This window comes from Polypterus senegalus, chromosome 1 (genome assembly GCF_016835505.1).
Source record: "Polypterus senegalus isolate Bchr_013 chromosome 1, ASM1683550v1, whole genome shotgun sequence".
Taxonomy (NCBI): Eukaryota; Metazoa; Chordata; class Cladistia; order Polypteriformes; family Polypteridae; genus Polypterus; species Polypterus senegalus.
The window spans coordinates 40,674,324-40,746,412 of NC_053154.1; the positions used below are offsets into that span (position 1 = coordinate 40,674,324).

General features: G+C 38.9%; 1 protein-coding gene across 1 annotated transcript; it reads right to left on the minus strand.

Moving 5' to 3' along the window:
* Positions 1-9,773: 9,773 nt before the first annotated feature.
* On the minus strand, positions 9,774-36,362 carry rec8b (REC8 meiotic recombination protein b). The gene is made up of 9 exons (XM_039743972.1): positions 36,300-36,362; positions 35,062-35,208; positions 28,838-28,910; positions 22,073-22,236; positions 21,858-21,906; positions 21,171-21,240; positions 20,915-21,049; positions 11,278-11,384; positions 9,774-9,844 (listed from the first exon to the last, which is right to left on the minus strand). Exons 1-9 carry the CDS (start codon positions 36,360-36,362, stop codon positions 9,774-9,776), a joined length of 879 nt encoding a protein of 292 aa, XP_039599906.1.
* Positions 36,363-72,089: the final 35,727 nt, after the last annotated feature.

Consider the following 72,089-nt stretch of genomic DNA (forward strand, 5'->3'; position numbering starts at 1 on the left):
GTTGAGGTGCTTTGAAAAACAAGTTTGTGTCGGGAGGCCTGCAGGGGCCGATGACTGAATCAAATTCTTCATCAGTCTGCTTAGTTATTTTTAGACAGCTTCTAAAATCATGTTGTAAAAAGTGCAGTCTTGTTTACTGGACGGACCATGAGCCTCCGGTAATCAATTACTTTAGAAATGTGCGTCCTGCGCCTTCTTTAGAATTTCAAGGAAAACCCAATGAGAAATGCTCCATTTGCAAAGCTTTGCTCTTCTCTGTCTCTATTTAAAGGTCACGTCTCAAGAATTGTCTTAAAATTTCTTCACCAGCAACGTAATGTTATTTGATTGTGACATTTTAAACTGAAATACAAAGGCATATGGAGTAAACAGAATGGCTTTTCACCCTCATCTTTTGGCCTAATAGCCTGAGTTTGAGACCAGGATTGTTTAAATGGCATCGTCCTCGGCATATCAGAAGGGCTTGTATGACCCAGTGGACTTGTACTGCTAGTGTGGCCACGGATGGCACAACAGTCAATGGGATACAAATGGCATTCCAGAATCCAACCACCTAACTTTGCATCTCCTCTGAGTTATCGGCACAGCCTGGCCATTCGGTGGCTGTTGGCAGGGAATGTTTAGTGACCAGTTGACCTGCGTTGTCTGGGAGGTTTGGACATAAAAATCCTTTTGGGCTTAAAATACGGAAGGGAAATCAAAGTATTCAAAACCCTGGTTAGGAAGGCTGCCACTTGGAAGAGAAGGTTCTAACAGCAGCCATAGGTCTACCAGTGTCTCTGTTCACACACCTTTTGTTACCATTATCATAAGTTGAGTTCATTGTGGTTAAGTTCAAAAAGCTTTTTGGTTTTTTTTCCAAGAGTGACAGGCAGCAGTAGATTAAGAGGTTCATGGTGAGGGTCGTAATGCAAGAGAAATTTGGAGAATTAATAACTGTAGGTGATCTCCAACAGGTTTTGGCAAACCACTTAAAGATTCAAGAATGACTGGTAGATTGTCACTCAGTCCATTTACAATATGGGTAGAGGAGAACTCATGTACAGAATAATGCTGAGATTTGAAAGTAACATTTTAACATCTGAGGAAAAAACAACTTCCTAGTCTCCATCGAGGGTAAAGCTGATCATGGTGCTCAGTTAGTCTAGTGAGCTCTGCACTAGACAGAGATGACAATGTTGGAGCTAAAATCTTAGTTTCATCCTTGTCTCCAATCATAACATTTGATCTGTGACTGAAACAATAAAGTCACGGGTATTGTTGGCTAAAATGAGGCTGTTACACAGTGTTGTATTACTCACTCATTGTGAAACAAGAAGGCCAGGAGTGGTGGACCACCTTATCAAAATTCCACTGCATTGAGGACTTGCAAAGTTTGTCTACAATAAAGTGCTAACTGCCAACAGTGCCCTTTAATTGGACTTCTTTAATTAAAAAAATGAGACATCTGGTATGTTCAGCAAATGACTTTCCCTGCATTAAGTGATGACTTTAGTGTTAAAATAATATATCTCTATTGTATAAAAAAATCCTGAGACAAGATGAGACTTTTTTCAAGAGATTTTTTCCAAGTCCTGCGAGACAAGGCTTTGGCTATGAGATGTTTTCAAGTCACGCCCTCCTCTAAACCATATTCAACCACGCACACGGTCCTCTCACCTCTCATTCGTGTGAATGCTTTTGACAGGCACAGTTCCTGCTCTCTCAGATATTATAAATTTTGATGTTTTCCTCACTTTAAGTTCCCAATTAAAGAAATCTTATTGAAGAATTTCATCACAAAGGGTTATCAACAGAAGAAATGAATACACTGGCAATCCTAGCACCGAGAAACGATCAAATGAATTTACAGCAAAATTGTCGATTGGTTACATGGCAAATTAGTTAAATGCATATCAATAGACTATGCTGAAACAATTAGTGGTGATCGTGCGAAAGATGAAAACATCAACTTACAATATCCCGAAGAATATCTACAACCATCCGATCCGGTCTTCCTCTGCACGAATTACTGTAGAAAGAAGGATGTATCCAAGAAAGGTAATGTAATACATCTTCCGCGGATAGCATCAGACAACAAAGGAGATCTTGATACGCCATTCGTATTAAAACATTAACAGTTTCCCGTGAGAATAGCTTTTGCAAAGACAATTGGCAAATCACAGGCAGTTATACATTACGTTGTCACAATGAAAGTCCAAACACAATCAGAATTCAATGCGATATTGAAGGAAATTTAATTGAAAAAATTGTTTTTACTTAAGTTTTACAGTAAAAGTGTAAGTTTAAAAAGTATTTGCGTGTTAATTTGAAAGTCAAATAGAACGAAATCGTATTACGCGTCGAATAACTCTAACACAACATGAAACAATTTACTTTCAAATTATTACATTTTACTATTTTTAATATGGTTAATTACTTGTTGTAATGTAAAATGTTAGTTCTTATATGCATATGTAAATACAGTATTCCCATGAAAATAACAATCTGTTTAAATTGTACATCCGCAGCCCCATATGTGAGTGACAGAACCACAAATAGGCTAGCATGTAGCGCAGGCCCAGGGGTTGGCGAGTGAAGCGAGCGGTGACAAAGTATTATTTAGAAGAAAATGAAAGAATCCTATGTTATTGAAAAAATATTGCCCTCCCCCATTCTGTCACAAGGGTGGGTCACAATAAAATGATATTTGTAGTATTTGAACATCTCTTAAAATGCACTTACAATACTAAGAACTTCGTAAAATTTCATTCAGATTAATGTCATTTGAGTTATCATATGTAAAGACTTACATCCTGATATCAGTGAATGCCTAAATCCATTTTAATTTTAACCATCGTTATTTTTCTCTAAATATTCTCTATCAATGTTATATGTAGGGGAAGTGGAGTTAAAAAGTATAGATGAATTTCTGAAGTGTTAAAGCTGTTAAGATCAGTCCGTCAGAGTCTCTGCCATAGGCATCGTACCAGTCACAACTCATTAGAGTGGGAATTGCCCAGGAGGAGCTGAAGACTTCAGTGATTGAAGGACACGTCTGATCCATCATATTCAGTCTGTTGCAACCCAGACCCTCATCAGAGCAAAGAGGTACAGAAGATGAGATGGGACATTGTCACCTTGAAGTGTAAAAATAAAGGCCAAATCATGAGAAAATAAAGAATTGGTTGAAAAAGCCTGAACAACCTAACACCACAGTTAAAAATCCAGTGGGACTGACCTGCATGAAGTAGCCGTTGCCTTTAAAAAACTGTTGGTGTTCAATCCAGCCATAATTGAACGGTTGATAGAGGACCTTCTTCAAGCCGTTTCACAGATCTTTAAAAGATCTGAAGGTGGCTGGGCTTCTCCTGGCCTCCTCCTTTTTTGTCTTTGGTCACTCCACCATTTCTTGGATCTTTCTCATTCTTAGAGTCAGCCATATTCTAGATGACATCAGGTATTTCTGCAGGTTCCCTTTGTTTTACACACTCCGGTTTTTCTTTTCTATCCCCACATTTTGAATTTAGATTTATTGTGAAACCGGAGCGAGTCTTAATGTGGTCTTTTCTGAAATACCAACTGTCATCTTATCATCCTATCCTGAACAGAATTGTGGTTATCTACAGACGGTGTTCTAGAAACCATTTGACATAAAACCTGCAGGTCTGGGGCCATTGGGCTCTTGCTGACCTCTGTGACCATTCTCTATCCTCACCTATCATCCATTCTGGAGAGATGACCTAATGCACAAGCACGTCTTGGTTCGGTCATGTCCAGGCTGATTACATGTAAGTAACGTTGCCTACTCTGCACTGCTGTTTGGTTGCCTGCTTCACTTGTGATTGTAGCTAAACTGACAACTAACTACCTTTAGGACCTCTCCGTCCCAACTAAATTCATTACACATTTATTGGACTCCCAGGGATTATCTGTGAGAACTGCAACTCGTCAGCTCCCCAGGGCCTGTATCAGTTATTGCACATCAGGAAGACAGAGGTTTTGAGGTAACACAGTTCCACTCACTGATCATGGTGCCAGAGAGTGGCCGCATGTTAGATGTTGATTAGCAAGTAAGGATTTCGCTGTACTCTGTACATGTGACAGTTACGACCTGATGAACCGACAATGGTGTCCCCTCACTGTGTCCTGCACCGCCTTTGTGTCCCTTATGCTGCTAGCAATATATTTAAATAAACATATTTCTCTGTCATTCCTCAGATACTACAGCTTATCTCATTTTGAAAAGATTCTTGTTTTACTGAGCAGTACGGAGCTATCTGACTTTCACAGACTTGTGGAATGTTCACCAACCACTTTATTCAATATGGAGGTTCTTGTGTTTTTATCCCAACAGGATTTGCGTGTCTTGCCAAATCAAAAGTTTCTTTTGTGTTCAACAGCATGAACTTTCAATGTAAACACCGAAGAGTGACATACTTTTACAGTGTATGACATTTGACTTACAGTATTTGTTAGTATTAGAAATCCTATTTGATGGCAGCAGTTCATTTCTGTAAGCTTTGTTTAAAAGAGACCAAGACAGTTCAAAGAGTGCAGGTTCTTAGTTTAAAACTTGGTAACAATAATCAGTTAAAAAGCTGAATACTAACAGAACAATAATGCTTTATTAAATATTAAAACATCAAAGTTTAACTGCACTATAGAATAAGTGCCCATCAAACGGCTAAGTCATAGAGTAGAATATCATAACTTATTGAGTAACAGTTCTTTAAAATAAGTGAAATGTCAAGTAATCCAAAACAGGCCTAAAAATGGTTAGAGACAAAAAAAAACAAAAAACGCTGATGTGTTTTCCTGGAACCTTACATGCTGCTCTCTCTGCGTAATAAGTCTTGATACAAAGGACCTGGCTGGATGAGAATCCGTCCGTAAGGAACTGCCTGGACCAGATGCAGAATGTTCTTCTGTTTGAACACTAAAAGACACAAGAGGTGCCACTCCTGTTTAGCCTCAAAATGTATCACAGAGATGACAGTAGGGATTAGGAAGTCACTTTTGAACCTCCTGTTATGTTTGGAGTCCATGTAAACTCATTCTAGGTCTGTTATCCCTAATAATCTACTGTTGCTCCTGAAAGACATTTTCTAATTTGGTGGAAACATGAAAGAAGCAAATTGATGAGTAAGCTTGAATTCCCTAAACACTGTGGGGTCAGATTAGCTCCACGTGTTGTAACCATGACCCTGATCCGGAAAAGCAGCAAGAAAATGAGAGGATGATAAGGCAACACACAACACCTTTAAGAATTATTCATTTTAAACTTCTCCCAGTCTTTCGTATGGCTTGTCACCTGAGCCCAGCTGTAAACGCTGTTTCTGTGGACTTTGTGTTAATAATTCCTTAGTATTGTGATAACTGTCATAAAAACTGATGTTTGATTTGTGTAGTTTTTATATACAGTACTGTAAAAGCCTTAGGCACTTGTGGAAAAAAATGCCATAAAGATGGAATACTTTGGAACCATTGTACAGTGAATAGTTTTCTTATCAATCAATAAACTTCCTAGAAAGTGAAGTAAACAGAAAAAAATATAAATGAAATCAACATTCGCTGTGACCACCCTACCACTTCTTTAAGGTCCACCTGCATGGCCATTGGAGAACTTGCCACGGTCCCTTGGCAGACTTTGGCTCTCTTCCTTGTAATCCCACACTGGTTTGATGATGTTGAGATCAGAATTCCTCTTTTCACTGCAGACCGTTTTTATTTTACAATTTTGGCCATGTGTTTGGGATTATTGTCATTGACAGAATGAAGTTGGGACTGACCAGACTCCTGCTTCCCTGTTAGTTTTGCATGATGAATATGAAACTACCTGTACTTCTCTGCAGTGAGGAAGCCATCAATTGTGATGAAATCACAAACTCGGTGCTGAAATGCACCCCGAGACCTGCAGGGAACTTTTACAGTCCTTTACTGTTGTACTCTTCAGACTCCTTTCAGAGGAACAAGTTTTGACTCCGCAGTCCAGAACAGCTGCTTCCATTTTTCCCCACTTCTGGTGAGATGGGTGTACCAGGGTCCCAGTGGTTTCTGTCAGTTCAGTGCTGAAAGCAGTACTGGAGATTCAGACTGGAAGAGAACTTAGCTTGATATCTTTCTTATTTGCTGCACTCATTTTCCATGGCTGACCACTGCATTTCCCTTTGCCTGTTTTGCTTGTGCTTCTGTAAAAGAGCTCGGGCAGCACATCAGGAAACACCCGTCTGCCGCACAATTTATGACAGGAAGAGGCCTTGTGTCTTATTGTTGCGCTCACTTTTGTCAAGGCGTAACATATGCAGGTTAAGCCATCCAATCTAACGCCACTTCTCCATTTTTTTTGATTGTTCCTTGACCAGTTTTATTGTTTTAGTTAATGACTTTGGTTCAGTCTACACATAACATCATTGACCGTTATTAGCACATGTCTGTTGTATTTGCTTAATCAGGCACTGGGCTGTATGTCTGCAAAGATCTCTACTACTTATAAAGCTGTCTATTACGATGTTGATTTCTTTCTTTAAAGGCATTCAAACATCTTACTGAATTGCTCCACATCATGTTTGTAACCCTAGCGTACTCTTTCTATTGACACTAATCCAGAAGGCATAAATTCGCCATCTCTGGAAATATTTCTGTGAATTATTTAAAGTACACAAGGCTTTCGCACAATACTGTACTGCCTACACAGTGTGTATATCGAGATATGTACTTACTAATCATGGCGCCGGATGTGTGTTACTTTGATTAGCACATGCAAATAAGAATTTCAATAATGACACTAAGTATGCATGGAATTTTGTGCAAAGAGTTTGTTTGGGGTTATTGTAGATGCAAAATTATTCTCAATTAATTACTCTGTCATGCAGTGTGCAATTTAAACACACAGAAGTAAACAACACAACGAGCGCCATAGAAAGCAACTCTACTGTGCTCACTATATTGGAATATGTTTTTCTTCCATGAAGGGTGGCCAGTCTGGTAATGAGACTCGTGAAGGTACTCGCTAATCACAGCAGTGTTTTATGTTGATAGCACATGCAAGTGAGAATTTCACTAGTTTAGTGTCAGTTTACGTGACATTAATGACCCTACATTTTGTTTTTAATCACCATATACAATTTCTTGTATTAGGAATTGGTCAGTTTTCGCATACCCCAAACTTACATGCCAGAGTGTTTTTTGGGGTCAGAGTGCTGTCTGTGTCAGCCATTTGTACAGCGCCCCTGGAGCAATTGCAGGTTATGGGCCTCGCTCAAGGGCCCAACAGAGAAGCATTACTTCTGTCACTGGCGGGGTTTGAACCGGCATCCTTCAAGTTACCAGCCCAGATCCTTTAGCCCCACAGCCACCACTCTGTTTTCTTTGGGGTTATTGTAGATGCAAAACCTGAGAAATTATTCATAAGTGAATATAATTTTTATATGTGTTTGCGTTTTTTCATCTTGATGACATTTCCTGTTCCTTTCTGTAATCATAAAATGTATTTTCTCATGTGTCTCAATTGCCCTAAAATCTACAGTTTCTTACAGCTAGTGCTCCTTTTACAGAAAATAATTTGTAGCATTCAAAAAATCCACATTAGTAATGGCAATGAAAAACATATACAAGAATGTAGACACACATCTGTCAGGCCATCTCTCTTGATGTATGGAGGCACTGATGTTGTTAGACGAACTGCCAGTGAAGTTCCAGTTTATCCTTGTGATTATGCAAGTGACGCGCAAAAATATGAGGACCACATCAAGGAGAATCCATCCATCCATTCATTTCTGTTATCCGTCAAGCACTAAAGAAAGGAGACTTGATAACCAAAGAAAAATAGTACAGTCTCCATCCCACACGCCATGTTGGCTCAGTGCAGCTAACATCACTAAAATTGTCCTGGACCACATCGAATGTGCTGTCACACAGGTTTGAGATTTAAAACGTATTTGAGCTTTGTGAAGATTATCATGTCCCTCTCTGTTTTTCTTCCTCACATAATGAAGGTAGCACAAGCCACAGGTATTTGAGTCTGTAAGTAGCGGAATAGCCACTTGAGCTGAAGGAAAGGCTGTGACCCCCCAAACCCCCAAGACCAAGCCTTTGTGGCCCTTAGCAACCTCTCACCACTTCTATACTCCAAATCCAATTTGTGCATTTATTTTCTTTCATAGATAAAAACTGTCATATGATGAACATGTAGAAAACATTTAGTTAATAGATAATGAAAAAGTGGCATTGCCGTTAACCGGCTAGCACTCATGCCTCGCAGCTCTAGGCGACTGGTTTCTGTTTCTAAGAGTTTAAATGTCTTCCCAAGTCTCCACAGGTTATGACTGGGTGCTCTGGTTTTGTGCAAGTTAACTGGTAACTCTGAATTGCTCCTATGTGAGGCCTATCATGGTTGGTGTCTCCCTGGCACCCAGTGCTCCTATGATCCTGATATTAATTACGCAGGTTTAATATGCACAAATGAGTTCTTTCCATCTGCTCTGTTGATTGGTTGTTTTTGTTTTGCCAGTCAAAATTAGTAGAAGTAGCCTGCTTGTTTGCTGGGTGATGTGCCACCCCCCGACTTCTGTCTGCTTTGTTGGTGTTCTGCATTATTCACTGTCATAATGCACTGTGTGTCACGACAATGGGTGTGAAAACCTTCTTGCAACCATCGTTAGCATTGTCTCACTGTCACATCCTCGTAGTCACTGTGTGTCTAACGCAGCATGATGGCCTCATGAGAAACCACATATCAGACTTTGTCCGTACTACTATACTTTGATTTAAAAATGGTGTTTTTAAACAAAAACAGTATCTGTCCTCACTAGCATTTTCATATCTACTCTCTATATATAAAATCCTAAGCCTAGAAGTGCAATGATTTTGTGCAACGATTTTATGTGACTTTTTATGTCACACTTTAAATTGGACTTATTTTAAAACCTCCATATATAATATGTTTGGTATCATTCTTTTCAGAATTTATCAACTTTAATGTGATGATGTTAGATTTGCAGATTCTTATTCCGTTTTTAAATTAGAAAATAAAAAATTTTAAGAACTCCTGTCCTGCGAGACGAGACTTTGTGCCATGAGACTTAACCATGCCCAGGGCTGGAAATAAAAGACAAAGAGTAGGACAGCTGCTGTACAGGCTTTTAAATGTTCGGCAGCAGTGGCAAGCCAGCAGCTGATCGTGCAAAGAGAAGGTAAAAAAAAAACTGCATTTGTTCCCCATTGTATCACCGTTTAAGAGGGGGTTTCGGAGAAGCGACCACGTCTCCTTGGGGTGCGTTCAGCCCCCCTCTTCACAACATGAGCGGCAGAGACACAAAGTGGCTGGTGCGTAGTGCAGGCTGGGGAGATTGCCGAGCGAAGCAAGCAAGGGGTGAACCCCCTAGTTGTGTATTTTAGTCCCTACTGAAATAACTGAAAATGTTGTTATTGTATGCCTACACCGAGCATGTGTAAACCATAGACTTCTTTAAACAGACATATGCTGTGCGATTTTGTCACGATTTCAAGCCCAATTTGCAGTCACTGACTGATTTTTTGAGTCGGCCCAAATTTCGGCATCATCTGAATGGTTTGCAATGCCCAATTGCATCTTACAGTTGGTTGGTCACACAATTAAAAGAAATTTTTGTCATGTCAGAAATTTCAGTCAGCTGTCTTGATGTGTTAGCAGTCTTGTGAGCCGATTGTCCCCATCAAATCTGGTGAAACTGATTGTGCAGTGACCGCAGTGAGTTTGCGTAGTACACGTCTTTAGCACCCATGATATGACATATCAATCAGACTAAACATGTTCATATAATTTGAGCACACATACGACTGGCAACTCTACCATGCAGTGTGACTAGTTGCTTGACCACAATTTCTAAAAATTACAAAAATTACAATTTAGATGCATACAGGTATGAAACAGAACATGCACCATGTAAAGCAACTCTTCTAAGACGGCTGTGTTGGAATATGTTTTACCAAGTGTGACCAATCCGGGAATGGGACATTGTAATGAGCAGGAGCAAATCAGGGAATATCCACATAATGGCATTTGCTTTTTCAGAAATCATTGCTTTCACCCATTCACACTGAAACTCTGCGCCAGTATTTTTAAAAGTATCCCGCTCTGGACAGCGTTTTTGTAAGTATTCTCTCTAAAAATGCTACTGTATCATATAAGCATAACATGCAAAATGTGTATATTTTTGGTAAAATATTGTAAATAAATAACCAGAAAAAAGAAAGTAGTTCACAGACAAGAAGCTGCTTCCCAAGGGGTCACGCTTTTTATTTGAGGACCCAGCTCAAGAGTCACAAGTCTTGTTTTCAATTCAAAAGCATATCCTGTGTGTAGGGTCCTTCTGTTTGTTGACTACCAGCCATTTCTTTGGTTAAGCATCTCCCCTCATCCACTTTGATTTAATTACCCAAAAGTATGACAGGCAAAGCTGATGATCATGCTCTCACGCAGTGACCTACACGTTGGGCAAGATATTAAAAAAAAGAATTTCCCTGTACTTGATACATGTGGGGGAAAAAAGTAAGCTGAGTTTTTACTGAAGTCATTCTCTGTGTGGAGTTTGCAAGTTCGCCCTTTATCTGCCCGTGTTTTTCTCCGAGTACAGAACTGTTCCTCCCACATCCCAAAGACAGGCCTGTCATTTTGTTTGCCAGCTCCAAACTGGCCCCATATTGAATGACAGTGGATGTGTGTGAGTGAGTGAGCGAGCCGTGTAATGGGCTGGTTCTCCATTCAGGGCTGATTCTTGCCTTTGCCTTGACAGTGAACGGAGTAGGCTGTGGTCCTGAACTGAATTAAGTGCTTGAGAATATGATGCACGTCAAGTCATGTCAGTTGTCCTTTTGTGTTTTTTGTGGCCTTTGAACTTTTGTGAGGCATGTCTACATGTGTTACCGTGTACTGTACATTAATATGCTTATTAAAAAAATAGTTTTCATTATTTGCTGCCATCATCCATCCATTTTCTTACCTTCAAGTCTAGGTCTGGGTTATGAGAAGATACAGCCTAACAGGAAAAATGTAGTAGGAAACTTTAAATGTTATTCATGTTCAACAAAGGCATATTTACTGTGGAAGGACCCCAAGAGAAAGCTGACACAAAACAAACAAAGGGAAAATATAAAAGATTTATAAAAATATACTTTAGCCCTTCGTTTAGACATTATAAGGCCTCCTCAAAATGTATCATCTTAGGGCAGTAAAGTCTGGGCCGGTCATCAGTTTTTAGTCTCTCCATGCTGTTCTTATTATAGCTGTTAGTTCACTGCACATGTTGCAGTACTCACCCAGTATGGTGCTGAACGCCATGCAGGCCATTCGACGAGGAGATCCAGGTGGAACCAGCTGGTCTAAGTACGTTTCCCCATATTGTTCAATAAGTTGTGCAATAAGCCTTCAAGATAGAAGGAAGACTTGTGACAGATTAGTGGACAGACAGAAGCTGCATGGTACTGATGTGAGGAAAAAGGGCAAATAAAATACCAACAGTAAACTTCGGTAGCAGATACTAAGTTTTGGGCTTCACTGGTGTGGTGACTGCCCTGCGACAAAACAAGTCAGTGTCAATGAGGCCAGCAGTACAGTCTGTCTATGGCAGCTGGCCACTTCAGATGAGATGAAAGTACAAATCTTCTTGCCATTTAGATACTTTACATTATATGCACCTTTTCTTTATCACTGTTTAAGTACAGTATCTCCTAATTCATCTACCAATTAAGCCATAAAAGAGTTTACAGATTGGATGTGGGGGATTGAAATGATGTATCCTGGGGATGAAACATATTCCACACGAGCTTATAAAAATGTACCATTCTGTAGACTGATGCCCTGTACAGTGTTGGCTCCTGCTTTCATAAATAGGCTCTGGTGCCCTGGCACTCTTAATTGGATTAAGGTGATTGGCTAATGGTATGGTGACATTAGAGAATCTGAGAGGTTCCCTTCCAAGTAAGTTTTATGAGTCATTGTACTCTAAGAATCACAAAGACCTGGCAGAGACATAAAGGTACTGAGCTCATAAGTAAATTCAATCAGATGGATTTGATGATGATAATAAGAGCATTGCATATGGCTACATAAAAGAAGACGCTTCTGGGACACACAACCAAATGTTTTAATTGGGGTGAAGAGCAGTGGGAGCAAACTGAGGGAGCACTTATCTATCATACCTGTACTGCCTTTCACATCTATCTATCTATCTATCTATCTATCTATTATATAGTGTCTATCTATCTATCTATCTATCTATCTATCTATCTAGTCATTCCACAAGCTCTCATGGTTCTCATTATAATGCAAATGCATATCTTGGCCTGTCCAGTACCAGACACATAGGACAAATCCAGGCTAAAATTTATTATACCCTTTCTACTATGCTACCCAATCTGCTGCCAACTTTCCCAGTTCTACTGTGCTCCAAAACTTCAGTTCAGTCCTTGACATCCACAGTCCCCTTATTCTTCCCATAATTTGCCCTATAGAGATGGAAAGAAACACGTTCATCTGCCGCCCAAATTTTATACTACAGCAGTCTCAAAATTGCCCGATCCTCTGCCAACTTGCTCAGTTCCCCAAAACCTATACCATAATGTCTGCACCCCTGCCATCATAATCTGCAAATAACATGCACTTCCATCTGTCCCATAACACATCCAGTCCAATCCAAATCTTATTCTGCCTCTGCTAATAAGAGTGCCCATTCCTTGGCAATTGCCACTTTATTCCATAAATCCACATCATACAATCACTAGTCCTCTGATTTTTCTTATGTCTGGCATTCCAGTTTATCATTTATCACACCCACAAGAGTCATTCCCACCCTAGTTTTATTCTACATTTGCTGCCAGTCTGCCCAGTCCTATGTATGTTCACCAGTCTTACCTCACCTTGGCACAAATTCACCTTGTAAGATCCACAGACCCCCACATCTTAAAATATAACTCACCCCTCAACCTGTCTTGTACTACACCAACAGGACAAGTCCAACCTAAATCTTATTCTGCGTTTACAATCAGGATATCTATATTTCCTTGAAGATAAATTTTCCTTGCATTCCTTCAGGCCTAAACATTTCTCAGTTACTTTCTGATTAAACTAATTCATTTCATTAAGCCTGCCAAAAGAAATTAGCCTCATGCTACTTTCTAGATCAGCGTTTCCCAGCCTTTTTTCTTTAGTGGCGCACTTTTGTAACCAAAAACTTCCCAAGGCACACCACTGTCTGACAATCACAAACACATTATATCTGATACCTGTGCTCAACTGCCCGAAGGGGCAGGACTACCAGAGTAGCCGGTAAAAGAGAAAGGAGCTTTGAAATCAGTGTTCGCAGACAGGGCACTTAGTGAGCACGTTGGTGGCATCTCCAAGCTGCTTCTCCCACCCCTCTCTGCCTCAGAGGTGCCTCGTATGCCCACTATCCGCTAGTGCTGTGAGGCTCACTGGCGACCACACACCCAGGCAGATGGCCTGTAGCATCTGAAGTGCTCCAAGTGCTGTGTCTACAACATAGTGACCATGGAGCTGCTTTTATGCCAACTTCTCCAGGTAGTCCTGTCCTCCTCAGACAGGTCTCAACCATTCGAGGATGTCATCCCTCTCAGGTTCAGACCTAGGTGCGCTACACTTTTATTTCCACAGCAACTACTGTGTCGTGGCGCACTCGTTGAAAAACACTGCTCTACATGAATTTGGCTACTTTCATGTTGCTTGCATTTTTCAAAAAGATGTTTTAAGTCTCGTACCCCTGTCATCGTTCAGAATGCTTCAGCACTTTGAAACAGCAAACAAGGAATGCAAAAAAAGGCATTACTTACACCACATCCAGTTAGCCAACTCCATTTGTGATGACAAGAGCAGAAAAAGTCTGTGTGTAAGCTTGTCAACGATCACTTGCCTGCTGCTGAATTTGTAAGTCAGTCGGTCTGGTCCAAGCTCCCTTATCTACTTTATATCTTCAAGTAAACAATTTGTGAAGGTGTAATTCATTAAAGAAATTACTGAATTTTCTTTGATTTCTTAAGTTCCACTTGAAGCTACCATCATCTCCCTAAAGTTGTGCGCGCTCATCTGTAGTTTATCTTAATGGCGGCTGTGAACTGTGAAACATTGATGTGAACTTGAAATAGTGAATCAACGATTGTCCAATCCGATTAGATTAAAAAAACCTAAAACAATATTAATTTGCTGCCAAAAAATGTGGGGGTGTCCGCAGCACAGGGAGCTGCATCCCCGTAAAAATCTGAAAACCACCAATTAAAGGGCAGCCTCAGGTCACCTGCTTGTCAAAAGATCAAGGACTTGCATACACTCATTTGCCCGGCACCCTTAAATCAGGAAACATACAGTAGGTATTCACACAGAAATTAAACAAGTCAGAAACAATCTTTAATGGATGTTGACATGCGCTGAAACCTGCCACATTGTGCAAATAATCAAATTTATTTCATGATTATTTTGCATTACCTAATTAATTTAAGTAGAGTTTTTTAAATATTTGGGGAGGGGGGCAGCACCCCACATTACAAATCGCCAAACTCAATAAATGCCACACAAGTCCTGTCATCTCTTTTTCTCAGCATGAGTGACCTTTCAGTTGATGATCAAAAAAGAGCCCAACCAAAACACACCTTCTTACCTCCCCTTCTCTCGTCCCACTGACTCCCCAGTCCCACTCTTTTAATCCTTCTCTGCTTGGATTTTCTAACAAGTTCATATCCGTAAAGTGTCCAGAGTAGACTGAATTTAAAATATGTGCAGAGACCAATCAGATTGGGTTTTCACAAACATCTGTAATGCTTTACATGAAGAATATGTGGCATCTCTCTGCTTCAGAGTGCCAGAGAAAACAAAAGTGGATTTTTAGAATGAGTACTGGGCTAGTGGTACTGCCACAAACTGTAAAAAAAAGCTTTGAGAGTCTGCGGCCGGGACACACTATCATTCCAGATAGCTCAGACCATCTTGAGTTGTTCATCATCACATCAGGTCCGCAGAGGATGCTGTATCCTTTACGTGTACCATCTGGCACACTTGCATAATAAAAACTATCATGACTGTTTCTAGACTACGCTCAGTACACTTGACCATCAAAGCTGATCACCAGACTAGGGACTCAGTGCCTTCCTTCCTAACTGGAATTTGGAATTCCTAACTTGCGGACTCCAGCACATGTACCACCGTTACTAGTGTGTGGCATACATGCAAGTAAGAACACAATACGTTTCTGTCTGAGCTTGATCAGCAGCGCTGTGTGCTACCGGAGGGCTGCCACAGTCACAGACTGCTCTCTGGTGGCCTGATAGTCCAATGCTTGGGACAAGACAAAACCTAATGCTTTTGAGATACAGTGGTGGCAAGTATCTCCTCCCTGAGACTCTTATTTTCATCCTTATGTCACTAGATAATACAACTTCAGGAATTTTCTAATGGGATCACTTGGAGGGTCAGAAATGCCACCCTCAGGAGATCTTGTGGCTATGGATAGCAACACTCAGTAAAACCACCTATTGCTTAATGTCCTGCAAGGACATTTCTTCGTCCTTAAACTAGTTCCTAAAGCATATATGTTTTACCACATGAAGCCCTGAGAACATTGGTAGTTCATATTGGACATTTCTATCCACCGGTACTTGCAGGTCATGTCCAGAAGCAAATCTGGAGAGAGCACAAGCCCCACTCACTCATACTTTTTTACCAGTGAACCTAAGTTGCTTGTTTGAGGGATGAAAGTGGGGACACACAAAGAGAGAACATGCAAACTTCACACAGAATAAATAAGTTGAGATTTGCCCTGAAAACACTGGAGATGAGAGACCGCAGAACAAATTGCTGTATAATGACCCAACTCCAGTTTTATCTCAAGTCTTCTGTTTTTGTATTCAACAAGAAGCAGTGAACATTCCTTACAGGTTACAGAGGAAAGGGAATGAAGGGGCCACCCCAGGTTTGTAATCTTTTGCAGGATTCATGATGTAAAAGGGGGCATCACAGTGGCACAGTGGGTAGTGCTGCTGCCTTGCAGTTAGGAGACCCGGGTCCGCTTCCCTGGTCCTCCCTGTGTGGAGTTTGCATGTTCTCCCCGTGTCTGCGTGGGTTTCCTCCGGGTTCTCCGGTTTCCTCCCACAGTCCAAAGACATGCAGGTTAGGTGCATTGGCGATTCTAAATTGTCCCTGGTGTGTAGGTGTGTGTGTGCCCTGCGGTGGGCTGGCGCCCTCCCCGGGGTTTGTTTCCTGCCTTGCGCCCTGTGTTGGCTGGGATTGGCTCCGGCAGACCCCTGTGACCCTGTAGTTGGGATATAGCGGGTTGGATAATGGATGGATGGATGATATAAAAGGGCAACGCAGAACTTGGAGTCCAGGTCAGATTATCAATGGGGCTGCTCTCCATGAATGTCAGTTTAACTCCTTGGCCTTCCTTCTGTGTGCTGTGCTGTGCTGCCTGCTGTCAACCACACCTGCCAAGCATCACTAACCCTTTGTTGTTGAGCCACTTAACTATGTGATCACCTGGTAGGTTATGTGATGACAAGCATTTGTATTTCAGTAGGCCAACCCCATTCTCAACAGCAGAGTCAGAGTACACCAGTGCCATTGTTGTTGTTGTGACATCCTGCTTTCTCACTGTGCTTCTTTTTGTCAGTTCTTGCCTGGCATGTTTTTGACCTTCTGGCCTGTTTGCTGCTGACATGCACTAAACTGAATTATGTTTTCCTTTTTATGAATTCAAAGGTACTTTAGCCTGTTTACTTACAACCATGCCAGCTGTTTCTGATACAAAGATTACTCTGCAGAATGCACATGAAACCTATGTGATCAGGTCTTTGTGAAGGTGAACGTTTGCTGTGTATGGTCTCACAGATGCTAAAGGTGTGTAATGATGCATTTATAGGCACAGCAGCTACAAGAAGACAGCATGTTCTCCTGTTGTGCTTCTAATGTTAGTCATTAGAAGTTGGCTTTTTTTCAGGCAGATTCTTTAGTGGCTGTTACCTGTAAAGAACTGCTTGGGGAAACACTCCTGTTCAAGAGTCAGACGAACAATAAGAGATCCCTAACTCTCAGCTAAATACGCTTTGACTTGTACTGTAGCCGGGAACCACATTACCCATTGGTAAGCTCTCTGTCAGCCTCCACTGTGTTTGTCCTCCTGTTACAGTTTAGTAGGAAGCCACCACAAAAGTACACATCACTTGTTAAAACAAATGGTATAGGCATTGCCCAGATGTTGTCATTACTTAGCATTTAAGATCTTTGCATTTCCTTTTCTTGTCCATGTATCCCAATACATGGTAAAACAGTCCTACACGAAATGACCGCCTAAAAGAATTTTAGGGTTTACATTGATATAGCCTTGTCATGGTCTGGGTATTGTGCAGAAGCAACTGCAAGGCAAATGAAATGTTCATTTATATTGTAAAATCAGCCGAGTACAAATCGAGGAGCATTATGCTCAAAATATATAATGCACTGGTAAGACCACATCCAGTGCAGTTGTGTGCATGTGTGCAGTACTGGTCAACACGGTACAAGGAAAACACAGCAGCACTTGAAGCTGTACAGGGAAGAACAACTAAGTGCATCTCAGGGGACACACACGTAGAATTAAGCTTGCCAGGTCTCAAGCAACGAAGATTCACTGGAAACTATTCTGCCCAAAAGCTGATAAAAGAAGGAATAAAAAAAGAATAATGGACAAGGAGGTGAATCACAGGCAGAGTGCCAGAAACAGGTCAAATAACAAAGAAACTTTAATCCAATTACCAAATACAAACTACAAAGTAAATAGTCACAGTGGAAATCGCAGAAATGCCTAAAGCTGTTGGTGTTTACCTTTAATTACAGATACTAAATGACCTGTTGTGCTGGAATTTAAAATATGTCAATGATGTCAGGCGCAGCAACATTCAGAACCACACCCCTTATAAACAGGAGTGCTGTCCTGACAATGAGACTCATGAAATGGTGGCATCTATTCACAAAACAAAATGGCATCTCAGCAAAGCAAAAATAATAACAACATATTTAATACAGAGGTTATAATTAATAAAAGTGAGTAGCCAAAATTGTTCCAATGTATAAAAAACCCTGAACCAACATGTATGTCTTGCATGAAAAATGTATTACAATGACTTGGATGTAATTCAGGTCTTTAAATCTATCAAAGCTATTGATAAAGCTGATCCAACAGAATTATTTCAGTTAAATAGTAAATCCCTTACACAAGCAAACTGGTGAAAATAAATGGGAAGCACATTTAACAGTGAAGCCAGGAAGTACTTCTTCAGACAATGAGTTGTGGCAATCTGGAGCAAAATATCGAGTGATGTAGTTGAAAAGCTTTGCCCAGGGCAGGGATACCAGAAAGCATCCCTGGTGCCAGGTCTGGGAATGTTGTTTACCTGCAAGTAAAGGGTGGCGCACGAAAAACCAAACCGTCTCCAACCAGCTGGCTCGAGCTGTTATACAGGTGGGTGCCGTCGTGATTGCGGAACCTCATTGATGTGACGGGGTCTGCAGCCCCAACTGTACATTTGTAAGGAAGCTGTGAACCAGTGGGTACACCGTCTTTCAACAGGATAGAGCGACATGTCACACTTCTCACGAGTCACTTTCTCGAATTCACAACATGTTCATAGAGGAACGAACTGTCAGCAAAGGTTTGTGGCTGCCAAGATCACTGGACCTATCCACTTGCGAGTTTTACCTGTGGTGCAATCTGAAGGAAAAAGTGTATGTCAATAATCCAAAGATATTAGAGGAACTGAAGGACAATATTTGTAGTGAAATTGGAAAAATTGAAGCGGCTGAGCTGCATCACGTCTATGACAGTATGGTGCGGCATGCAAAAAAGTGTATTGATACACAAGGAAATCATTTCCAGCACCTCCTCTAACCAGAAGACACAGATTTTTGTATTGCATATCTTTTGTTTCATGTATAGGCTAAGAAATGTATGTCGATGTTGGAGTCAGAGATGGTTCAGTTTTTCATGTGTCACCCTGCACTATATGTAACACAATTGAGCTCAGTCCAAAAAAGCTACACAGATCAGCTATGTCTGCTCACCACTCACAAGGTGTACGATGAAGATCGGAGCAATGGCAGTCAAGAAACCAACAGAAGCACACTAAACCTTGGCAAGAGCTTATAACGTAGAACAGCTTCTCTGGCAAGAAAGGAGTTCATGTAGGAGATTGAAAAATACCAACTAGACATAGTAAGATTCACCTCTACATAAAGTACTGGCTCTTGGGTCAGAATCCTGTCTTCAGAGCTACAGCAGTAGTCAAGGTATGTGGGGAAAGTTTGGTGAGGACAGAGAGAATAAGTGTTAGAAGAGGTTCTGGAAAACCATTTGACAAATGAGGTTTCGCAGGTGTGATGCCACCCAGAAAGACACTTTGAAAAGTAAAGTTTTTATCTCAACCAGGGATGTGTTTCAAGAAGTACAATGAGCAACACTTTAAAGAACTCCTAAACTTGGTGGATACACCATCACAGAAGGAAATATCTGTGTCAGAAGGCCTTGTTGAGGATGTCCCTGTGACCGAAACCACATTGGACTTTAAAAAGCCATCTAGTGACAAGACCACAGGACCAAATGACTATGGACTGCAAAAGCTTAAAGTCCTGCTAGTTGTAGGAGTGTTTCTTTAGTTTTGCAGGGAAGGTAAGAACAGTGCCTTGGGACTGGCTGAATGGGGTAGCAGTCCTCATTTTGAAAAAAGAATGGGTGTTGTAATTACTGAGATTACACTTATCTGCCTCACTAGGAAAGCCTTTACCAGGTTACTGAAATGGAAACTCCTTAAGATAGTTGAGAAACAGATTTAGGAGGAAAAATGCAAAATCCAACCTGGCAGTTAAAAAAGAGACCATGTAGTCACGAACAGGCCACAGAGGCCTACAATTCTGTTGATGTTCTTTAGGGATTTTCTGTGAGATATTGAATGATTTGATGCTTTGCTCTTGGGGTAATTTTGCTAGGCTGGTCTTTCTTGGGAAGATTCACCACTCATCTATATTTGGAGTTAAAGGCTCCCATTATGGTAAAGTGGGGTCCCAAAGCCTTAGAAATGGTGCATATCCCTTTCCTGATTGGGAAGTTTCAACAACCTTTTTTGTCATTTCTTTTGATTGTGACATAGTATTCTTCTAGAAGCCTTAAGGTGACTACTTTGCTCTCATGGTAAGGGTTAGTATATGATGAGGTTTAGGTTCAGCCTGTCTGGCTGCAATCAGCTGAGTCATAATTATCAATTCACTTTGGTCAGCTGTTTGTGTAAGTACCAAAGAGGGGCATTTATCTTTTCATATGGGCAGTACAGGTGTTGGATACGTTTACTACCTTTACTACTTGAACATATTAAATAGCAGCTTAGAAATGGAGTTGTACTGTATGTTAACTCCATTCTTCATTGTCTAATATATTTTGCCTACAGATCTGAAGTTATTTATTGGGATACAAACCTGAAGTATATCAGGAAGGGGGCAAGTACTTCTCACAGCACTATCTATCTCTTGAATGGCCTAGAATCTTCTAGGAATTTCCCAATTGGAACTACAAACAGGTTTGCTGGGGATAGGCAGGCCTGGGGAGTCCATCTCAGTGGGCTGTCACCACAAAGCAGAGTAAAAGTAAAACAAAAATGAATGTTTGATTTTGAAGTTAATATTTTTGCACCACGATAAACTGCAGAGGACTGTTAACAACAAACAAGAAATTAGGTTTTCATGCAAGAGTGTCCACTGCGAACACAACTCTAAACTTTGGGGAAGATTATTCAAGGTTTTTCTGAAACATCTGTGCTGCAGTGCAATCCTTAAATGTTTTTTATTTTATTAACCTATTACAGTATTTTCTTTTCAACATGTGTTACATCACAATGCATGAATGGTCTATAATATTATTTTTACAGTTACCTGTATAGGTTTTCTGGCGTCAATGGCTCCTCTACCAACATCTCAGGTTGCTCTGGCATAGAGATCTCTTCTGGGATGTCCTCTAGAACTGGTAGGTGACTTTCAGCTCTTGAGAGCACAGACTCTGCTGGTGATCTAGCCAAACAGCAATTGAAATGGTGACTTTTTCCATTGTACCAATAAAATAATAGCTTTTTCATGTTTATAAGTATTTAAATGGGCTTTAAGTCTTGCTCCTGCTTTTATGCTCTCTCACCGTCCTGCCTCTGGAGGAGTGATGCTGTGTGACCTCTCCTCACCCGAAGCTTCCAGGACCCCAGGTGGAACTAAAGAGAGAGGAGAAGACATGTTAAGTAAGCAGTGCTGCAATTGAGCAAAGTTAACCAGATGGTTCCATAAAAATGGGACAATTGTGGGTGTGTATACCAGTGGGTCTTTTGATGGGCTGGTTATGAGTCCAGGAGTGGTCCCAGCCTAATGCTCCCAGGATACCCCATGACCCTGAATTGGATTAAGTGAGCCTGAGAATCTTAAATCATATTACATTACTCCAATTGGATGATCACTTATTTTAGGAAGCACTGGATGGTGTAAAGTCATGCGTTTACATCCCAAAGGGAAACAGATAGTGGAGGTCAGCATGGTGCACAGACAGAACAGTCGAGAATGTATGATAGCTCAAGGTGCAATGATGTCACTTTCTTCACAGCTTTAAGAAACATTCTGAAATAGAGAACCATCCATTTCCATCCTTTTGGAAGTGTGACAGAAAACTTCTGTGATAATCATATGTCGTCTTTTAAAAAAATGCTTCTCTACTAGTATACCTGTAGAATGAAGACCTATATAGTAATTCAAAAAGCCCTAGCATCTCAGTTTCAAGGAGCCATCTGATTGCTTAATCTGCTTCTGTTGTTGTTGGTCTCAACAACGGTAGTCTTACCAGTTATTTCCAATGGAGGAATGCTTGGCTCTTGGTCTCCGAAGAAAATCTGTGGAGGGAAAAAAAAAAAAACAAACCAAAAACAGTCAAGCATGCCTTGACCAGCTGTATTAAATGCTGGGCCACATGCCAATCTTTGCAATAAACCAGGCAAACAAGGGGAAAAGAAGAGGGGAGCAGATCAGTTTCAGAAAGCTGGGGATTCTCACACTTACTTCTATTTCACTTTCTTCCTCCTCTTCAGTTAAACGTTTTCGCTTAGTTGTGTGGTCAATTGGGGTCACAACTGCACACCGAGTCCAGAGTTCCTGTAGGTGTGCAGGCGGAAGAGGCCCTGAAAGAAGATGCCATGGTGACTTTAATGTTGTTTCTCTTGTTTCTTATATATAGTTATAAACAACAAAAATGTGTTTACATGCAAACACAAAACCAGGGTAAGGTTCATAACTAAACTGAGGCAGAAACATGGTTTATTAAAAAGCTCTGTTTACATGTTTGAGTCCACTTAGTAGAGTTCTTCTTTGGCAAAATGCTCAGATCACATTAAACCATGCAAAAAAAAAGTTAAACATCCTCCATGGCCACCATGTTTCCCAAGACAAGCATAAAGCCCATGTCTCCCGAGCAGCATTACTTTTAAAAGTAAGTTTGTTATGTTACTCATTATTTACAAAAAAAGTAACTAAATGTTATGTAGTTACTTAATATAAAATGTAACACATTAGTGTGTTACTTTTGCTTCTCTTGTTTGAAAAACTACACATTTCACTGACCCATCATTCATTATTAAATCCTAAGCCCATACTGTATATGAACCTTGATGAAAATGATCAGAAACACTGCCAAATATGATTATTTTCTTGTATTTTATAAATACATTTAGTCCTTTATGTATTGTGAAGTAAATAACATCCATCAACATTTTATATCTCCGACCAGAGACACCGGTCATTCGCAGTATGGACACTGGCCTCTAGTGATGTTGCAATTCTAGAATTTTTGCATTCAATACCAGTGAAATATTACTATACTTGATATCTTTCAATACCACAGCAAAAACATGAATCTCATTCAATGGCTTTTAATTAACATTCCTCCATTATTGAAGTGAACAACCTAATTCCCTTTTCTGTAATACAATATAAAATACTAACAGTAACAACAGCTTTAAAATAGTTGTTACCCAACTATCACTGAACTAAACAAGTACTGTCATTCATAAATATCAAAATACAATGTAGGGATTGATCTTTAATGTGTAGCAGAGATGGGGATCCCCCCAGTGTATCAATAAAGTGAGTTTCTAATCTTGGGGGAATTTCAGCATAGGGTTTATAAAAAATGATATCACCATAAACTACCTGACCTATCTTAACATGTGAACATTCTAAATTTATTCTGAAATTTTCTGTCCAGTAACTGAAAAATAACTAACTGCCTAACTCTTTGAGGGCTAAATATTTTTTTTTTTTACAAAAAACACAGTTTTCTGAAAAACAATAGTTTAACATAGAAGTCAACATAAAATGTCTGTTGCTGCATGCTGTGGCTGCCAGTTTGCCAAGAATGTGCGGCAGGCATGCTGCCAGGCTGTCTTCACGTGGCTGGGGCAGCAGCAGCAGTCACTGTCGCAGTTTATTGCAGTCTGGTTTCTACCTCTTATCATTGTTAAGTGCCGGTCCTCCCAGGCGAGCAGTGCCGTAGTCGTGTCAGCTACTTGAACCTGTTCAGCACCATGATTAGCTGGGGACCAGTCAGCTGAAGCTGGACCCTCACATTCGTTTTCGATTGCTTGTATCAAAATCTGAGTCCGACAAGTCATAGTCCAGTTCAGAGAGAATAGGCAAAACATCGTCCATGGAGTATTTTGCTTTACACGTCCGCTTTGATCGCTCAGCAGATGTCAGTGCCATTTTTGCAGTTGTTTGTGCCTTGCTACTCATGGGAGCGCAGGAAACTTCAGTCAAAATCAATGAAGCTAATTTTCTTTCTAGCAACAAGAGTCCAACTAAAACATAACAGTTGGTTTTGTCAAAGTTTACAGTTGATTACCATCGTCAACTTCTCCTTTTGACAAAAGTCGACATCAGCCCTGAAAGAGTTAAAATCCATACTAAATATAAAAATTCAAACATTAGTTTGATTCAGTGAATACCACACTTGTGTGGAATCAAAGTTGTCAGTTTTACATGAATCCTTCATTTCAGAACGCCTGTAGAACAGCCTTTGTTTGGCTGTTTTCAAGGTTTCTTACATAAGCGATCACATTTTGTCCCTGATTATGTCCGTGTACAAATCCAGAATTAGAAAATTACTTGGCCTTTCCTTACATTATAACTATAAAGTAGAATTACATTCTTCAACTTGCCATTCACATATATGATGTGTGCTTTCACTTATAGGTTATACTAGTTTGCCTTCAGAAGCCAAATGAATGACAAATTGAGTGTTTGCAGATTCATATTTAGCACTGAAGTATGCTATGTTACTTGTCCAAACTAACTGTGTTGCATGTCCTGGCAATCTGGCGTCTCTGTTAACATTGTACACGGCACTTTAATAGGGAGATGAACTTTGTCCTTCAAAGCATTGAAACATTAAATACATTTTTTTTGGTATTAACAAATGAAGCAAATTGTGCCCTAGCCACTTTGTTTGAGTCTTGCCTTGATGATTACAGTAACAACTTACTGTTGTTAGCGCTGCTGATCCCCCCACATGACCTCCAGTCTTATACATGTAACAGTGGATGCGTGTGAGGTCCCCCCCCATGATCTGGAACATTAAACTGCATGCGAACTGGATGAATGCTTGGACTGATGGACATTTGTAGAAGTACTCATTACAATCAAAGAATCTAAGACCCCATTCATTTATCGGTACTGTGAAGGACACTATTAAATACAATTAATCTCTTCCAATTTTGTGACAATACAAGTTAAACAATGACCTCATTTGATACGTAATGTTATTTTGCTTTCAAAGCACACACAAATCTGTCTGTGAACTGATTCCACAGTGGGGTAAAAGTGTCAATAACTTAAGTCTATTTGTGTGAAGAAAACAACACATTGAATTTTGCAGGTAGGCCACATGCCATATTTATTTAATCCCCACGTTCCCTATAGTGCCTTCTGTTAGCATCACAGGAGATCGCATCAAAACAAAACTTTCAGGATCCCTACATTCCCATCTCATCTTCCTCTAGTTCTATTTTTTATATTATTTTCATCTCACAATTCATTTTCAGTTTGGTTTTTTGCAAACTTTTGACAATTTCTGTGATTTTACTTTTTTAATTCTGATGACTTACCTCAATTAGTTTTTATTTTGAGAAAATCATTTCAGTTTAGTTGTATTTAAGTTTAAAAATAACCACTCAATAAAGAGAAAGAAATGAACACTGCGCCTACATAGTAAATTGATTGTAGAAACATACAGGTATGCCTTTAAAATTTCAAAGAGGCTCTATTTACTCCAGCGAGCCATACAGGGAGTTATCTCCTGAATGTTTTAACAAACTGTGTGTCACTCGTGCTGTAGCAGTGTCCATCTGTTCAGGGCGCAGGCTGTTTACTTTGGCAGCACTGGACATTTTAAAGATCTGATTAAGTATTTCACAGAACCTTACAAAGGATAGTAATTCACACAGTCTGCTAGAAACTCAGTAACCAGCTGTGCCAACGCACTTTCTCGCTTTTTGAGTTTGATCCTCTAAGGTGACCAGGCAGCAGCTTTCTTTACAAACAAATATAGTTTGGTTTGTTAACCAATTTATCCTGTCATTTTACCTTCTTTGGTATGATTTTGGTTTTTTAGCATGTTACACTCCTCTACATGTTTGGAGACATATTTATGAAGTTTAAATTTGACTTTTCCTGTAACTGTATTCCACAGAATAGGCCCTTGCATTATTGGTCACACACCGGCTCTTGTTACGGTCAGTGTCACACTCAACAGGACCTTCCCATTTATGACCAATTCTTTGCTGTGTGTTCATGTTTAAACGCAGGTTCCATCTAGGCACCTGACAACCACCAAACTCATTTGGCCACACAGCCATTAAGTGAAAAAAGGAGGGACAGTCAACAGCAAAGTTCCCTAAATAACATGCAGTGTTGGAGTGATACTAAAATTTTGGTATAACAGATAAATCAAATGCCGGCTCCAAGGTGCTTCACTTCCCTAGCCTGTACACACGTACCACCAGGCACTTGTGACGATGTGGGTTCTGGCTCCACACTCCCTTTGATGTTTGGGAACCCTTGAACCCAACACCGTCGATAATGTAACCGAGTGAGCTAGTCAATGGAGGCAAATTACTGAGCAAGGGGAAGGCAGAAAGTGTAACAGTGCTTTTATTAAAAACCAACAAAACAAGTGTTCATAAATAGTGCAGTTCTTCCAAATTCATTAAATAAATAATCCATAAAAAGAACGCGTGGAGGTTAAAAATCAATAAATAGAAACACAACAATCCTTTAAAAACGAAGGTTAAAATCTTCTCCTGGAAGCAGTCTTTAAAACAACAAACAAATCCGGTGCTTTTCTGTATGCGTCTCACCTGCTTATCCCGTACGGGCTTAGCAGCAGGCAAGACGCTCTCTGCAGCTGCCCTCCTACATCACACGCTCGAGACTGGAGACCTCCCGATCCCTGGCTTCGGTATGGCACTCATCCCAGTCCCCGAGACTTGATTACCCCAATAGCCAGGTCGCTCATATTGGGGACTCCACCACCAAGCCTCCCGACTTCCGCTGCCTTTTCCATGGCCTCTCTGCGGCCCGTCGCTTTCACCTTGTCACTCCCGTTACCAGATCACTCAGCGGGAGCGACATCTACACAAACACCTGGGTGTCAGCCCAACACCCAGCTTCCATACAGCTGCCCTCGAACGCGCACTCTCCACACGCACACACCGCCTGCTTCCTCTACTTTCCTTTTTCTCTCCGATCGTTTTTTTTTTCCTCTAAAACCGACTCGCGCTTCTTTTTAAAATGACGAGGGCCACAGCAGCTGCAGCATTAGCCGCGGGACAATCATGAATGTGGGCAGTTCCTCACCTGTGCACTAGGTGAGAAACGCCCACACCCTACGGATCGTCCCACGGCCCACTATGGCCCAACGTCCCCTCGCTAAGCCGCGAGCACAATGATTATTTATTTAAAAATGTCCTTTACTCAACGAGCTGTGGACCCATAACACCACAGCACTCCACATCTGGGATCAGAGGCAACCCAAATACCACACTATCTCCTTGGTCTATCAGGGTCAGCATTGCTCATTCGAGTCTCAACTTCACTGATATGCACATAGTGTAACGAAGAGCAAAAGGGGGACGGTTTAGGGGTCCGCTTTGGAGTTTCAAGCACACTAACTTTGAAATATTGCTTTGAAGAGAAGAGGGGGCAGGGGTTTGGTCCGAATATGAGGTGTAGGTACTGAATTTAGCATAATGCTTGTGTAGTACCATTTCATAAATTTGGTAGTTTGGTACTTTTTAGTGCCATCCAACACCTATGCATTATAGAACAGACTTGAAAATGTTTTACTGAAGTGTCCTGCTTATTTAAACTATTCAGGCACAATTTATTCATTCATTCATTAAGCTAAATAGATATACAGTACTGACTGTTGATCAAGACCGTCAAAAATGTAAAAACAAATTATGAGGGCAATTTAACTGTGCAACTTTTTAATTTGAGTATTTCATTAAACTAGATTTTTAAAAATCATTCTTTGTTTAAATTTGCTACTAATCAGAATTCTGTATTTACATGAAAGTCTAAAACAGAGTCACATTCTGACAGCACTAACAGCCAGAAACTTATTTAATTTTTTTAACAAAAATGGCTTTGTCCATCCACCATAATTGAACCCAAAGCATCAGGAGCAAGAAGAAACCAAAAGCAGGCCTTACCAGTCCTCAAAAAAAGAAAGCAATACACGAATACACTGCCATCACTGATCTAAAGCACTTAATTGCCTTCAAAAAAGTTAATGGCAGAGAACAATGATCATAAAATGTTTAGGCTTACCGTAAATGGAGCCCGAGGAATGCCACGCTGTGTTAAAGACTGGGTTGCTGTTCATATTATAATTCAGCAAGCCTTAAAGTTTACTTTCTTTAATGCTCTTCACGCAAGTCTGTATCTGTACATTTCATAGAAAGTGGCTTTACCTGTTATGTTGTCTTCAAACCATTTGCACTTAACATATTATTGCAAATAAAAACAACATAATTTTTCAAAATTTTCTATATATTTTTTTATTTTTGTCAACTTAATAGGGAACCCAATTCACCCTAAACTGCCATCTCTGCAACTCTTTTATGATTCAACAGCTTAAATTCCAACAACACTTTGGGGTTTTCTGCTTCAAATGTGGGTGATTTCTTGAAATATCTGGTCATTTCACTTTGCTTCTCTGTGCTTCACAAACTTGTCAAAGCAGTCACCACCAAACTGTTCATGGTTTGTTGAAGGATGGGAAATACTTCAAACTAATTTGGTCACATTATTGCAAGTTTTCAAATGCACTTGGGTGTTCCAGGCCAAGTTGTAATAACTGATTACCTGGAGGCGGGCTGTTGTGCCACATCTTCTTTGTCACCTTTCAGGCAGGGGACAAATGTGTGCTGAAACTTAATGTTGTGTGCACATGTGTATGCACATGCCTCGATGGGAACAGTCGGCATACTATCTACAATAGCTTTGTTTAAAAATAGAAAACAACACATTTTTGTTTAGTTAGATTTGAGTATGCAGTTATATTTCAGGTTAAATTGTGTTTTTCGCTTTATTCCTTTACCTCATCTGTGTGATCTCTCTAGTTCATTTTCAGAGCAGTCTGGTAATGGTAGAACCAAAGCATTAGTGAAGACCAGAAATAAACCCAGTTATGAATTCAGAAGTGACAAATAGATTACAAAATTCTCAAAACAAGCAAGGGGTGTTTGAAGATTAAGAACACATGCTTACGGTAGCCTGGTCTGGTGAAGAGTTCAATTGGCATTATTCTGCTCTGTCTTGGATCCTGAATCAGAATTTTTGACTGTAAAAGAAAAAAGAAATCTTGTATTGAAAACTACATGCAAATGCATCAGTATTACCACACACGATAGCCATGACTTCTATTTTTGTAATGCAAGCACAGAAAATCCCTCTATAGTTTCTAATGAAGGCAACAATATCGAGTAAGTTTCCACTCTAAAGTAGAAAGGCCCATGGGCCAAAAAGAGATCAAGCCAGAGTGTGGTCAAGTGAAGTACTGCACGTTCCACAGATAAATCTTGGAGCCCCAACCCAGTCATCCCCTTTTATTTTAGTTAAAAAAATGAAAAGGGGCCGCTATGCACCCCAGTACAAAGATCTAAAGAAAATCAAAGGTTAAGAAAGCTGTCATGCTAAGTGAATTGCTACATTCTAGTTATTTGGAAGAAGCTCTGTCCTGCAGTGCAGTCTGTTCCAAACTTAATGCATCCTTCCAGCAAATAGAAGCTTCAAAGGCGGGGAACTGGAAGGGACAGAGTCAGTTGCCTTCACTGGGTGTCTTCTCTGTATTATGGAGGGAACAAAAGAGGAGATATGACCTGCCTTAGATGAGCCTTGAGGATAATCCACAGATGTGCATCCATGACAAGAGGCATTAGCTATCTCAATGTGTTTGGCTAGAATAAGATGTTGCTATAGGAATGCTATCCCTGCTTTCTAGTCTGATGTCCAATAAATGTGCATTTTGAAAATCTTCTAGATGGTCTAATCCTCCTAACCCAATAAAAGTGTTATGATTTTTCTACGGTTGTATCAGGAAATCCAAATTTAAGTATTATGTGTGAGAGCAGTACTCGTAAAGAGAAAAGGGTGTGAGACCTTTAAATAAGCTAACATTTTTAAACACCCAAAATGGTCTCATCCCAAACCAGCTATGATCTGCATGTTGCGGACTGACCAAACCCAAAATGGAGAAACTGGTATTTAAAGTTCAAAATGCTTTTAATATTCCACTGTGTCCTAAGACAGCTCTCGAGGAAACGAAAAAATATGGCTTGAAGAGACAATTTTATATAAATGACAATATGTATTTGAAAATAAAAAATATAACAAAAAGGCTCAAAAAGAATACAAAGGAGTTTTTTGAAAGACAATCCAAAGTTAAAAAAAAACTTCCAAATTCCAATTCATAAGCCAAATCCATTAAAAAGCGCTAAAAGTAATCAGTAATCCAAATTACTCACAAAAGACAACTGTGACAAACTCTAATGAACTTTTACTGAGCCCTCCTCCCGAGAAGAATATATATTGGGGGGAGCAGCAGTGATATCAGGGTGGCCTTGCCTCTTGGGAAACACCCAAAAAACACAAGGGACACAAAAGAACATTACAGTACACATAAATACTTAACAAAACATAAACATAACAACAGTAACACAAATTACATTAATACATAGCAAATACTTTAAAATAAACAAATACAAAATAACATAAACCTAAGCCAGGGTAAAACTATGGGCTAAAACATAGCATTATTGTATATTTTCATAATATATTATGTGCAGATTTTTGTTATTATTATGTTTTCTATTCTCTGTGGTGGCATTTTTTTTTCTATGGTTGCCATCATTTTGGGTAGCAGCTGCTAAACTACGCACTCCACTAGTATGACACTGGCTTAAACTGGCTCTGTGTCCAATATTATAGATATTTCTTAAAAGGTATTGCGTGTGATTTTTGTTGTGTTTTTTTTTTCCTGCACTTTGTCTACGTTCTAAATTACACATTGGGTTTTGATATTTTGTCTTTAACAATATCCAGGCTCCACTACCAAGTCTCCCTAGCACCTGCCATTCCTTTCATCTGTTGGCAGTACACCTAGGGCTGACACATTCGTATCCAAACTTCAAATAAATACAGATGTTTTAAAGAGAACTGAATGTTTCAAAACTCTCCAACCTGCATGGTAGTACTGTGTGCTTTGTTATGCAACAATGCAAGATTTAACTATCATTATTGTCATTTATTAATAATAATAATATTATGCTTCTAAATTGAAAACAGGACTCTTAACCAATGAAGAAGGGGAAGAGATGGGTTTTCAATTCACAAGAGTGACCTCAAGTGACGAGGCTTTGTGGACAACATTCATTTTCCTGAGTTATTTATGCGATTTACATATATGATTCGATGACTTGCTGTATGGATTATGCGACACGAGTAACATGAGATGTCTCCATGGCCATTTTATTTTGTTTGCTATTGTCCGGCTCTGGCTGCCATTGTTTTCTCCATGAAAACACAAGCTATCAAATTTTTCTCAGCTACCACTACAAATTACATGGTGTAAGTAACATATACAGTGCATCCAGAAAGTATTTACAGCGCATCACTTTTTCCACATTTTGTTATGTTACAGCCTTACTCCAAAAGGAATTAAATTCATTTTTTTCCTCAGAATTCTACACACAACACCCCATAATGACGTGAAAAAAGTTTACTTGAGATTTTTGCAAATTTATTAAAAATAAAAAAATTGAGAAAGCACATGTACATAAGTATTCACAGCCTTTGCCATGAAGCTCAAAATTGACCTCAGGTGCATCCTGTTTCCCCTGATCATCCTTGAGATGTTTCTGCAGCTTAATTGGAGTCCACCTGTGGTAAATTCAGTTGACTGGACATGATTTGGAAAGGCACACACCTGTCTAAGCATGAAGTCAAAGGAATTGTCTGTAGACCTCCGAGACATGATTGTCTCAAGGCACAAATCTGGGGAAGGTTACAGAAAAATTTCTGCTGCTTTGAAGGTCCCAATGAGCACAGTGGCCTTCATCATCCGTAAGTGGAAGAAGTTCAAAACCACCAGGACTCTTCCTAGAGCTGGCCGGCCATCTAAACTGAGCGATCGTGGGAGAAGGGCCTTAGTTAGGGAGGTGACCAAGAACCCGATGGTCACTCTGTCAGAGGTCCTCTGTGGAGAGAGGAGAACCTTCCAGAAGGACAACCGTCTCTGCAGAAATCCACCAATCAGTCCTGTATGGTAGAGTGGCCAGACGGAAGCCACTCCTTAGTAAAAGGCACATGGCAGCCCTCCTGGAATTTGCCAAAAGGCACCTGAAGGACTCTCAGACCATGAGAAACAAAATTCTCTGGTCTGATGAGACAAAGATTGAACTCTTTGGTGTGAATGCCAGGCGTCACGTTTGGAGGAAACCAGGCACCGCTCATCACCAGGCCAATACCATCCCTACAGTGAAGAATGGTGGTGGCAGCATCATGCTGTGTGGATGTTTTTCAGCAGCAGGAACTGGGAGACTATTTAGGATAAAGGGAAAGATGACTGCAGCAATGTACAGAGACATCCTGGATGAAAACCTGCTCCAGAGCGCTCTTGACCTCCGACTGGGGCGACGGTTCATCTTTCACCAGGACAACGACCCTAAGCACACAGTCAAGATATCAAAGAAGTGGCCTCAGGACAACTCTGTGAATGTCCTTGAGTGGCCCAGCCAGAGCCCAGACTTGAATCCGATTGAATATCTCTGGAGAGATCTTAAAATGGCTGTGCACCGACGCTTCCCATCCAACCTGATGGAGCTTGAGAGGTGCTGCAAAGAGGAATGGCCAAGGATAGGTGTGCCAAGCTTGTGGCATCATATTCAAAAAGACTTGAGGCTGTAATTGCTGCCAAAGGTGCATCGACGAAGTATTGAGCAAAGGCTGTGAATACTTCTGTACATGTGATTTCTCAGTTTTGTATTTTTAATAAATTTGCAAAAACCTCAAGTAAACTTTTTTTACGTTGTCATTATGGGGTGTTGTGTATAGAATTGAGGAAAATGAGGAAAAAAATGAATTTAATCCATTTTGGAATAAGGCTGTAACATAACAAAATGTGGAAAAAGTGATGCGCTGTGAATACTTTCCGGATGCACTGTAAATAAAAAATATTCTTTTTGGTGGGGATTATTCCTTTCAACCTTGTTTTAGTCCAACTGAATGTTCTAGTACTTACCATTTATTGTACTGGACAGGGAGTTTTTATTTACCATATTTAATAAATGAAAATCGATATAAATAAAATATAGTTATGTTTATTGTATTCTATGTATTTTATTTTAGGTAAACAGTAGAACAGTACAAAATCAACAAAAAATCACAAGAAGTTTAGTATTACTGCTTCTGCCTGACCTAAACTGGTCTAACAACGCAACACCGCTTCTTGGAAGCAAGAGCAGGAGCATACAAGGAAGTCTCTTTCAAGGAAGAGCCCTCTAACTATAAGCACTTAACACTTTAATGGCACTTTGCTTGACTCTACAGTAAATGTAAAATCTGAGAAGAACAAAGCTTGGTGTATAAATGAATAAAATGGGATAGATGTACAAGAAATGATTACTAGTGTCACTACTAGGCTTCTGCACTTCATATGGGAACATAAGTATGTAGCATTCAGAACCTGTGAGCTACAATACAATTTATTTTAAAATGAATGCACTTTTTTAATATGAAACATTCCAATGTTCATTTTTGCTTTGAGTGACAGCAATACAGTAGATATGATAAAGGAACTGATCCTGGAAAGGATATGATACACGTACAAATTCAAAGACACATTTTTTAAAAACTTTATTTATAAATGACAAATCACAAATGCAATACATATACAGTGATCCTTCGCTATATCACGCTTCGACTTTCGCGGCTTCACTCTATCGCAATTTTTTCTCATACGCGCTTACGTCACTACGCATGTGCTTTCTGAGAACTTTTATCTAAGCCCCATGATGGCTCCTAAACGTGATGCTTTTTCTAAGCCTTCTGACAATAAAACTAAGTGCCGGAGGAAGATGCTTACTATCCAGGAGAAGGTGAAACTCTTGGGTATGATCAAAAATGGCGATACCCTACAAAGCCTCCTCACGCATATGAAAAGACAGCGCCAGCAACTGCCTATCAAGATGTTCTTCAGCCGCGCACCCAGACACCCACTGCCTACTCCTAGTACTCCTTCAGCGGAAGAAGACAACGATGCACCTTCTGAAGATCTCCTACTGAGGTTGTGCATTCATAGGTTAGTGGTTGTGTGTAACTGTGTGTGTGTGTAATTAAATGTACAGTACAATAATCTACTATATAAAAGCAGTCGGGATTGTCCTTCCATCCCGTGAGTGCAAAGCATAGCGGTATTCCACTTATCACAGACTTATTACTTGCGGCTTGAGGTTCTGGTGCTCCCTTCGCTCCCTCTCTTTTGTGCGCAATGCGCTGGAAAAATAGACAAAATTATGTCTCTGGAAATAATTAATGTTGATGGAGCACGAATGCCTCACTGCGTAGTAAATATCAGGGGAGATGGTGCTTCCTTATTCTCATCTATAGCTTATTTAGTGCATGAAACTCCGTCTTTAGCGGTACAGATTCGGGCTGACATTGTACAACTTTGGACAGGCACTAAAGGGGATAAAAAAAAACGTAGGTTTTCGGGAGATGTTATGAATGGGCACTTTGGTGTTCTCATTCCCTACACTTACATGCCTGATGTACACATTGAGCGCACACAAATTGAGGATAAAAGTCGGTTGCCTTAAAAGGCGGGTGAGCCTAGTAATAATATGATATTTGTAACGTCTAATATGTCTTATTTTCTCTTATTTTGTCTATTATATTGGGTAATACGAGTGTAATGGTGACTAAAGGGTGTTATTTCATGTCTAGAGGGTTCTAATTATGTTAAAAAACATATTTAGAAGGTCGTAAACAGGTTTTCTATACTCTAACTGCGAAAATATTTGATTTATAAATAAAGAATCCTACTTCGGAAAAATGAATTTATCACGGCAGACTCTGGAACGGATTAACCGTGATAAACGAGGGTTCACTGTACAAGTAAAATCTGAGTACAGATGTAGTGACTTACTCAGGGTCACACACTAGTGTGGACTGAACTGAACACATTTCATAGAAATGTATTTAAAGATATCTTTCAATGTTAATAGCATGACTTATACAGCACAAGTAACCCAGAATTCCTTGGAAAAATTCTAGATGAAGATATAATTTCTACATGGAAGTTGCCACAAGAATTAATTCATGGTTCAAGAACTGCACATTGGTATGTCTATTTGTGGCAATATCCTACTACTTTTAAATAAATCTTTTAAAAATGTTAATCAAATTCATCTTTCGACTACAGTAGGAATTCTTACCAGTGGTTGAGTTTGTGTTGCAGGATTTTCTATCTGCCGACGGAACTCCTCTGGGGGTATCTGTGTGGTGGCATCAGCAAATATAAGTTGCCGTCGAGAGCGACGGCGGGGTGGTTCCTCTGGTGGGAATAATTCAGTTGGGGGAACCTTGACAGTAAAAGCAAATAAATGAAAATATAGACAAAATCACCAAAGAAGCAAGCTTTCAAATGAACACCCACGTGACACTGGAAGAACTCTTTTGAAACTGCAGATTAATACTATTAAGTGTTTCCTTGTTGCTGAAAAAAATGATCTATGATGAACTATTATCAACTTAAGTAATTTACAAAGGAATTTATTGGACCCTTAAAGGAAACTAACTTAACTAATGTATAAAGGCAGTTCACACTGAACATATCTTATCTAATTACATTTGCATTCTTTCTTCCTTTTGATCAATAGTTGTACACTCTGTCTATTTGTGACCAATAATTTATAACTTTAATGTATGTGTCTTGTTATCCAAGTAATTTATGGTGCTTTTAAAATAAAAAAGTGACACAGTTTATAACTTAATCATTAATCAACGTAAGACAATAAGAGATTGAGTAGATATGTACAAATATCAGAGCTTTTGGGCCGAATCTCCCATTACTAGAATAGCTAGCCAATAATATATGTGTAACATTACACGTTGTGGGACCTCACATATTTTTAACATACACAGCTGCATGACCGAGGGACCAGATACCAACAACAAAAGGAAACAATGTCAAAGGCTGAGACATGTAAGAAAGAGAAATACACCAAGCTATGTGAGAACATAACTCATGTATCACACCAATTGCTGAATCTAAAAGCAGCCCAGGACATCCACCTTTGATATTGCTGATTTTCAGTAAGTTTTATAAGACTACCTAAATCCAAACTTTGATATCTAATTATATTTTCTATTATACTTTCTTCTACTGGCTTTGTTACACTTTAGAAAATACAATGTGGCTTTTAAATTTCTGTATCTTTATATCTAAAGTGACTGAAGTAAATATTAGGGCAATTGGCGTAGAGGAGATTGCCATTTGCTACTACCTACATGGTTATCAGGCAAAGAGAGGCACACTAATAATAGGAAGGGTGCAGTAGAAATAAGACATCTTTCATTGGTAAGTGGCTTATCACCAAATGTGTATCTGCCTTCATTCACTTGGTGTCCAAAATAGCATTTATTTCTGGGTTATATCTGAGGACACTCTTACCTTTGTTCGTGCCAAAGATAGTTGCACTTTACGTGGAATACTAAAGAATAACTGGCAGTGCATGCATCACTCATACAGTATTTATGTGGATGGGATCATGTGTCATAAACTACAGTGTAACTAGCATTTGAGCATAACTCACACATAGTTGTGTAATTAGGATCCATGTGTATGTGTGTGTGTTAACCTTAAGGTATAAGAGTAGACCAATCTCGTCTCACTCATTCTATGGTAATACAGACACACAGTTTGAAAGAGTGTGCCAAATAATGGTCATCACACTTTTTTCTTTACCTTTATTAATTAGTAAGTAGGCTAGGTTCCTTAGCCTACTACAATTAGCAGCGTTTAGTTGTGTCATGGTCCTATGATGACCCTACTCTCCATTTATACTCGTTACTTTGTAAATCTCATACTCATAACACATTGTCAGGATTGACTGCTGCTATAGTTGAGTACTTCCCTCTTTCCTTAACCAGTAATCCAAGCAATTACTGTAGATAAAATAAATGCCAGAACAGGAACAAAAGTTACACATCTATGCAGGCATTATAGGTAGTCCGGCCAAAGTATAAGCAGAGCACAAGGAATGTTGGTAAAATAACACAAACTGATAATAGGCTACCAGGTGGCTCTCTGTCTTATTAAGTTGATTAGTCTCTGGTCAGGACTGGTCTTTGCTCCTGCATGGCCTTTGAATGGAGGGGCACAAACAGACAGCATGGAGATGGTCACTTAGGGTGGAAATGGCAGAGTGACTAAGCCTCTGCATTAGCCTTAATTTAAAAGTGTCATGTGTTTTCATGACACACCTCCTGATTCAGTGGGTGTATAATTCCTAGTGACTTAGCTCTGGTGGACTCAGCTTGCAATCGAGTCTAGTCCAGCTGTGGCCTGCTCATGTCCTTTCATCCCAGCCACCTGTATTTCTCCCAGGCTAGCAGGTCAATCAGTTACAATCATTTTGATGCAAAACCTTCAGTCCCCCAGTCCAGCACTTAACAACAGTACTAATCTGAACTAGTAGGGTCATAAATGTACCCAAGCAACAATTGGCTCATCAGCTTCCCTGCATTTTAATTAAATATTGTCAGACATTAACAGGTATGTGTTATTCAAAAACTGATTGGAAGGAACATGGTCATTTGTTGGAATGCCAACAAGCCAGCACAACATTATATTCAAACCCACTCGGCCTGATTCAGGGTCATAGACACTACCAGAACACTTCATTTCAAATACCTACAGCAGAATCTCTTGACCTTTTACCTATGCCAGCCCCCACACGAATACACACTTTTTGTTAAGATGAAGTGGGTGAGAATGTTATTTTCAACTGCTAATAAGCTGCTGGCAATCTGTCTTCAGCAAAACTTAAAATAAATAAAGGGAAATAATGGGAATTATAAAGGAAGGAATGGTACAAAAAAATCTCTCTCCATGCAGGCAATATTATTCTATCTGTCACTAACGCAACTGTCCTACTGTCAATCTTAAATGTTTTAAATGACTTTTACAGGGTCTCTAGATCTAGTGAAAAGTCAAGCAAAATGACACCTTTAATTGGATAACTAAAAAATTACAATATGCAAGCTTTTGAGGCAACTTGGGCCCTTCTTCAGGCAAGATGTAATCCTGGTTGCCTGGTTAGATCTTATAAGAAAACCTTGTAAGATGGCCTCTCTGTATGTTTTGTTCTGTGCTCCGGTCATCAGCACTTATCGCCAATTTAGTAATCAGATTGTGCCTCATTCGCTCAAAATATAGAAGCAATGTAGAAAACACTTTAAGAAAAAGAAAGTGCTGGCTGCTGCTCTGCTACAGGATACCTTTGCATTTGAGTCCTCAATCAAATATGCAGCATTTCAGTTTTAGAAGATACTAGGCATCTCAACCTTCAGGGATCTTTATATTGATAATATGTTTGCACCTCTGTGGTAAATATGGAATTCCCTCAACACAATTATTTTTCTATTTACAAGTTAGAAACTGTAATAAAAAATAATTTGCTTAACTTCTCTAATCTACAACTAATCCTCATATTCGAAAATATTTAAACTAGTAAGAAAGTGAATATTAGCAGCACCTCCAGACTTAATACTGTTACAGTGTTCACCACTAGACCACTTTTAGAGGTACTGAAAAAAGATGTATTGATCAGTACCTTAGATAAAAATGAAAGTCAGTAATAAATGATAACACTCATTCTTCATAAATTTGTGCAAAACATGCTGTAATTCATCTAAAAATAGCACACCAGATATGTCTCTTTAAATTAAAGCTATTTATAATATATCTGGGACTGAGCCATAATTATGAACAATACCAGGTAGCTGTGGCCTTACTCAGGGACGTTTTGGCACTGTCCAAAATGAATACGTATTTTGAAAAAGTTTTTTTCTTATCTGTCAGATACCGTAATGATAATAATAATACATTTTATTTATATAGCGCCTTTCCCATGCTCAAGGCACTTCACAGAGTTTAAGAAAGAATGGCAGGCTATACAGTATATAGCATTGTACTAAACCAAATAAAAAAAATAAAGAAGAGTAAGAAATGTAATGTAGTAATACTGTAATACAGTAATTTAGGCCAGGGGTTTCCAAGTGCAGTCCTGGGGTACAACTGTGACTACAAGCTTTCATTCAAACCAGTTTTACAAATCAGTGGGTCATTTTTATGTCTCATCAATCTAGCTGTTTAATTAGGTGGCCTTTTTTCTTTCTTATTCTGCATTCAGAAAGGTACTCTACTGTGATATTTGCTTTTACAACAACAACAACATTTATTTATATAGCACATTTTCATAAAAGAAAAAATGTAGCTCAAAGTGCTTTACAAAATGAAGAATAGAAAAATAGAAGACACAATAAAAAATAAAAATAAGTCAACATTAATTAACATAGAATAAGTAAGGTCCGATGGCCAGGGTGGACAGAAAAAAAAAACAAAAAAACTCCAGACGGCTGGAGAAAAAAAATAAAATCTGTAGGGATTCCAGACCATTAGACTGCCCAGAACCCCTCTTTGTATTTAGGGTTCTCATGGAAGGACTTGATGATGATGGTCACGTAGACTTCTGGCTTTCAGTCCATCAATGTTGGAGCATCATGATGCTTTGAGTAGGTGGTGGTGGCGCAGGCCGCCACCACAAAGAAACCGGAAAAAGAAACAGAAGAGAGAGTAGGGGTCAGTACGGATTTTAGAGCCACCATGAATAGTTATTATGATGAATTGAACATACAGAGTATCAGGATTAAGTTAAAGTGAAGTTATAAAAGGCCATGTTAAAGTAATGTGTTTTCAGCAGTGTTTTAAAGTGCTCTACTGTATTAGCCTGGCGAATTCCTATTGGCAGGCTATTCCAGATTTTAGGTGCATAACAGCAGAAGGCCGCCTCACCACTTCTTTTAAGTTTAGCTTTTGGAATTCTAAGGAGACACTCATTTGAAGATCTAAGGTTACGATTTGGAATATAAGGTGTCAGACATTCCGATATATAAGATGGGCGAGATTATTTAAGGCTTTATAAACCATAAGCAGAATTTTAAAGTCAATCCTGAATGACACAGGTAACCAGTGTAGTGACATCAAAACTGGAGAAATGTGTTCGGATTTTCTTTTCCTAGTTAGGATTCTAGCAGCTGCATTCTGCACTTGTTGCAAATGATTTATGTCTTTTTTGGGTAGTCCTGAGAGGAGTGCGTTACAGTAATCTAGTCTACTGAAAACAAAAGCGTGAATTAATTTCTCAGCATCTTTCAATGATATAAGAGGTCTAACTTTTGCTATGTTTCTTAAGTGAAAAATGCTGTCCTAGTGGTCTGATGAATATGCGATTTAAAATTCAGATTACAGTCAACAGTTACCCCTAAGTTTTTACTTCTTTCTTAACTTTTAATCCTAATGCATCAAGTTTATTTCTGATAACCTCATTGAATCCATTATTGCCAATTACTAAAATTTCAGTTTTCTCTTTATTTAGTTTGAGAAAATTACTATTCATCCATTCAGAAATACCAGTAAGACATTGTGTTAGTGAATCGAGAGAGTCGAAGTCATCAGGTGCTATTGATAAGTACAGCTGTGTGTCATCAGCATAGCTGTGGTAGCTCACGTTGTAACCTGAGATAATCTGACCTAACGGAAGCATGTAGATTGAGAAAAACAGCGGACCCAGGATAGAGCCTTGTGGAACACCATATCGGATATCATGTGTCTTTGAGTTGTGATTACCACAACTCACAAAGAATTTTCTCCTGCCAGGTAGGATTCAAACCAATTTAAGACACTGCCAGAGAGGCCCACCCATTGACTAAGGCGATTTCTAAGAATATTGTGATCAATGGTGTCAAATGCAGCACTCAGATCTAAGAGGATGAGAACAGATAAATGGCCTCTGTCTGCATTTACCCAAGTCATTTACTACTTTAACAAGTGCAGTTTCTGTGCTGTGATTTGTTCTAAAACCTGACTGAAATTTATCAAGAATATCATGTTTATTGAGGTGGTCATTTAACTGCATAATGACTGCCTTCTCTAGAATTTTACTTAAGAAGGGCAGGTTAGAGATGGGTCTAAAATTTTCAAAGCAGAGGGTCAAGATTATTTTCTTGAGCAGGGGCTTAACTACAGCAGTCTTAAGACAGTCTGGGAAGACCCCCGTATCTAATGACAAATTAACTATGTCCAGAATATTGTCAATTAACACGCCTGATACTTCTTTGAAAAACCTTGTTGGTATTGGGTCAAGGACGCAGGTGGAGGGTTTCAGTTGAGAGATTATACTATGTAATTCAGGTAAATCTATCCTGGTGAAAGATTTAATTTGTTTATAATGGAGTACCGGGCTTTGGAGGTTCTGCAGTGTTGGGGAGATATACTATGTTATCTCTAATATCATTAATTTTTTGATTGAAAAATACAGCAATGTTCTCAAAGGTTTCACTGGAAGTATTCTGGGGCATTCCTTTGTGTTACCTGGGTTTAACAGACGATCAATTGTAGAAAATAAGACTCTGGGATTACTAGCATTGTTATTTATAATATTAGAGAAATAGCAGCCTCTCAAGACGGACTGTGTTATTGTATTCTGTTATTTTAACTTCAATATCTCATAATGGATAGTTAGTTTAGTTTTCCTCCATTTACGCTCAGCTCTACGACATGTTCTTTTAAATCAGACACTCTTTGGGTCTTCCATGGAATAACAATACTAGAAGATTTTTAACTGTCTTTTCAGGATCAACTATGTCAACAGCAGCTCTTACTTTAGAATTAAATCTTTCCACTTTACTATTTACATTATCCTCGCTATTATAGTTGGCACTATAAACGGACTGAATGCTTAGAATGTTTGTTTTAAAGCTGCTGATGAATCAAAGAAGCGTTTTTTAACAATATGCTTCTCATGAATGTTTTCTATCATTATTTCTATATTAAATAGTAGAAGAAATGGTCTGATAGACCATATCAATGACCTGCTTTATATCAACTTTAAGTCCTTTAGTAATCACTAAGTCTAACGTATGACCTGCTTTATGTGTAGGCTGATTAACGAGCTGTCTCAAATCAAAAGAGTCCAGGAGGTTCATGAATTCCTTTACCTTTTGGTCACACTGATTGTCGACATGAAAGTTAAAGTCGCCGACTATTAAGAGTGTGTCATAGTTCGTAATTAAAATTAACATTAAGTCAGAGAATTCCTCAAGAAAGACGTTATATTTAGGAGGTCTATACACGGATAATACTAGAACCAGAGAATCTCCATGAATAACAACAGCGAGATACTCAAAGGACTTAAATTTACCAATACTAACATCTTTACATTTTAACCGGCTCGAGTAAATGTTTGCCAAGCCGTCCCCCTTTTTTCCCTGGCGGTCTGCACGAGTAAAACTGTAATCCGGAGGCGCAGATTCGATTAAAACAGCTGCGCCGTCTGAGTTAAGCCATGTTTCACTTAGTGCAAGAAAATCAATGTTTCTATCACTAATAAGATTATTTATAAAAAGAAACTCAAAATGTGTTTTCTTTGTCATAGCTTTAAACTCTTGAGTTTCTTTTATTGATTTCTATTATAATTCGCCATATTTCTGTGGAGTTTACTCCTTAATTGTTTCCAAATACTGACAGTTATTGATGAGCAAAGCAGACACACATGCAAATGACACTGAATGTTATAAGGAGAGTTGCCTCTTCAATGTATAGCTCACAAGTGATTTAAAAAAAATATTTTGAGAAAGTAACACGTGTACAATCTATCAGCTAAAATTTGCAGGAATAATACTAATACAACAAATAACTTCAAAGTAAATCTTAAGAAAATGAGTTTATAAAACAAAACCTAACAGAACAAGAATTTAACATATACCTGAGAGAAAGAGAGGAGAGCCAAAAACTAGAAAAAAACACATATCTTTTCCCCAATATGAAAGCTTATTCTAAAAATTTTGAAGTTTATGTGCTAGTACTGTGGTATAGGCAAGTACAGTCAAGTTGTTATTCTCCAATAAGGCCATCTGGGAGTAGAGCAAACAGAGCTGTTAGAGGATTAGGAGTGAGTGGGATATCGAGGCTGTCTGGTAAGTATTTAAAGATTTTTGTCAAAAAGTATGTTAGATTGGTGCATTCCCAAAACTGGAGCTAGATGACAATGGTTGCAGGTTGGATTATACCTTGGGTACATTTTGGACAATTTTAAACAAGATAAGTGTGATCCATGAAAGATTTTAAGTTGAATTATTGAGCGCTTGCCATACAGTATATAGCAGTATGGTATATTTGATGTACGTCTGACTTCCATTCCCGAGATGTCAATTGAAAGATCATTTTTCTATCTTACCCAAGGCTTGTTGAACAGAAGATTCTCTGAAATGTTTTTATATATTGTTGAGATGCTGTCTAAGTCTTCAAGATTGATTAGTACTGACTCTGGAGTAGAAATGGGTGGTATATCTAGAAAATTGGGAATGTTTCTTTTAACAAAATTTCTGATTTGAAAATAGTGAAACAATTGTGTTGCTGGTAAGTTACATTTGAAGCATAAGATAAGATGCAAATAGGTTATCTACATACAGTTCTCTTAGTGTCTTAATCCACTAAGTAGGTTTGAGAAGGTTGAAAAAGGTGATTATTGTGTAGAGGAGGAACAGATAAAAGCTTCTCAGCTTTGAAGTGCATCCTGCATTGGCTCTGTATTCTAAATGACTGGTGGACACCTAGACTCACAAGTACATTTTGCACAGAAGTGGCTGCTTCCCTTTAGTACTGAGTGTCATTTGCACTTGTGTCTGTACAGTTCATCACTAATCATCAGTACTGTATTTGGATACAATGAAGGGAGTACACTCCACAAGAAAAGAAAAAGAAAATAAAGTTAATGTCTTAAGATATGGCAAAAAATGAAAATTTCAGAATTTTGTTTACAACCAAATTTACTAGCACATATTTTGGAATGCAAATTAAGAGAAGAAAAAGACAAATTAAACAATCAGATCAGTTAGAAGTAAGACTGAACCATTTATCAGTGAAACTAGTAGGAATGAACCCAGAGTTACAGCGGTCAATGGTACCCCAGGACTGAACTTGGGAACCCCTGGTGAAGGATGAACGATCATCACATATCCTATTAAGGTGCCTCAGATAAGCTCAGACTATCTACTGATAAACTGACCATTACAGTATTTATTGCACTACATTTGTAGTGTGTCAACTAATTCTACTCATTTGGAAGCATCAAAATGCACCTTCTTTAACTCAATGGGACAATTACATTTTAGATGATCTGAAACTAGAAAAATAATCTACTTTTCCTTGCATGGAACTCTGCAGAGCTCATTTAGAAATTGACAAGATTTCACTAATCTTATTTTAAAATAAATTTGCTGAGCCCCTGCCTGTGCTTATGCTAAACGGTTATGACTTTAATTAATAAGAGGTGATATAACACAGCATGTCTCTGTTTTATTACTACTTAGTTCTCTGTTGTGGATGAGGGTGGGAGTTTTAGTGCAGTTTCTGTAAAATACTGGATCAACTCCATGACTGCAAGCACATCTAAATGCATATAAAACAAAAATACAAGCATCAAATTCTCTTCTGGGATGTTCCATCTCTTCTAAATGAGTTCATTTTAACTGAAAGGTGTTTTCATTAGTTTATCATAAACATTGTGGTAAGTGCATTAAAGTGCATTATCTCAGGCTATGTGAATACAGCAGATATTGTGAATAAAATTAAAGTTTACATTAAAACTTTACATTTACTGATGCTCTGTGTAAAAAGGTCAGAGCCGACTACACTTTCTTAGAAGGTTGGTGTCCTTCAACATCTGCAATAAGATGCTGCAGATGTTCTACCAGACGGTTGTGGCGAGTGCCCTCTTCTACGCGGTGGTGTGCTGGGGGGACAGCATAAAGAAGAGGGGCGCCTCACGCCTGGACAAACTTGTTAAGAAGGCAGGCTCTACTGTAGGAGTAAAGTTGGACAGTTTAACATCTGTGGCAGAGTGACGGGCATTAAGCGAACTCCTGTCAATCATGGAGAATCCACTGCATCCACTGAACTGTGTCATCTCCAGGCAGAGGAGTAGCTTCAGTGAGAGACTTTTGTCACTGTCCTGCTCCACTGACAGACTGAGGAGATCATTCCTCCCCACACTATGCGACTTTTCAATTCCACCCGGTAAACGTTAACATGACACAAAGTTATTGTCTGCTTTTACTGTACATGCATTTTTATTACTCTTTAATTTAATATTGGTTTTTTTTTGTAGTTTCAGTATACTGCTGCTGGATTATGTGAATTTCCCCTTGGGATTAATAAAGTATCTATCTATCTATCTATCTATTTATCTATCTATCTATCTATCTAAACACTGCAATAAGAATAACTAAATGCATTCACATACATAATGTACATGCATAAATAAATAAGAACAAGGTCACAAGCTATTCTGTCCAAAGAGTGTCACCAAAAAGGTGGCTTTAAGGAGAAGGAACAGTAAAAGATAATGAAATCACAACAGGGAAGGAAATGCCCATTAACTGTCAAGAAAGGATTACTAAGAGTGGTAGTCCTGCTTTTTTTATTAATCTCCACATGGAATGAAATATTACAGAAACATGGGGAAGCTCCAAAGAAAATCAGACTACTTTTCTTCAAGCAAATAAATGGCAGCAGAAATATTTAGGAAGGAAGTAACTCATTAAAGTCCTGGTAGCACATCTAAGTGCCTGGACATGAGAAACACCAAGTGGGTTATGGCCTGGTATTTTACAGGGCTGGACCACCCCTTTAAAAAACTCTGGGACTCAAGGAATAAAAATTCCTAGAGAGACAGAACATGGAATAAAAACAGAGACAGAGAAAGAAAGGGAGAGAAGAAGGAAAAATTTCTTCTGTGTTTCTTGTGCGACAGATTTATAAGTTTTGATCATGGGATTAATTCAGGCTAGGGTTGTCTTAGTGCACATCTCCTAAAAAGGTAAAACTTGGTGGCATAGCTGTCTGACTTATAGCTGTCCAGTTCTTTTTAAAGCACATGTAATTAGAACCTAATATCAAAATGCATATGCAGGATTTATTTTAAATAGAATTAATTGAGTTTTATTTTTGAAAAATCACTTTAAAGTACATTTAATTAGAACATAACCCCAAAATGGAGAATTTATCTTAAATAACAAGCAGGATTTATGTTAAATGGAATCAATTTGATTTTATTTAAAAACAAAAACATTATCAAAACCTGGCCCAAGATTTAGTCACACAATACTCATATTCATATTAATAAACACAAAAAGAAACTGAAATTGAAATTTGATTCTCTGTCCTATAACCACAATTCAGTCTCTGATTCACCTAACTTTGCATATATTTAATTCTTTTCTTGATAACTGTTTAACATCAATTATTTTATTGTTGTTGCCCAATTCTCTATTACTTGTGGCACCATGTGCAGAATCTTTTGATTTTATGACACTTGTAACACAAATCACAGGTCTTTATTATGCACGTGTTACCTCCTGGTTTCCCAACTCTATGCTTACAGGTAATGAGATAGCAGTAGGAGCTTCTATTGGTGTAGGCATTGTCACATCCCCTGAAACCAAGGACAGCGGTGTCTCTTCTGGGAAAAACTCAGGAGGTTCCTGGGCCTTTGGTCTTTTTAGTATCCTACAACGGAAAAACAAAGAGTGTAAACATTAACAACAGGCCAGCGTACATAGACAACTTTCTATAGAGATGTGAATTTGCCTGACAAGATTGCAGCAGTCTACCCATCAAAAATGCAAGACAAAGAATCAGATTGTAAGGTGTTTTTTTTTTGGAAGCTATAATGTACAGCATGGACGGGCTGACATCCCCACCAGGATTGGTGACAGTTCCTTAACTGTCCAGGATGCTAGTATAATGGAGTGTTTGGGGGAGGCTCTGTCTCAAGGCTGTATGCTCCCCCCATCAGCTAGATGGCAGCATTCCTGGGTTTCGGTACCCATCAGAGACAAACAGGGAATGTTTAGAATTGTAGTCCAGTGGCTCAACCTTGCTGGGGTCCATGGGTGCTGCTGTTTGGGATTTCCGTATGGCCCAGAAGTGCTTCCAACAGGCAAAGCCCTGGCACTAGAAGTACTCTCAGGTCTTTAATAAAAGAAACCGCACCGCCTCGTCCAGGCAGTAGCAGTTGAAAGGAGTGAAGAATTGTGCATTCAAATGCTGTTTGGAGGTATTTGTTTTAAAATAAAACCCTTTGTTTTATACTTGAGACATGCCTGAGCATTCATGTTTGGGGTTTGGGGCCCCCTAGTGGCCTTAAAGCATAAAACAGCTTTTTTCTGTATTCCCCTGACTAAAGTCACCATGTGTTCTTTTCAAAGCAAATCATCATCTTACATTACACATTTCACATGAAGAAGACTAAGACAAATGTGTATGTCCCACTCATGTATATTGCTGTTTTACCTGTCAGAGTTGCTCTTTTGTGTGCTCAGAAAAACAGCAGATAGTCTATCAAAAGGTCTGAATGTGAAGAACAGATAAAAGTGATACTGAAGTTTAAAGATTTATTAAAACAGTAAAAACTGATACCTAAAATATAAACTTCACATGGAATTAATTGAGTTTCTTTTTCTGCTTATCCGGCTTTAGAGTTAAATCAGTTCACTTACAGGTAATTATTATAGAGTCGGGGACACAATCAGTTATTTTAACAAAAAATATCTGTTAAAAGATATTGTGAACAAAGTTGATGATGCTATCGAGATGATATCACAAACATTATGCATGTGTAAGAGCATGAATAAACTAAGGCCTGTAGACTAGCTCTTGTAAAATGTGACCTGCTTTTTCTGTTGTTGTTGTTTCAGGATTCCCATGGCCACGTCCTTGGAACACTTGCCAGAAACTATCTACGGAAATCTATACAGTTCACCTTTACACTTATCCTTAAATAAAACAAGGTGCCCACCCAAAACACTACCCTTAGAAAGCTTAAGGATAACAAGCTTAGCAAGCCACTCACTCATCCAGTTGGGAAATTTCTTCACTTGGTGGCAGGGTCTCACTTAGCAAGTCTTGAAGAAGTTCTTCCACTGTAAAAAAATGTAGCACCCACATCATTCCAGGTTTATATTAGCAAAATGAGAAGCAGCAAGAAAGTATGATATCACAGAACCTCTAGATTTATAATCAGATGTGAAGGTGTGATTAACTTGACTAAAATTATGGGCTTAGTTGATTTGTATATTCACTGACAGAAAGAAGGAACACACCAAGAAATGTGTCAAGGCAGAAATTCAATACAGACTCAATCAAAAAATGCACCGACATACTGAAATTATACTGAATCCAGATCCCTCATAAGTACTTTTTTTTCTTTTTTTAGCAAGGTATGCTTGATTACCACTGTATCTTTCTCTTTCTCCACTAATTTCTAATCTCTTTTTCCTCCTGCTCCTACCTTTAGCTGGTTTAGCTGGTTTCTTCTTCTTCTTCTCTGGTCTCTCCCTTGGTATTTTTTCATCCTCTTTAGTTATAAAGTCATCATCTTGTTGCATAAAAAATTCAAGCTCCTGTTCAGTAATTTCAACCAGGTCTCTCTCCTCCTAAAATAGTGGGGTAAAAATGGAGTAGAACTATATGTCAGTAAATTTCAAATCACCTTAGTAAACTCTTGCCTGAAAACAATGGTGTAACTTTAGCTTCATTGGTGCACGGGTGACTTTGAACAATGGCATTCCTTGTGTACACTTGCTTGTCTTTAATATTTTTAAAGGCATGTTTTTATATCACTGTCACAATTTGAGGGAGATGGCTATATGTCATTCTTCTGTACTTTCTTCAAAGTCTGTTTGTTTTCTTCCAAAGCAGCACAAGGACCATCCAAGCTGCTCACAGTCCAGAAATGTTCAGGCATCTCTTGAAGGCACAAAGCAGCATGGTGCTGTTTAAGGTTTCTAACCTTCTACTCTTCTGGGGCCTCATGTATAAACGGTGCGTACGCACAGAAATGTTGCGTAAGAACTTTTCCACGTTCAAATCGCGATGTATAAAACCTACACTTGGCGTAAAGCCACGCACTTTTCCACGGTACCTCATGCCTTGTCATACGCAAGTTCTCCGCTCGGTTTTGCAGACTGGCGGCACCCAGCGTCAAAGCACTGCTACTGTTCCTGTGTGGTTACTCATTATTTTCCTGACGCGGCTTTATAAATACACTGAAACTAACCGCATATTGTTTATTAGTGTAACGCATCTGATTGTAATTAACTTGTAACAATATAATGGTCCAGGGAATAGCCATAGTATTTCAAATACCATAACGGCTTTAGCGTTGTTACTCTCACTTCTCCTTCTTCTTCTTCTTCCAGCTCCTCCCGTTAGGAGTTGCCACAGCGGATCATCTTTTTCAATATTACTCTCACTGGAAGACTCGGACTATTTATATCACTGTATCTGAGTGTGAATCACAGAAGTAGCTGATCGGAAAGAGAATTATCGGTATACAGCTTCAAGGACACGCTGTCTCAGCCACTGCAAAACGTTTTAAAGCCTTTCCTGTACAGACCTCGCGGTTCAGAAACAATTTCATCCCAAGAACTTTAAATGCACTTAATCAATAGCACCTTGTAGAACTGTTTGTACTTATAAGTACAATCACCCCACTGTAAACTTGCACTACAGTTATAATATCGCACAACCTGAGCCACTTTATAAAGCGCGTATTTACATATGATGACGATATCATTTTTAAGGTGAAATGCAGCAAAATATGTTTATTAAATTATACAGATAAAACTTTAACTTCATTTAAATAATCTATATTCTTCACTGGGACTGGTGTTAAGGATAGAATGATTAAACATGTACTACGAAGATATTTCAATGTTCCTTAAACGTTTTGAAGAATCGGCGCTAAGCTTACAGATGGCTTAACCTCTATTACAGAGCTGATTGTGTGGCGATCGGTTACTTGGGTAAAGAAAAGCACTGACTGCAGTGATGGCTACGCCAATATATATTGAATATAACACAGAAAGAGAAAATAACAACACAGCTAAAAACGCAACGACAAATTTCGGCAAAAGTTAAATGCTTGTGTCATGAGCACAAGGCGGCTATGCAGTGTCTGCAACGGACGAGGCCATCCACCGTGCATAAGATACTTTACTCACATTGGTGGGCGAAGGAGCCACCGATTCTTCCTCTGCCCAGTGCCACCACAAGCCTAGAGCCGCCCCTGAGTACTGCTGCAATAAATTATTTCATCAAAGTGAAGCACGTTTAATAACGTGCTTTAGCTCCTATCATCATGAAAATGATATCACGTATACATCTCAGTATTTTAGTTATTCAGAGAGCTGTAATATCACGAATGTAATGGATTCTGTGTCCAGTTGGAGGAAGAGAGCCGGTTTAAGAAGCAAGTAGTGATTCACACACACAGGCACATAGAAGATCAAATACAAAACAAAGCATTTAACGTGCTACTTTAATTACGATGGGGTTTGAGAAACTGGTTAATTAAACGATTTTAAGATGAAGTTTATGATGTTCTACTTTAATGACAAAATAAACTACGTGATTAAAGTGGAAATGTCGAGATTGAAGTTGAAATTTCGTGCTTTTTCCCCACTGTGTGCCTTTTTTTCTCTGTACCCTAATAAGCTTTCATATGACACTCAGATAGTGGGCTAAAACTCGGCTTTTTACGGCGACTTTGATATGCGACTTCTTTTTAATTTCCGGCACTGTGCAACTTTGTGAACGTGAGCTTTCAAGTTTCTCCAACACGCTATGTCACTCGATCAACTTCCTTTTGTTGATTATACCACGGTTTATTTGAACAAATACAGTAGTATGTTTTTCCTTTGCCTCCACTTGGTATTCGCTGAAATTCTTATATTTCCCCCTGTGCTTTTCCCATTGTCTTTTCACAGAAGGCTGAGTTTAAGGGCGATTTATATTCATTTGCATATTCAAAGAGGCGTAATTCTGGGAGGAGTTGGGGCGTTACATAAAGCGCGTGCACGAGCGTTAGTTTTCACGCTGATCGGGATTTATGTAGCGGAAGAACGTGGAAGTTGGAGTACGCACAGATTCCTGCATCTGGATTTTTCTGTGCGTAAGCACATTTCGGCTTTTGTGCTTATGCCATGTTATAGTGCGAGTTCTACGCACAGCGTTATACATGAGGCCCCTGGTGTTTATCTGTGATTATGATTTGCCTTTTGCTTTAATTTTTTAGTGGATTTCTTGAGGTATTTTCTGAATATACTGAATATGTATACACTTTGGGTTTTTTAACCTCATGATCTTGAATTTGACTTGAGCTTGCATCCAGAAATTATTGTTAAAAAGTTTAATTGCTCTCCTCTCTTTTCCGTAACACTTTTAATTGCAGGTACTGCTAGATTGCAAAGTGGTTGTTGCTGCATTGCTACATGATTGACCTAAAAGGGTGCTGCTGGTCATATCACAGGGTCAAAGGTATAAAGTTCACAATCAGCAATACCTATTCATATGACTTAATACTGTCAAGCTTGGGTCACAAAGTTGCACAGCAGAGTACAGAAGGTTTTCTATAAAGTAGAAACTTTATTGCTGCTCAGGCAGATACAAATACAAGTCTCTTTCAGAGGCAATCCAGCCTCGCAAGGAACAGCTGTCAAACTTGGCACTTCAGCCTCAATTCCTGCTCAAAATAACACAAAATCTTCATCAAGTGGGTACAGCGACTCGGAAGCAGCAGCCGGAGCAGAGGGAGTCTGGGGGAAGAGAGACAGGAGAGTGAGACACAGGATGGCTGCGGTTCATTCTTTTAATTGTTCAAAGCTACAACCCAGCATGCCTGCAGCTGATCCCGCAAAGAGGAGCTGAAGAGTGTGTTTATTTCCTGTTGAAAAACTGTTTAAGAGGGGGTTTCTGAAGGGTGGCCGCATCCCCCTGCAGCAGCGGTCACAATATGGAGAAATTACATAAAGTTTGGTATGTATTTATTTAATTAGTGTTCATGGTAAATGCACCTCTACTCTATGTATTTTTCACAATAATTTAGATTTTTATTTTGATTAAAGGGGTATAAATGTTTTCCCATTTATAAACCTTTTCTTGTCTTCTGGCTCTCACCTATACGTTAGGTCCCTCATTATAAAAAAAAATTTAGTCTTCCATTCGGGGCAGAATAATCTTTTGCTATCAATAAATTTCAGTTTCAGTTCTAGCCTCTCAGCTAACCTTACAACTATAGTCCTCGACGTCTTTTTCTCTATTTTAAATTTTGTTCACTATTTGTACATTTTATTTGCTCAAATTTATTGTATAATTTAGCTATTAAATTTGTAAGTCTCCTTTAATAATGACAGTTGGTAAAAAGGAATAATAGTAAAACTATATCTGAATTATAGTAATTGTAATAGCCATTGTGCATTGCATTGGCATAGCCATGTCTACAATCCGAACTGCGTAGGTTGCATTGCTCACCAGCTTTCATTCAAAATTATTTTAAACAGAACTACAGAGTTCCTTCACCTCAAATGGACTGGGATTCAGTCAATTTGCCAGACTCATGGCAAAAGTTCAAACAGCACAGCACGTACAGCTAATGTTCATAGGTCCACATCAAGAAAAAGCAGAAAAGGAAAAGTGTAATTACTTGCTGCTGTGGAATGGTGACAAAAGACGGGACATGTATAACACATGGGCGTTTTTCAAAGACAACAGTAAAAAATTATTATTATTAAAACATATTATGACCATTTTGAAGCTTATGTAATGCCAAAAACAAATCCAATGTTCGCGCTACAAATTTAATGAAATGGTGCCGGCACCTGAAGCCTCATGCATAGCGCCGTGCATAGAACTCAAACTTTGACATGGTGTAAGCACAAAAGCGGAAATGTGCTTACACACAAAAAAATCCAGATACATAAATCTGTGCATTCACCAACTTCCACGTTCTTCCGCTACATCAATCCCGGTCAGCGTGAAAAGTAATGCACGTGCACACGCCTGCTGTCCTGCCCTGTCTCCTCCAAGAATTAATCAATATAAATAGCCCTTAAGCTCTGCGTTCTGTGAAAAGGCAATGGCAAAAGCACGGGGGGGGGGAGATAGAAGAATTTCAGCGAATACCAAGTGGAGGAAAGGAAAAACTTATTATTTGTTGGTTTAAACAGTGGTATAAACAACAAAAGGAAGTTGATTGAGTGACATAGAGTGTCGGAGAAACTCAAAAGCTCAAGTTCACAAAGTCGCACAGTGCCCAAAATAAAAAAGAAGCTGTCACATATCAAAGTCACAGTGAAAAGGCGAGTCGTAGCCCACCGTCTGAGTGTCATATGAAAGCTTATTAGGGTACAGTGAAAATAAAATAGGCACACAGTGGGGAAAAAAGCACGAAATGTCAACTTTAATCTCGAGATTTCCACTTGTGGAAGACGAATGTTCTCTTCGTTCCCTTGTACTAATTCATGTCTGAGAAGTAAGCTTTACAAAACCATGTAATAGCATGCTTTGTTTTAGCAAACAGAAAAATGTTTGTGCAAAGGACTCAAGGTCTGAGCATTCCACACATTGAGTCTGCCTTATCACGTTTTCCCTTAGCTTACATTTGAACGCCATAACAAAAGGGGCCAAGAAATCAAGTTGCACAAGGGGCGTTGAAGGGGCTCAAGGATTGTGTATAATAAATATGTTGACTGTTACATTTTATAATGATATTAAATTACGCATTCTAGGGGTATAAAACTGGACCCCACCCAACAGACGGGGTTCAGAAGAGCCCTGACGCTGTCATGTATATTTGATTGTCTGCTTTTCTGAAACTCTTCTCACCGTGACTCTGAAAATAAAGCTGCTTTATAACCGCACCTGCTGTCGGGTCTGAGATTTCGTCCACACACTTTAATCATGTAGGTTATTTTCTCATTAAAGTAGAACATCATAAACTTCACCTTAAAATCGTTTACTTTACTAGTTTCTTAAATTCCATCGTAACTAAAGTAGCACATTAAATGCTTTGCTTTGTATTTGACCTTTTGTGTGTCACTACGTGCTTCCAGGCTTTCTCTTCCTCCAACAGGACACAAAATCCATTACATTCGTAATATTACAGCTCTCTGAATAATTAAAATACTGAGATGTATACTTGATATCATTTTCATGATGATAGGAGTTAAAGCATGTTATTAAACATGGGTACACAGTGGCGCAGTGATTGTGCGTAATCTTCGATGAAATAATTTATTGTAGCAGTACTGTCTCTTTCAAACGTACTAACCCCCAATTCCTGTCCTTACTTTTCGTTCTCCAAATACCCAGTCGCCACACAATCAGCTCTGTAACAGACGTTAAGTCATCTGTAAGCTTGGAATGACGATTCTTCAAAACTTTTAAGGAACATTGAAATAGCTTCGTAGTACATGTTTAATTATTCTATCCTTCCAGTGTCACACCAGTCCCAGCAAGCATACAGCGCGAGGCAGGAACAATCTGTGAACGGAGCGCCAGATCCTTGCTAGCGCAGCAACATGGTGTCCTCACATGTTTAATTATTAACAATATAGATTATTTAAATGAAGTTAAAGTTTTATCTGTATAATAAACATATTTTGCTGCATTTCATCTTAAAAGTGATATCGTCATCATATGTAAAAACGCGCTTTATAAAGTGGCTCAGGTTGTGCAATATTATAACTGTAGTGCACGTTTACAGTGAGGTAATTGTACTAATAAGTACAAACAGTTCTACAAGGAGCACTTAATCATACTGAGCACTGATTGAGTACGTTTATAGTTCTTGGGATGAAACTGTTTCTGAACCACGAGGTCCATACAGGAAAGTCTCTGAAGCGTTTTGCTGTGGCTGAGGCAGCCTGTGCTTGATGCTGTATCCCGATAATTCTCTTTCCGATCAGCTGCTGCTGTGATTCCCCACACAGATACAGTGATATAAATACTCCCGAGTGGTGCAGTAATATGGAAAAAGATGATAATTTTATTTCCAGTTATTTAATTTGTCCAATTACTTTTGAGCCCCTGAAATAAAGGGATTGTGTTAAAAAAATGCTTTAGTTGCCTCACATTTTTATGCAATCTTTTTGTTCAACCCACTGAAATAAAGCTGAAAGTCTGCACTTCAACTGCATCTGAGTTGTTTCATTTAAAATTCATTGTGGTAATGTACAGAACCAAAATTAGAAAAAAGTTGTCTCTGTCCAAATAATGATTGAGTGCGTTTATAGTTCTTGGGATAAAACTGTTTCTGAACCGTCCGTACAGGATAGGTTTTGAAGCGTTTGCCGTGTGAGAGCAGTTCAAATTAGCAGCATGGCTGAGGCAGCGTGTGCTTGATGCTGTATATGGATAATTCTCTTTCTGATCAGCTGCTCCGAGTGGTGCAGTGACAGTAATATGGAAAAAGTTGATCCACTGTGGCAACCCCTAACGGGAGCAGCTGAAAGAAGATAAAGAAGGTGCAGTGACAGTAACAATGCTAAAGCAGCTATGATATTTGGAATAGTTTGGCCATTCCGTGGACCATTATATTGTTACAGGTTAATTACAATCAGATGCATTAAACTAATAAGCAATATGCGGTTAACTTCAGTGTATTTATAAAGCCACGTCAGGGATGTGGATGCGATTTGAACGTGGAAACAGGCTTACGCATTTTTATTTTTTGTGCGTATGCATCGTTTATACATGAGGCCCCAGGTGAATAGTTTGAACAGTTCCTGACTGAATTACGGGTCTTAGCCAAAGACTGTCCCTATGGGAATAACTAAATTTATCTGTTACTTTAAATGTAAGGCTGATGGTATTAACTACATATTATGGGATGGTATGTATATAATAGGATATAGACTAAGAAAGTAAACAGCTTACGTAATAAGCCATCCTGTGGTTCCAAGTCCTTTTAACATGAAAGCACAGCAGAACATACAGCAAACTTTTTGGTCAAAATAGTAATTTTGGATTACTCTGTTAAAAATGTAACAAATACCAAAAAGCAGATATGAAAAACTTGTTATCATTAGAATATCAACACTATATTGTGTAATAAAGTCTATCCAAATCAAAATAATTTCAGTTCATGAGTAAATGTTTGATAATAAAGGTAGTGCAATTTGAATCAGATATTACAGATTAGGTCTGCTTAGCAGTACAACATAAATGCAAAAACACAAGATCAAGTAACACCAAGTTTATTTCAGTCAGATTTCAATAACACAAAAACATGTAATCTGTTCAGCAGTCCAACATTACTGCAAAGATCAGTTTAAGTACCATCTGAAAACAACTTATCAATTCAAATAACACTGAAGATAATACAACAAAAACTAACATAAAGTGAGAGTAAAGTAACTTATCATAAACATCACAATAATCATTAGCTAACAATAGGTTATCCTGCTTTATTAAATCTACGAACACCATATTATCGAGGCTTCTCTCCTAAGACCCAGTCCTTACAGAGTAAAACTAAAGCAGCGCCAATAGCAATAAGAGAGCTAGGAACATACTAATATGTATTAAAAAGTGGTGAGGGTTTAAGAATACCAAAACTGGCTAATAACAATATTAACACAGGCTGCTTATAGCAGCACACTCCTTGTAGCAGCACACTCCTTGTCTAGTATCGTCAGATACCACTATTAACCTTTAATTTTAACATTATAATTTTCAGTAATAAGTCTGTAACAGAGATGGAAGCCATCAGGGAACCTGAAAAAGTTATATCTGCTGCAATAGGACTGGATTGGACTCTCTGACAAAGTAACAGGAAAATCTCAGTGACTGGCCTGAAGAAGGTCTTAACAGTCCCATCTCTGGCAGTCTTCACTTCAACTTTGCGGACCCTTCCGTCATCACTGGGATCTACGAGATGGTAGATACTGGAAGATATTGCAGGAGGCCTACTTAGCAGAAACTCTGGTCACAAGAACCAGGAAGACATGGCGAGAAGAGCAGCTGGGACTGACCTGGTAACAATATCTGCAGGGTTCATGTCAGACGGAACATAACTGCCATTTTTTGGGTTTGCCTTATATGCTCTACCCTGTTCCAACATACACATAAAATCTCTTGGTGTGGTTATATATGTAACCCTACACAACTTTACTGTCTACATAAAATATGATAGCATCAATTTTAGTGTCGATCTCATTCAACAGAAAGTCAGCCATTTCCACAGCTCATGTTGCAACATAGAGTTCAAATCTGGGGATGGTATGTGCGGTCTTGGAACCAGTTTGGCTTTTGCCAACAGAAAACCTACAGGGGTTTGTCCTTCAGGATCAGACACCCTAAGATAGGCTACTGTAGCTATGGCTTTTGTGGATGCATCTGAAAAGATATGGATTTCTCTATTCTGACATATTGTCAGAGAAATAATGTGGGATGTAAAACTGTTCTAAACTGTTCTAAAGCCTTTAGGGATTATTTCCACATCTCTTATTTTGATTTTAGATCCACAGGTAATAGTGCATCCCAGTCTCTTTCCTCATTAGTGAGCTGCCGGAGTATTGCTCTTACTTGAATGGTTACTGGGGTCACAAAACCTAGGGGGTCATACAGGCTATTTACTACAGACAGGACTCCATGTCTGGTGAATGGCTTTTCAGTTTCTGAAACTTAGAAAGTGAATGTGTCAGAAGTCACTTCCTGGTGTAGGCCAAGACTTCGTTACACAGGTGGTACATCCACTCTTAGAGAAGTCTCTGTCCACAAACTCTCAGCCATCAGACCCATATTCTTCCTTTCTTTCTCTAGCTGATCTTCTAAGCCCATATGTTATTATTCCTGTGGATGGGCTGTTTCCAAAAACATGGACTCTCCTACATTAGTCTATGACTTCATCACTGATGTTCCTCTGGTATCGTAACAATGACCTGAGTTTCTTTCTTAATGATGAAACAATGGACTACCTTTTGGAAGTCAGCTGTAACCACAATGGGTTTTTTCCTGAACTGTGTTAGCACTCTGATAAGATCATCAGTTAGGTTCGGACCTGTTAAAAGTACATTGTTGAGAGATATGCCTCTGTACTGTGCACTTGACCCAAAGTCTACTCTAATTTGTCTTTACTTGTGAGGATGGATGGTATATGCCAAAGGATAGAAGATACCAACATTCATCACCTTGCTTCAATGGTGAAGCTGGTTCTGCATGATTGTTGTCCAGTATCTTCTGCATGAATGTATAAAGTGCTCTTTCATTTCTGGTCTGCTCTTCAGCATTCTCTTCAGTGAACCAAACCTTGACACCTCTTGCTCATGATTATTTGGACGAATGGGCCCTGGAGTGCAGAAGGGTAATGGAGCTACCCAACTATCAGCTATTTTTACAGAATTCCCCGTCCACAATTTCTGATATACTCCTAATCTTCAATAGAAGGAGCTACCTCATTGTTGTCACTGGTAGTTTGGAAAACTGTATGACCAAGGTCTTCTTCAGGCATAACCATACTTGCTTGTATGTTATCAAGCATGTCTGTGTGCAGATTAGGTATCGCTCTCACATAATAGTGGCATGGGCATTGCCTGAAGTAAGTGACATGCCCCCTTCCGACCACATTTGTCTTGTAAGACTGGACACTGCAGATTCTTGAATTTTATTTATGCAGACATCCACCACAATGACCCAGCCTAAATAAAGTCTCGGCATAAGGGGCATCATTAGGGCCATTACACTGTTGACATGCCTTATGGACTCTTAGAATCTCTCTGCCCAGCAAAATCAAGATGTTAGCATCTTTGCCAAGAGATGGGATAAAGCTGGCTATATGCTACAGATGAGAATGGCACCATGGTGCTTCAGGTGTGGGAATCTCCTGTCACTCGGAAACTGATCACATTCAATCGGTGTAGGAAGTGGAACCACTTCCAAAATAGAACCATTCACTCTTCTACCTACTGTATAGTATTAACTAGGCCTGCACATGTGCCTAGGGTATAGGATGAAGAGTTCCCTTTTATATTGAACCTTTTATAAAGAACTCTGGACTTGTAAGTAAAGGATTGCTCTATTAATTTAAGATAGCTTACATCTTAATGGCAGTCTCTGGCTGTTCCTTGTGGAATACCTTTATGAGAAACATTTTAGAACAGAATTTTCCACAAAGTCCTTCACCATAGACCTAGGTAAATTTAGAGAATACTTGTCTTGGCACTTGTTCAGAGTTCTCCCTGCCATGGCTGGAGATGGGTATAGAGTCCTCTTGGGAAGCTGGATGGAGAGCAGTAACATGCTGGTCACTGCCACACTGAGACCATTGAATACTGGCTTTACAATCTCTGGCAAAATGCCCTGTTGAAGCACAAAACCTGTAGCATATTTCATGCCTTCGAAGAAATTCCTTGCGCTCTTGCATAGGATTTTCTCTGAAAGTGCAACACTTCTTTAGGGGCTATGTTTTTTATGTATTGGGCAGTAGTGGTTGGGATTGTCAACCTTCTGTTCTGTCACATCCTTGCTGGCAGTTGATGTGTTGTCTAAAATTTCTGTCTTATGAACGGAAACAGTACCCCTTAAGTCTCTTATATCTAGCACTCAAGCTCTCATACCTCGCAGTTGATGAGCTTGGCAACTTCATTCACTGAGAAGCTTGGATCATTTTTGGCCTTGGCAATTTGTCTAATGATTTCTGAGAAAAAGGGTGGAAAAGAGACTTGATGCAGTTGCTTGCATCTGGAATCCGCCAAAGCCCACTTCTCTTGAAGATGGTATGGCAGTTTTGCCACCAAGGGGTTAACATCATTAGCAGAATATAAATAACTGAGACCAGGTAAATATGGATCTGTTTTAGCAATTACAAGTTCAAGAAGGTCACAAAGTTGCAAAAGCTTGCAATTCATAGTTGTTGGACAGTTTTGGAAAGTTCTGTAGTCTTTTGAATAAGGAAAGCTCAATTAATTCAGTTTCCATATGTTTGGTTTAGTCTCTCCCAGACAAGGGTGAGGCCAGTAGATGGATTGTCTACATGGACATTTTAAGTCTTTTGGCATATTCTGTCATTTGGGGCCCAAGCCATCTCACCAGTAGATCTAGTTTTTCAATGGGTGAGATGTCTAAGTCATGGATTGCTGTCTTGAATGTGGATCTTCAACTCCTGTGGTTTTCTGGGCAGTCGTCGAACTTTGTGAGACCAGTATTGATGAGTTCTTGGCAGACCATGTACTTTGCAAAGTCTGATTCAGCTCTTTCAGTTCTCATGCCCACAGGTATTCCCTGGACATTACTGTAGCTTATGACATCTGGTGAATCATGCTTAGGTACTAGTTGAGTAAATGCAGTTGCAGATGGATTCAGCTCAGGTTGCCTATTACCTGGGTATCTTCTGACATGTCTTATTGAAGCATATGTCGGTTCCTGGGAGGTTTAATGAAGTTCTGATGATCTGCACCTGAGAAAGGTCTTGCCAATACATGAGTAGGTGGTTTGGGTTTTGGAGACTTGTGAAGATTCATAGCACTCATAATGGGGGTGGGTGCATTTGAATGGTCTTCACCCCTGGGGGGTGTGGCTTCTTCTGGCAGGTTATATGCTGGAGCATTGTGTGTAAAGCCTTCAACAGTCGACTTAAAGGCACTGCTAGTATTCTGATCCAAGACAAACTGCAAAGTTCATTTTGCAGGATCTTCTGAAGCAGTCAAGCTGAGGGGATGGTTGAATTCTTCCTCTTCATCTGCTTCTTGTTCCAAAAGGCTTAATTTAGCCAAAGCTGCTGCTTCCTCCTCATTGCTTTTGGAGTCAATACACTGAAATTTACTGAGAGCCCTTTAACGGTGTTGGAACCTGAAAATAACATTGGCTAGGACTGGTTCCAGCAGACCCCCATGACCCTGTGTTAGGATATAGTGGGTTGGATAATGGATGGATGGATAAGTAAACTGTACAAAGGCAAAGTTGGCAAAATAAACTGTAACCCCATATGAACTGTCCTTGGCTGGCTGCGTTTCAAGGATGCAGCATTTCAGGTCAGTCCTTTGCTAGTCGCAACAAAGTAACGAAGGTAGTCGTATATACATTATAACAATCTTTTGATCATCCCCAGGCTCAACAAGATCAGGCTTCAGAAATCCATCTTTTTACTCTTCCGTCCCCAAACGCCATATTAGCAAGGCTTCTCTTCTAAGACACAGTCCTTACAGTGTGTGCTGCCCCGCTGGTTGTAGTGAACATGGGCAGATAGCTTTACTCACCAAGAAAGCCAAAGGCTGAGAATCCATATACTTTAATGTAGGTTTCTGGCAAGAAGTTACACAAAGTATCAGGATGTGATAACTGTTGACAACTTGAAGGTAAAAAAAACGATAATCTCTTTAACCTAAAATACAATATGGTGGGAGGCAAAGCTACAAGTAAAGTAGCTCCAGTAGCAAAGAGGGAGCTAGGGAAACACCATTATGCATCAAATTAAAAAGGGAGGGGAATATACCAAAACTGGCTAATAAAAATATCAGCATAGGTTGTTGTAGCAGCACATGCTTATTATGTGCTATTTCACACTGTAAATTACTTTTAGATAATTTTTTTTTTTTACTAATTACTAGAGGGCTTCACCCCCTGCTCGCCAACCCCCCCGAACTGCGCTACGTGCCAGCCACTTCACGTCAATGCCGTTCGCGTATGTGGATTTCACTTTCACCAAACAACAAATCTTTTAATTCTTGTGGATACACCTCTTCATTGGGAAGAAACAGTACTTTTCCCTGATGGCAACACGAATTAGATGATCCACAAGTCTCCGACTTAAAGTTTAAATCCGAACAATATATTCAATCTCTTTTCGCTGTTTCGTTATTCCACCGAGTAATAATTTCCATTTGTTTGTGCTAATGCAATCTTCTTTACTATAATTTTTTGAGACTTTCGAATTTTAGTACTTTCATTATCTATAACCTGCTCTGCATGTGTATTGTGCCAACATTTTTGAAATCTTTATGACGTTCTACTTTGTCGTCTACTCTTTGTCTTTTATTTCCAGCCCTGACCGTGGTTAAACCTCTTGGCGCAAAGTCTCTTCTCATGGGACTTGAAAGTATCTCTCTGAAAAAGTCTTGTCTCATCCCAGGATTTTTTATATTTTTATATTTAATAGAGAGATAAGCTTCCTCTGAAAAAAAAAAGTCTTGTTATTCAGCGCAAGCCTACTGAGGCACTGTTGCCTGGTAACATGACCTTTATGAAGTCCAGTGCTCAGGAAAATAAATGACTGTCGAATACAGCAATTTACCAATCAGAACTAACAAAAGTTGTTAGAACATATGGTGCTTTCTTGGCTGTTTCTTCATAGAAAACTCTGGAATGCTTCTGTCTTAGATGCTTCTGCATAGTTGTTGCGCTGTTATGATACGTCATTTAACAGTTACAGAGGGAAGGAACACAGTATTATTTGGCTTTTGCTTAAATTACTCACATACTTTAGAAGTATGCTGCCTTTTATACAAAGGAGACGAAATGCAGGAAATGCAGACGAACTAGATGCTGCTATGTTAGTCTCTTGAAAGATTGTAAAATTACAATGCATCGATGTATGCAGCGCCAACTGATAAATTTTAATAATCGACTAGGTTGAATACTTCAATGTGCTGCAACAGCACTACAACCATGCACAGAATACACTCTAGCTCCATATGCACAAAGCATTAAATAGTTGAACATAAAATTTTTCATCAATCATTTATCTTGTTTAAAATTTTCTTCTGAGCATTGTAATCTAGCTCCAGTCTCACTGGGCCATATGTTTTGGGATACACCAAATTAACATCATTTTGGATAAATACTTTTGAATTCATTATCAGACAGCCTTGGTGTCATAATCACTCCAAACCCATTAACATCTGCATTTGGTGTACTCTCAGGTGGGCTTAAAGTGGAGAAAGAGAAGTTGATAGTAATTGCCTATACCGCAAGACTAGCATGTAGACTTATCGTGCTTAAATGGAAGACTGCCAACCCACCTTTTATAAATTTGAATTTGAAATTCGAAAAAATTTAGTTTTCACTTAGAGGATATGTTTGAAACTTTTTTTAAATATGGCAAGGATTTAATTAATAAAATTTTAGAAGCATTTGTATTGAGGGAAAGGGACATTTTCCCTTCTTTGTTTGTTTGTCTAAAAATTTTTGCCCATGTTGTTGGCTCTTCCATCTGTCTCTCTTGGGGGTTGAATACTGTTTTGTTAGGGTTTGTCTCTTTTTGATCCTGCTTTCTTTTTTTAACATTCTGGTGGGTTTTGTTTCTAGTTTGACATTTGTTGTATCAGTTCAACTTGATTGTAAGGAATGTTATTTTCTTCAAATAATATTAAAAAAAAAAAATCAGAGGGAAAACTAAAAGTTCAAAAACTGGCAGATCTAGAAAGAAACAAATGTACACTGTTTGTTTCAGTTTGTTATTGAAATTATGGATATGATGCACAAAGCATACAATTATTCAACTCAAAATCATATATCAAGCACATCTGTCTCTACATCTAAAACTCTCCAAAATGTTTCCAGGGCAAGATCCAACCTGCAAACGCTGCAATCAAGTCCCAGCTTCACTGGGTCACATGTTCTGGGCCTGCACCAAATTAACATCATTCTGGACCAAACTTTTTAATTACCTTTCAGACAGCCTTGGACTCACAATCCCTCCTAACCCATTAACAGCGGTGTTTGGGGTTCCTCCAGATGGGTTTAAAGTGGAGAAGGACAACCAAACTGTGATTGCATTCACTACACTTTTGGCATGCAGAAGAATCCTAACTCTTCTCTTTTAAGTCAGTGGGAAACCGATGTTTTATACTATTTGAAATTGGAAAAAATCAAATACTCAGTTAGAGGATCTGCACAGATTTTTTTCAAAATATGGCAGGATCTAATCAGTAATGTTTTAAAATAAGCTCTTAAAGCACAGAGGAAGCAATTATTTCTGTACTTCTTTTTCTTCTCCATTCATCTCTATTGACTTATCAAACTCATCAATTTAGGTATGTTTACAAGCCTTAAATTGTACTCCGTTGGCCTTGCTCTCTCTCTCAGGGGTGGGGGTCGACTTGTTTTCAATTCTACTTTTTGTAAAAATTGATTGATTTGTATGGAATGATTGCAATAAAATTAATAAAATCTCAAAAAAAAAAAAAAGAAATTATGGATATGAATAAATCATTCTGCTGCCACTTAAGAAGTTGCGCTGATGATGCAAGAAGCTGCACCGTCTGAAAGCATGTAATGGAAGGTTTATGCTCAACCTTTATAATGCACTGGTGAGGCATCATCTAGAGTACTGTGTGCAGTTTTGGTACACAGGCTACAAAAAGGATATAGCAGTGCAAGAAAATGTCCAGAGAAGAGCGACTAGGCTGAATTCAAGGCTACATACCTGGAGTATACGAGAAAGTCTAGGGGAGACAACTCCCGATTTTAAGATTAGAGTGAAATCTTGCCACCATAATGCAAACATTCAAAATCTTAATATCACACTGTTACCAGTAGGTATGGTGAAATTATAAAAACAAGCTCTCTAAATGGAAGTACTACTCCTCATCCTAGACCTGAAGCAAATCATGCCCACATTTACAATCCTATTATATTATCTTCTATGGGGTAACTGGCGATGATAGGTTCTGTGAATGATGCCACAGAAAATAAACATTGGTTGGTTGGTTCACAGACTTATGAGGACATTTTTTGAAACTTACTTCTGTTGGTAGGAGTGTAATTGATTCTGGCTCCTTCAAGGTGACAGGCCGCATTGAAACTATAGAAATACAAGATTATCTGATCAGTGGAATCATACTCAGATGCAAACAGGCAGAAAAACAAAGCAGGCAGAAAAACACTTGCACAGAAATGTCATACAGGCTTCAAGTTACTGAGCACTTACCTGACAAAGAAGGGAAAGGCACTGGACTCATTTCACGATGCAGTTCTGGAGTGGCAGACACCAACATATGCTTCAGCTGCACCAAAAGGAATGCTTCACAATAATACACTTTTTAGTTACAAGGCACTCATGGGATCTTACTAAATATAGAAAAATGACTGCCAATATGGAAAAAATTAGTGCAAGAAATGGTATAGTACTGTAGGCACGGCACTACATGAAAACAAACTAAATTCAAAAAAAGAAGTTAAAAATAAGAGGTACATTATTAATGAAAAAATGAATAGCCAAGGACAGGTAAAGATGTAGGGGTGAAAACTGGCACCCTATAGGGGGTTAAAAAAACAACAGCAATGATTAGGTTGAAGGAAACATCAGATAAATATAAACTGACAGCAAGTGATAAATACATGGAAAATAATGTGAAGAAATTGATTTTTTTTGTTTTAATTCTTATCTTCCCCTGCATTATGACAAGATATAATGAAGCTAGCTAAATAAAATCTGTTTTTAAGTACACACTATCTAGTTATTGAAAGGATCATTTATTCTTTGGCCTATCACAAGATATTGCATGTTTTTAATATCAGGGAATCTTACTTCAGTTTTTTTAAACACATTTTTCTACTGTGAAATATTTTTGAAAGCTCCAAAGAGGCTTTTGATAATTATTACTACTTTGGAGTAAATTATGTTATATTCAGTTACATTTAATTCATTATAAAGTTCACTTTTAATTAAGTTCAGCACACTACACAATTGCAAATGCATAAGAAACAGTATAACATAAACACAAAACATAATGTTAAACATAAAGAGATGAACATCATGTAATAAATTCCGTAAGGACCAACGCTATGTGGCTTCAAGGTTCCAGGCCTTTAACTGTATCAAAACCAACAACAGATTCATACATCTTCCATAAATAATTAATATAACTGATTTCAAACAAATTTTAAATTTATCCTCTTCAAAACATTATCAGAAACTATGGACCTCCATAATGGAAAAGTAGGGTTTTTAGGTTTTTCTTGTTGATTTTTAAGTTGTTCATCTGTAACTTTTTTGAAATTCACATTATTAGGTAAACTTATTTTCAGCAAAGTACAGCTGAAGTAAGTAAACTATATCTACAAACTACCAAGAAAATATTCACTGTATGGAAGCTATAAAAATTGCCCAGCTTCATCTTGAAACTTTGTATTGTATTTTAAACAGGATTTTTAAACTAAATGTGACAACAAAATTGTACTGATTCTTCTCAATTACTTTTACATGTAAAACAGAAAATAAATTATCATAAAAGTATTCAGTGTTCTGCTGTGATACATTTCGCCAGGTTCCGGAATGCTGTCGTGTTTGTAAGAAGTATGACGACTAGTATACACATTTTAAAAACCTTCACAGTTAAGTCAATAAAAAGGAAATTCATAAACTGCAAACATTTCAATCTGTGAAGGATAACACATCTGTTGAGCAAGAAGAGTACCAGTAAGGAAGACCAACATGAGGCTGAATACAATTGTAAAGGAATTAGCCTTCAACAGCTAGAATAAGAAGGTTGTGTAACACATGACTAGAATGTGTAACACTTCTGGGCTTTATGGCAAAGTAGAACAATGAAAGTCATTAAAAAAACTGGATCATGACTAACTTTCAGAAGAGATATTGGAGACTCTGAGAACCAAGTGGAAAAATATCTATCCTCTGATAAGACCAGAACTGGCACTGTATTCATGACAAAAACAACACTGTAAGTCATCCCAAGGATAACATCTCTAACATGAACTTTGATTTACATAATGCCTCTCAAAATGATGAAAAAATCCTTTACATGTTCAGTGGGCTGAAACTTTAATGTATATCTCCATGAAAAATACTTGGGAATATTAATGGACTCCTCACTGCTCATATCTGGACAGTACACAGAAGCAATTTCTAAGGCTAATAGGAGGTTGGGATACATATCAAATTCTTTAACTGTCTAACACATACTTGGAGACTGTGTGTAGTTTTGGTCACCATTTTAGGAAAAAAAAACCCATAGTGGTAGAAAAAGTTGGGCGGACAGCAACTATTCTGGTTCTGGGATTAGTTGTGAGATTTCTCAGCTTAAGTAAACAAAGACGAAAAGGTGGAATGATGGAAGTGTTCAAATGACAAATGAAATTTGTAGAGTGGATGTCTGTAATTACTTTACATTGAGTTCTTCAACTTCACATACTGAAGCTGGTTAAGAGTCATTCTGTATTAAAAATTAGCTTGCATTTCTTCACATAGAAAACTATATGATGATATTTGGAATAAGCTGCCAAGCAATCCAGCAATTAATAGTACTTTACAAAACTCCAAATTGTGACGCTAAGTAAGTTAAGCCAACAGGGACTGTCAGGCAATGTTGGGCTGTTCTCATCAAAGATTTTCTTTTATACTGTGTATGTGTGTATATATGTTCTCATCAAAGATTTTCTTTTATACTGTGTATGTGTGTATATATATATATATATATATATATATATATATATATATATATATATATATATATATATATATATACTGCTCAAAAGAATTAAAGGAACACTTTTAATCAGAGTATAGCATAAAGTCAATGAAACTTATGGGATATTAATCTGGTCAGTTAAGTAGCAGAGGGGGTTGTTAATCAGTTTCAGCTGCTGTGGTGTTAATGAAATTAACAACAGATGCACTAGAGGGGCAAACATGAGATGACCCCAAAACAGGAATGGTTTAACAGGTGGAGGCCACTGACATTTTTCCCTCCTCATCTTTTCTGACTGTTTCTTCACTAGTTTTGCATTTGGCTACAGTCAGTGTCACTACTGGTAGCACGAGGTGATACCTGGACCCTACAGAGGTTGCACAGGTAGTCCAACTTCTCCAGGATGGCACATCAATACGTGTCATTGCCAGAAGGTTTGCTGTGTCTCCTGCACAGTCTCAAGGGCATGGAGGAGATTCTAGGAGACAAGCAGTTACTCTAGGAGAGCTGGAGAGGGCCATAGAAGGTCTATAACCCATCAGCAGGACCAGTATCTGCTCCTTTGGGAAAGGAGGAACAGGATGAGCACTGCCAGAGCCCTACAAAATGACCTCCAGCAGGCCACTGGTGTGAATGTCTCTGACCAAACAACCAGAAAGACTTCATGAGGGTGACCCAAGGGCCCCCATGTCCTATAATGGGCCCTGAGCTCACCGCCCAGCAGCATGCAGCTCGATTGGCATTCGCCATAGAATACCAGATTTGGCAGATGCACCACTGGTGCCCTGTGCTTTTTACAGATGAGAGCAGGTTCACCCTGAGCACGTGACAGAAGTGAAAGGGTCTGGAGAAGCCATGGAGAACATTATGCTGCCTGTAACATCATTCAGCATGAGCAGTTTGGTGGTGGGTTAATGATTGTCTGGGGAGGCATATCCATGGAGGGTCACACAGACCGCTACAGGCTTGACAAAGGCACCTTGGCTGCCATTAGGTATCAGGATGAAATCCTTGGACCCATTGTCAGACCCTATGCTGGTACAGTGGCTCCTGGTGCACGACAATTCCTGGCCTCATGTGGTGAGAGTATGCAGGCAGTTCCTGGAGGATGAAGGAATTGATACCATTGACTGGCCACCACACTTTCCTGACCTAAATCTAATAGAACACCTCTGGGACATTATGTTTAGGTCCATCCAATGCCACCAGGTAGCACCTCAGACTGTCCAGGAGCTCAGTGATGCCCTGGTCCAGATCTGGGAGGAGATCCCCCACAACACCATCTGTCATCTCATTAGAAGTATGCATCGATGTTGTCAGGCATGTATACAAGAACACAGGGGCCATACAAAGTGCTGCGTACAATTTTGAGTTGCTGCAATTAAATTTTGGCAAAATGGACTAGCCTGCCACATTATTTTTTCACTCTGATTTTTGGGGCGTCTTTGAATTCAGGGCTCTGTAGGTTGATCATTTTTATTTCCATCAAACGATGTGGCATCCTTTCGTTCCTAACACATTACCCAGTCTATATCTGTATAGATATCCAGGAGGATTTCTTTTTCCCATTGAGATCTGGTGTGTTTTCAAAGTGTTCCTTTAATTTTTTTGAACAGATTATATATATATATCTCATTAACAAAAATACTATTTCCCATTTAGTTAAAAAGCTTAAATTTAGCAGAACGGTATATCTAGGGCAGTAGGCTTTCATTAAGAAAGGACATTTTAATATATCAAAATTTAGGGGTAACCCCCCAACAGAAAACTAAATACCACAAAACCTTTGCATGATTTAATTGATATTTACAGAAAAAAAAATTAACTTAGTTGAAATGTGCTTTTTTATGTCACTACATTTTTTATTTGTTGATATTTATTAATATTATGTTCATGTATATACCGTACTCTCTGCTGCGTCGACTGTATGCTTAATGCAAATGAAGTATGGAGCAGAAGTGATAGGCCAAAGAAGCACCACTAACCCAGAGGGTGAATTGACAACTGAAGAAAGCACAGTGTCCTGGACCAGAGAAAAGAGACGTGGTCTGGTCATGTTTGGCATGCACAGTCAGGTATGAAATGAAAGAGGAAAGTTCGGTGAAGCTCAAAGGATAGTAAGGATTCTATAAAACCTTGAGTGCTGGCATTAGGCTCTGTAGGTGCGAGTAGGTGTTGCTTTGCTATAAGCAAAAAAGGAGGGTGAGAGTGGTACTGACGGAAATGGTGTCCTCAGGTCCAAGACAATCCTGGACCAATGCTGTGGCATAATGAGAGGGTAGGTAAGCTTTTCAATTCTATATATGTGTAATTCTAAAATGCACCACACAAAGGAGTTTTTCATTCACTAGCAGCCAGTGGCCACATGATAATTATGCAGTTTTTCAAATACTGCTTTGAAATAATTAAAATGAGTGCCCTTGTACAGAATTCTGCACTGCGGTATCTGTAAAGACAACTGGATGCATATAACAGTAATAACAGACACACAGAAGAAATTAGCTCCAGGCATTTGAATACTCATACCATGCCAGTACAGAAATGTGATCCACCTAACAGTATGCCTGTAACGTAATGATTTGAATAAGAAACCCAAGACACCCTAGCCAAAAATCAACCCAGAGTTGAAAATAATATGAGGCAGTAACTATGCCTTCTGTCACATAACTCTGTGTACTACAGAATACAGTAATTTGGTTTTTGTTGCAATTGTAGAAATTGAGTGTTGCTCTGCAACATCTCTTAGTTGTTTACTCAGTTACCTAACAGCTGTCCTTCAGTTCAAAAAGGTACTTCATTCAAATGTCTTACATGGGGCAGTTGCATAGGGCTGGGTAACTCCAAACTGGAGGACATGATCCCAAAGAATGGGTCAAAGGCTCCTTCGTAGACCTCCATCAGACTCAGGCGATCTGGAACATTCAAATTAGCTCTGCAGATAAATAAAATGAATAAATGTTACTTATACAGGAGCATTGCAAACACACTTCATGAAAACTAAGTACTCACTAGTTATAATTACTCACCTTTCCAGTTCAACCATGTCAATTTTTAGCTGCTTGCTGTAACGAAGGAGTCTTTCAAGTATATTGTGCATTTCCTCTTGCAGAGAGAAAGCAACAAAAAATTAATTACTTAAAGAACACAAGAGAAACAGACAATTTCTTACAGCTACAGCTTGTCCCTGTAAACTGAACCTCAATCTAACTAAGTGGAGTAGCAGAGATGTGATATGAACTCTTACCCAGAAGGTAGTTGCAGTGCTTGTGATAGACCACAACAACTCCATATTGCAACATTGAAGACAAGTAGAGGGAAAATCGAGGCCGAGGGAGTGACCGAATAGGAGCTTCCACCTGCACCAAAATGTACTGAATGATGTCCTCACTGTGGTGGAAAGGAATACAAGACAACTGAGCATCTCATTACCTAATAAACAGTAATCAAATGAAAGTGAAAGCAAACTTTATGTCTCCCCAGCCAACATACACAGGACTGCAGTCTCACTCAGAAAATCGTGCCAATGGAGGCATCTTGCATAGTACAGGGGACCCCTCATATTCACATCTTTCATGACTGCAGTCTAAGCCAGGTATATCCTCAGTGGACTGTAATTTTATTAAAACTCTCTCACCTCTCACAGCACAGCAAACTAACCCCATCTTAGTCAAATTTACTACAGGATTTACAGTGCCACAATGGTATGTTAACTATATCACCTAGAAGACAATTCTTAACATTTCACAAAGGAATGCAATTTAAGCAAGTTTTAGTCAGATCTCACACATAACTGCAGTCTAAGCTGTTTACATCTCCCATAAGACTAGAGTCTGACCAAGTGTTAGTCATATCCCTTATAAGACTGCAGTGTTTATGTCTGCCAGACTTTCATTCCCAATATTTCTTTGGGGGCTACATTTACCCAAGGTTCAATTAAATCTCACAAATAACTACAGTATTTGATTCTTCTCTGAAGAATTATCTGAATCATCATCCACTCAGATTTAACTCCAAAATTGATCCATTTAGAACTAGGAGTGGGCTATGTGGCTGAACAAATGTTTATGGAACTGAAGAAAGGAGCTGGATATGACATTCTTGCCCCTAAACTGTTCAGTAGGTTTCATGGATGTATCTAGAGTACACAATCTGGGAGTGCTCCGTTAGAATGTGTGACTTGTAGATTTTTTTTGTTATAACTTATTTAATTGTTCTTTATCCTGTGCCATTTTTCATTATGATTTTTGAATGTGAAGAATATATTTTATTTTCATTTTCTTCTTTTGTATTTAGACTTGTTTTATTATTGTATTCTCCTATTTTAGAAATACTGCTAGGCCATTTTGTTTTCTTGTGGATGGCTGCAGGTTTTTGTCCTACGGGAACGACATGACAGATGTTGAGGGAAAAGCCTCAGAAGATGTGTTGTATGACACTGTCACTGTGACTGCATTTAAACCGCAGAGTGGATAACTGTTTAAAGACTTTAGTGTGAGATTTTGTGAAACAATTAATTAGGGTTACAATATCCGTCTATTGACACTACTAAAAGTTTCTGTTTTACAATTAGAATTTAGTATTTTGATTTAGGACTGATTTAATAACTTTGACCCTGCTAGTTTCAGAAAAACATTTCTTCAGGTCCCTTTATTAAACTAGAGACCTACCACCCAAAATCTGCAGATTCAGTATAACTAGTCCAAGAGAGTTTGTTTTGAAATATCCAGAGACATGGACATTAGGATCAGTACACTCCCATGTTTTATGTGTGTGGATTCATAACTTTAGTGAATGGCAATGGGCATAGCAACCAGTCAGCAATATGTCTGTAGCCATGCAGAAAGACAGAAATTGGTGGACAGCCTCCAAAAAACAGGATACAAAACGGCCTCACCCATGATCCAAATCATTA

Excerpts from the sequence above, each read along its gene's own strand:
- rec8b (XM_039743972.1), bottom strand. The coding sequence starts at position 36,362 with ATGCACTGCCAGTTATTCTTTAGTATTCCACGTAAAGTGCAACTATCT. Across the intron at positions 22,237-28,837 it reads CTTCACCAGACCAGGCTACC|AAACAAGAGAAACAACATTA; the intron begins GTAAGCATGTGT and ends ACTATATATAAG. Across the intron at positions 9,845-11,277 it reads GGCGTTCAGCACCATACTGG|AAATTGTGGTCAAGCAACTA; the intron begins GTGAGTACTGCA and ends TGTAATTTTTAG.